General features: G+C 37.1%; 3 long non-coding RNA genes and 1 pseudogene across 7 annotated transcripts; all 4 read left to right on the forward strand.

Annotated features, from left to right (window-relative positions):
- The first annotated feature begins 36,243 nt into the window (after positions 1-36,243).
- Positions 36,244-40,817, forward strand: LOC147552511 (uncharacterized). Of its 4 annotated transcripts, none has more exons than XR_015238358.1 (8): positions 36,691-37,130; positions 37,203-37,293; positions 37,587-37,847; positions 37,944-38,107; positions 38,976-39,137; positions 39,224-39,348; positions 40,062-40,169; positions 40,250-40,817. It is a non-coding gene; the product is annotated as an uncharacterized LOC147552511 (long non-coding RNA). The 4 variants fall into 4 exon arrangements; XR_015238360.1 differs by having other exon boundaries at positions 36,755-37,115; XR_015238357.1 differs by having other exon boundaries at positions 36,655-37,293.
- Positions 40,818-42,961: 2,144 nt separating this feature from the next.
- LOC147552512 (uncharacterized) lies at positions 42,962-48,263 on the forward strand. Its single transcript, XR_015238320.1, has 3 exons — positions 42,962-46,193; positions 46,836-46,902; positions 47,968-48,263. It is a non-coding gene; the product is annotated as an uncharacterized LOC147552512 (long non-coding RNA).
- Positions 48,264-51,266: 3,003 nt separating this feature from the next.
- Positions 51,267-52,554, forward strand: LOC147552513 (putative inactive leucine-rich repeat receptor-like protein kinase At3g03770 pseudogene; annotated as a pseudogene).
- Positions 52,555-64,118: 11,564 nt separating this feature from the next.
- Positions 64,119-65,750, forward strand: LOC147552514 (uncharacterized). 2 transcript variants are annotated; one of them, XR_015237215.1, is made up of 3 exons: positions 64,158-64,259; positions 64,341-64,524; positions 64,566-64,749. It is a non-coding gene; the product is annotated as an uncharacterized LOC147552514 (long non-coding RNA). The 2 variants fall into 2 exon arrangements; XR_015237214.1 differs by lacking the exons at positions 64,341-64,524; positions 64,566-64,749 and adding an exon at positions 65,505-65,750 and having other exon boundaries at positions 64,119-64,259.
- The last annotated feature ends 6,339 nt before the right edge of the window (positions 65,751-72,089 follow it).

Raw genomic sequence — 72,089 nt, forward strand, 5'->3', positions numbered from 1 at the left:
CACTAACCAAAAGTAACGGAGTCCTTCTTTCTAATTGGAGTTCATTTGAGGGTTGATCGTCATTTGCCTTCAATTGCCACCGACTCGCTTATCGGACCTCACCAAAAGTTCCAGTTTCTTTCTTATCTATCCGCCATTCAAAGACCTCCAACAATGGGCGTATGTCCAAACTCCAAATGAACAAAAGTTTCGATTAATATGACTCTGACGCCCCAGGCTTTAGCAATTGGTGATATTGTCTTCTCTTTGTCCACCACCATGCACAGGTGGTATGAGTTTTTATTCTTGGTCAAGACTCAAAGAATCCCCCCAAAAAGTCTCGTACTTACTAAGCGTCATCGTACATCTATAGTCCAGGCTTTGGACACTCTCGTGAGCAATGTGAGACTATTATAGCCCACCACCCCCAGCGAAGAGCCGTCATTGGCTCTGATACTAAATGTGACGCTCCAGGCCTTAACAGTTGCCGATATTATTCTCCCTTTGTCCACCACCACACACAGGTGGTGTGAGATTTTGTTCTTGGTCAGGACTCCAAGAGTCCCCCCCCGCCCAAAGGCCTCAGTAATTACTAAGCGTCAGCTACACCTATAGCCCAGGCTATAGACACTCTCGTGAACAATGTGAGACTATTACAATTCCCCACCCTCAGCGAAGAGCCGTCCTCGACTCTGATACCAAATGTGACGTCCCAGTGTCACGGCTTTTTCTTTCGATAGGCGTCGTGCGACACTTGTGCGCGCTCTCGGTACAAGTCAACCAACAAAATAATATTCAAAAGCTCAAATGTAGCTACAAAAGAAGGCAACGAGATTATATTGATTGATAATGAAAGTATTATAGTATGTCACGAACGTGCTTACTTTGCATTTTCTATTGACCATCCGCAGCTTATAGAGTTACCGTATTAAGAATCTAGCTAGCAGAGTCATGTTCTAAGGGTTTTATGTTTTGACTCCTAAACCCCATAAACCTCCTTCTCTATATTATTATGACCTATTCTCCGTGTACTGATTAGAGGGTTTATGGAGAACACATGCTTGAGTTGGCCCTGTAATCCTCATTTGTGGTGTAGTATTGGGACATTTATTTATGTGTCATTCACCCTTATATTTTATCAATTAGTTAATTTGACTCTAAATTTGACAAGTACACTGTTTTGTCTTTATACTAGTATGTTAGTAATACACAGTTCTTTCAACAAAAAAAATGTTAATAAACTGTCAATTACAATTTTTGATCTCCAGTGATGTTATTTTTTCTTTCGCAATAAATTGTATTATCTTTTGAAAAGAATGCGGAGAAACGGAGGGAGAAGGTCACTTATTGTAATTTCCCACATTGCTCACAAGAGTGTCCGGAACTGGGCTATAAGTGTACGCTCAAGCTTAGTAACTACTGAGGCTTTTTAAGTGGGTTTGTGGTGCCTTCATCAAGAACAAAATCCTGTACCCGTGCGGGCTTGAGTCTGAGTGGTTAAAACGGAAACAATATCGATAACTGCTAAGGTTTGGGACGGTACACCTATCTTTCTAAACAAGTGAGGCCTTGCAATCTATCTCCTTCGCCGCCTTCTCGTAGAAATTACACCAAGACGTAGGAGTCGATGCCCTCTAAGAAATTTGATAAATACTGATAAGTGTCAAATGTCATTCAAACTTCACTAACAAAACCCCAAAAGTTATAACGTACGAAAATAAAGGAATGTTGGAAAAGTAAAGGAAGCAGTGAAGAGATGGCTACCAAGAGATAGGAATAAATTGAAGACAAGAAAAAGAAGGTTGAGTGGAAGTGGTGAATTTAAGTCTCAATCAAATAGAGGAAAGGGTCAATAATAATCCACCCACTGTCCATTTATCACGAACCATCCAATTTTAGAGGGGTAGTGGATTGGGACAATGGTAGACATTTGAGGATTCTCAAATGTCTGGATTTGAATGTCTGAGGCATTCAAATCCTGACATTTGAAAGTCCCGAAATGTCTTAGGCATTCAAATCTAGACATGTATAAATCCACGAATGTCTGTGACATTCAATTATAGACAAAATGTCTGCGGACTTTAGTAGACTTCATAGTTTGATGGATTTTGTGAAGGATTCGGGACAAATTTGGAGGCCAAAATGTCTTTACAAAAACGAGAGACATTTGAAGTCCATCATGTGATCAAACAACAATAATAATATTAAAATAATAAATGACCACCAAATGTCTATCAATGTCCACAAATATTTACAGATGTCTACGAAAGTCGAAAGATATATATTTGAAATGTTATTATAAATATATTATTTCATGTGATTAAACAATAATAATAATATTAAAATAATAAATGTCTACCAAATGCCTATCAATGTCCACAAATATTCACAGATGTCTACGAAAGTCGAAAAATATATATTTGAAATATTATTATAAATATATTATTTCATGTGATTAAACAATAATAATATTATTAAAATAATAAATGTCTACCAAATGTCCACCAATGCCCACAACTATTCATAGATGTCTACGAAAGTCGAAAAATATATATTTGAAATGTTATTATAAATATATTATTTCATGTGATTAAACAATAATAGTAATACTAAAATAATAAATGTCTACCAAATGTCTTTCAATGTCCACAAATATTCACAGATGTCTAAAAAAGTCGAAAAATATATTTTTGATTATTACAAATATAATATGCATTATACATTTTGTTAATGGACTCAAGATCTTGAAATGTCCCCAAGACATTTTGTCTATGGATCAAATGTCTTGAAATGTCTATAAAGACATGTTGTCTATAATAAGTCATTTGAAATGTCTTGAAATATTTACGGAACATTTTGTCTTGTGTGAAAGTCTCAATCCACTACCCCTCCTCAGTTTTCTTACCAAATGTTAGATGAAGAAGTCAAATCAATCACAATCATAAACTCCACTCGCGGGTTTATGGGACAGACAGTCCAATAAAATAATTCATGGTAACTCTATCTCTGAGTCATACATGGCCAAATTGATGTGGTATTATTTCTCATGTCACACACATGTAAAGAAGTGGGTCTTGTATGAAATCATCTTCACTATTATTGTTACTAGGGGTGGCAATGGGTACCCGTTTACCCGAGAACCGAACCGACCCCGAGTCTTAATGGGTAGGTACTGGGTATAGGTTTTAGATCCATTAAGGAAATCGGGTCTTAAATGGGTATACCCGAAAGGACCCGACTAGGAGGCGGGTCCTTATCGGGTATATCCGCCGGGTACCCGACGGGTAATGGGTACCCGAGATAATACGAAAAAATACCCTAGATTATATAGTATTCTTGTACGTCAGGGTTTTTCTCACCAAGTTACCAACTCACCAAGTTATGAAATTTCTCAATTCCTCTTTTCCTTGGTTGAAAACTAATTTATAAAACACAAAAGTGAGTGAGTTAATATAACATAAAGGTTCATTTCTTCTTTCTTGATTCCCCTAATCTCTAATCTCTTATACTCATCAACTATTGTACCCGAGATATTTGCTTATTTAAGGATCTATGTCGTTTATGATATTTCTTTTCACTAGATTCATGCAAATTCTTCTACTTTAAGAAATATTTGATATACTTTTGTGAATACCCAATGGGTACCCGATACCCGATGGGTACCCGAGAATTTTAAAGGTTCCGGTTCTGGATCCTTTGATTGAGGTACCGGTACCGGAACCGTCAAGAACCGAAACCGTTACGATTTATAGGTTCCGGTTCTGGATAGTTAAATACCCGAACCGGAACCGACCCGTTGACACCCCTAATTGTTACTTAGAAACAACCCCATGAGATGTATTGTTACTTAGAAACAACCCTATGAGACGTGTAGCAGAACCCTTCGGTTCAATGATTTTGGACACCTCTTCTCAAACCAATAGAATTTTGAGATTGAATAACAGTAAAAATATTTTGTCATTAAGATTTATTCTATGTAATCAAGACAATAAATAAAGTAAAAGTAAAAATTGATAGAACTACGGAACCTCTAGAATCACCTTAAGAGTCCTTAATTGATCTCTAGGGTCTGAGATATCTTAACAGTGGTGGTTATAGTGTTAATTGAATTCATGATGCATTACATATAATATTCATTGTGTATCAATATCATGTAAACGCTATGATTGTTGAAATCTAATGTAAGAAAAACAACTGTACGAGATCTTTGGTTTTACATACGCTAGTTTTAAAATATGGGGAATCTTTTGTCTCATAAATGTGTAGAAGAGGTTTTTGTTTAGTGTCTTTACCGATTTTACACACCATCAGTTTTCTTAGGTCCTTTAAAAATGATGATGATTACAATAAATAAGTTATTTGACAATATTAATCCACTTTTTGTAAGTAAGATTAGAGAAGTGCCTAAATGGGTTTCTTAAATTGTTTCTCATGTCAACACTTGGTTGTCGAAGTGGTTAAAAGGTTGACATATACTCTAAAGGTCCGTGGAGGTTCCGGGTTCGATCCCCAGAGGATGTGGAATCTCTGGATTATTGAATTTGGAGTTATTAGAGCATAAATAATGTAGATGGGTTTTAGGTCATAGTTTTTTTTGTTTTTTGAATGGTCAGCGTGCCTCGAACCCTTGACCTCTATTTTTTTTTGAATTTGGAGTTATTAGAGCATAAATAATGTAGATGGGTTTTAGGTCATAGTTAATTGAGGTTTAGACCATATTTAGTAGGGCTTTAGGTCTGTTCTTGGTTAATTAGCAGTTACCGTACTTATAACATCTTTGATGTATCAACGCCTTGTAGTGACTATCCTACATCGAAGTCAAATTCTAAAAAAAAAAATTCTCATAAATTTTCTCTATCTGTTATTGATCTGCAACAAAAGAGAAAAGTCTTTATCTGTGATTGAAAAATAAGATGGGTGGATTGGAGCAGAAATCATGGTTTAGATTTTATGGCCTTATTTTCACTTTTGTTGCCAAGGCACTATTATATGAATATTTGGAATACACCCCTAATTTTTGATCACTTTTGATTTATACCCCACGCAGACGGAAACCGTCAACTCAGAGTTAAGTGCGGCGTGTGCGAAATACACATGTCAACCATGACAATTTTACCCCTGAGTAGCTATTGAAATGTTTTGGGAGAGTTTGACATATACCCCTACTATTATATGCATATTTGGACTACACCCCCACTTAAAAAAAATCCCCCAACTTGCCCTCCAACGGTCATCTTCTCTCTTTTACATTTAAAAACTTATTTATCTCATACAAGCTAAAAGATCAAACCGAAAGAACTATTTGGGAAATCAAAATATAGAAAAAATGGGAAAAAGTGGTTGAGAAAGGATCACCAAATAAGATATGGTTCAAAGCTTGTTGTTTTAGTGTTATACTTCAAAGGCAAAAAGTAGAAGATGACCGTTGGAGGGCAAATTGATCTCCCAGATAGTTCTTTCAGTTAATCTTTTAGCTTGTGTGAGATAAATAGTAATAAAGGATAAATATAGAAGATGACCGTTGGAGGGAAAATCAGAGATTTTCTTTTTTTTCAAAAAGTGGGGATGTAGTCCAAATATTCATTTAGTAGTGAGGGTGTATGTCAAATCTCCGAAAAAACTTCAAACAACTACAAAAGGGTACAATCGTCATGGTTGACACGTGTGTTTCGCACACGCCCAACTTAACTCTGAGTTGACGGTTTCCGTCCACGTGGGGGTATAAAACAAAAGTTTTCAAAAAGTGAGGGTGTAGTCCTATATTCATATAATAGTGGGGGTGTATGTCAAAATCTCCCTTTATTTTATGCACCTATCATACATTTGAGCTCTGGCAAATGACCCTCTTTAACCAGTAGAATGTAAAAGACTGAACAAATATTAACTCGTTCTTGTTTTTGCCACTCAGGTCTCTAAACCCTAAACCCAAAACATCAATGAGTCAGTAAACCTCAAGATTAGAGAAGAAAAGGAAAATCAAAACAACGAGAAACAAGTAAGAATCCTATTATGGTTGTGATTGGATAAAAGTCAGTTTTAGGTTTTTTTTGTTAGAATAAATCATACTATTATACATGCATATAGCCAAATATATATCAAACAATATGTCATGTATAATCTAAACTGCACATATCTCCACAAGATTCAAAGGGATTTAACTTAATCACAGAAGCGTACCTTGATCCATAGCTTGTATTTGGTGTGATGGGTTGATCATCCACTTGGTTCTTCTTCTCTTTAGAATCTCTCTTGTGATGAAGGGGTTTCACACTTGACCCAAAATTGTAGAGATTTGAAATCACTTAAAGGTTTCTACACGTTTATTCCATGACACTTTGATACCTACTGGTCAAGTCAATCCATATTAGACCACTTTACGACTTGACAATTTACTGAGATAGTCATACACATGTCTATACATATGTGAGCCCACATATGTTAGAATTTCTTCCAACAATCACCCATTTGGGCCACATATGCTATTTAGAAATATGTACATCCTTATGAGCTCAAAATGTGCTATCAAATATTAGGTATCCCAAACAATCTAGTTCATCAGTTGTGCTAGTATGGGATTAAAAGGACTTTTGTAACGTTCAATCGTCATTAAACCCATCAGTAGTCACACGTACCAACATAACCAAATGACATATATCAATCATGGACGCGTAGCAGGGAAATCACATGCAATGTGATCTTACCATGTCTATTTCCAGCTGGTCCTCCCGAAACTACTGGCCTAAAACTTATCTAACTACTTATTGATATCCAAGTTCAATAATCGTGGACTTGCACTTTTATGAAAGAGTATCCGTGACGTCCATGATTCTCTATTACGACTCTTTATTTTCCTGAGTCTTCACATATTCGATGTTGTTGGTCCACGAAGTTGTTTCCAATCAGGGACGGATCTACATGAAGGCCAAAGGGGGCCATGGCCCCCCTTGACTTATTGCAAATTGATTTAGAAATGTTGATTGTCCTCTGGTTTATCACATAAATAACGTTCAAGTCAAACTCATAACACACATGTAGCGTGGTTGAGATGGTAGAGGTGGTAATTGTGGATGTTGAGAGACCTGATTTCGAGCACTGGGGTAGGCTTAATTTTGTCAATTTTTATAAGATTTTTGGTTGGCCCCCCTTGATTTCTACTCCTAGTTCCGTCCCTGTTTCCAATGTATCAACCACCTAATTGATTTGTTCAACATGTAATTTGACCATAATTGAGAGACAGGTAGAGAAAGAGACATAATTTTTTTAAACAAGAAAATCCAATGATGCACGGTTGAAATAATGAAATTTAAAAGCCAACTGTGTTTAACCATGATCATTACTAACAACACTTTAGCTATGTGCATGGGCTTAGACTTATGACTTATCTTAACACTGAGGGCATCGTTTTGTACCCAGGGTTGGGGTTCATTACTAAAAACTCGGGCTTGAATTCACTATAAGCCTGACACCGACTTCAACCCTGATGCTATGCCCGGTGCCAATCCCGGGTGAAACCCGGCACGCTGACGTGGCGTGACCACCCGGGCATAGCATCTCACGTGGGAATGTTGTTATGGAGGGGATTTTCCAGATTTGTAGATATAGTCCTTTATGTTTTGCTTAATTACAAAGAGGGGCTTATCATAGAAAGAGTGGGGTTAAGCCCAATCTTCTTCCCAGGGTTTAGTGATAAAGCATTGACTAAGTCTGGTATTGACTCATCCAAATGTATAATTCAAATTTCAAATAAGTTGTTACTTTATGATAAGATTGAAATCTTTTGTAAATCTTTGAGTTGTAATCTAAGATAAAGCTATTATAAATAGATCCCTCTTGATGCATTGAAAATCATCAGAGGATTTTACACTTTCATGGTATCTAGAGCTACGGTTCTATCTCTTCCTTTTTTCTAGTCCTCTTCTTCATTCAAAAATTCATGGCTACTGCTACTCCCTCCAGCGCCCTTGGTTCTCAACCTACTTCAACAATAACCTCCTCTGGTTTGGGTTCACAGAACCATCTTCCTTCACTCACTAACCTTGTTCCCCTTGTGTCAATCAAGCTGGATAATACCAACTACTCGACATGGAAGAAACAGATTCTTCCCATAATGAAGTCTCAAGATTTATATCATCATATTGATGTCTCAGCCGTGCCTCCTCCAAATCAAATATTTGATGCGGCTCTTAATATGAACATAGTTAATCCAGATTTTATGCGATGGACTCGTATAGATCAAACCTTAATTAGTTGGTTGAATACAACCCTCTCTCCTTCTGTCCTTGCTCAAACACCGGAATTTGGTACTGTTAAAGAATTTTACAACTATTTAGAAGCTACTTTTTCTGCCCAGAATAATGCCAGAAAATCCAGCTCCTCCTTCAATTGCAAACTATTCAGAAAAACTCGATATCTATGTCGGATTATGTTAGAAAAATCAAAGAGGTTTCTGATGCAATTGCTGCATCACATGCTCCTGTACCAGATATTGAATTGGTTCTACATACCTTACGAGGTTTGGGTCAAGATTATGCAGCCTTGTCACCGCATTGAAACACGAGAGAATCTGCCCTCTTTCTCTCAACTCCTTCCACTTTTATTTACTCATGAAATGAGACTTCTTCAACAACATTCTTCTTCAACCTTTCAATCAACAGCACTGGTTGCTAAATCGACTTCTACCTCATCAGAGAATCCTCCTAGCCGACAGACTAATAGTTCCGGAAGGAGTCATCGTGGTGGGAGATTCTCTCATAGAGGTGGAAGAGGTAGAGGTGGATCAAGCTGGCAGAATCAACCAACTTGGTTAAAGACTACCAACAATCAGAAAGGTATTCTTGGTTCCCCTTCCTCTGCTCCGGTTATTTGTCAAATTTGTGGGCGTAATGGTCATACTGCTTTCTACTGTTACCATAGAGGTGATCAGAACTACCAACCAAATGATATTCCTCAGTCTTTTGCTGCTTATCATCCTAGTGGCGACGCCTACGATCCAAACTACTACGCTGACTCTGGCGCAACGAATCATATGACTAGTGATTCGACTTCAATGGTCAATATGAATCCTTATTATGGATCAGACCAGGTATCAATTGGGAACAGATCTCTTTTGCCTGTAAAGCACACCGATAACATTAATCTCGGTTCTCCCTCTTCTAACTTTACCCTAAAAAATGTTCTTCATGTTCCTTCCTTGACAAAAAATCTCATCTCTGTTTCGCAATTAACCAAAGATGATGACTGTTTCATTGTTTTTGATAAAAGAATTTTCTTTGTGCAGGATCGGGTAACGGGGAAGCGGGTCCTTCAAGGAGTTAACAAAGGCGGTCTTTATCAGTGTTCCGCTTCAGCTCTTCGATCTTTCAATAAATGCCTTAAGAATTTGCATTCTTGTTATTTAGGATTTAATGTTAGAAATAATATATGGCCTTTGAGATTGGGTCATCCCCATTCTCGTGCCTTTTCTCAAATCATTGCTAATAAAATCCCATTGTCTTCTTCTTCTTCTACTGAAATTTGTTCAAGTTGCATAATGGGTAAACATCATAGACTCCCATATAGTCATTCAACTTCTCGTTCTTCATCTCCAATTTCAAAAATACATAGTGATATTTGGGGTCCTTCGCCTGTGACTTCAACTTTAGGATTTCGATATGTTTTGGTACTCGTCGATGATTTTTCTAAATTCACTTGGCTTTACTTTCTAAAAGCCAAATCTCAGGTATTTGATTGTATAAAGAATTTTCATACTCTTGTCGAAAAGCAATTCAATTCTAAGCTACAAATTTTTCAAAGTGACGGAGGAGGGGAATTTACCTCTCATAATCTCCAAAATTATTTCCAAAAATATGGCATTGTTCACCAACTTTCTTGTCCTCACACCCCTCAACAAAATGGGGTGGCTGAGAGGAAGATCAGGCATGTAATTGAAACAGGCCTTGCTCTTTTACACCAAAGTCACCTTCCGAAAGTATTTTGGCCTGAAGCCTTCGACACAGCGACCTATCTCATCAATAGGATGCCCACACCTGTTTTAAAGAATATATGTCCTTTTCAAATTCTTTTCCAATCTGAACCCAATTATGCATTTCTTCGAGTTTTTGGCTCACGATGCTACCCTCTTCTTTCACCTTATCGTAAGAACAAACTCGACTACAAGAGTTTGCCTTGTGTATTTCTTGGCTATAGCAATGTGTATAAAGGGTATAAGTGTCTCGATCCTAAGATATCTAAGGTTTTCGTCTCTAGAGATGTGTTATTTGACGAAATACTATTTCCCTTTGCTTTGCCTGAATTGTAGAATCAAAAGAATGAAGTCACAGTGAATGAAGGTCCTCAATGGCTCATTTTGGAAACCCCAATGCACACTTCCATTATAGATACTCCAGCAGCAACAATTTCTCCATTGCCCTCTCATTCCCCTGCTTCTGATTTTCCACAAGGATCAGCACCTCATTCTTCTTCTTTAAACAGTGTATCTACAAGTCCCAACACTAATAGTGCTTCGAGAAGTCCAAACACTGATTCAGCCCCGCCAATGGAGACTCCCACGGAGACCTCGTCTCCCCCTTCACCGATCCAGTCCACTCATCAAATGGTAACTCGCAGCAAAGGAGGTATTTCTAAACCCAAAATCTTTAAATCTATGTTAGCCTCTAAACACCCTGTTTCTTGTGCTTTAATCTCTTCCTTGCCTTCTTTGCCAAAAGAACCGAGTTGTTACAGTGAGGCAAAATCAGATAAAAACTGGTGTGATGCAATGGCCAAAGAATTCAATGCTTTATTACAAAATCACACATGGACTTTGGTACCACAACAAAACGCAATGAATATTATTGGTTCAAAGTGGGTGTATAGAATAAAGACAAGAAGTGATGGATCGATTGATCGGTATAAAGCGCGTCTCGTGGCTAAGGGTTTTAACCAGCAGCCGGGGATCGATTATGATGAAACGTTCTCGCCTGTTGTTAAACCAGTGACAATTAGACTAGTTATTAGTCTTGCTGGGACTTCGGGGTGGAAAATAAATCAATTGGACGTTAAGAATGTATTTTTGCATGGTCTCCTTGACAAAGAAGTTTTTATGCATCAACCCATCGGTTTCATTGATCCGAGATATCCTAATCATGTTTGCAGGTTAAATAAGGCATTGTATGGCCTGAAACAAGCACCAAGGGCTTGGTTTCAACGATTCACTTCTTACATTCGTGAAATCGGATTTGTGGCTTCAAAATCAGACCACTCTCTTTTCATTTCTCAGACTTCAACATCAATTACTATATTATTGTTATATGTTGATGATATATTAATTACGGGTTCAAATTCAAATGAGGTTGGTCGATTAATTTGTTGTCTTCACGAGAGTTTTCAATGAGTGATTTAGGGGAGCTACATCACTTTCTCGGTATGGAAATAAACCGCTCACCCTCAGGCCTTTTGTTAACACAGACTCGCTACACCCTTGAGTTATCAAACAAACTTGATCTCATAAATTCCAAGCCGGTATCTACTCCATGTGCTAGTGGCAGGAAACTTTCAGTTCATGAAGGAAAGGAGTTTGCTGATTCAACTCTGTATAGATCTTTGGTAGGAGGTTTACAATACTTATCCTTAACACGTCCTGATATTAGTTACTCAGTAAACCAAGTATGCCAATACATGCACTCTCCAAGTGATGCTCACTTTATTGCCGTTAAGCGTATTCTTCGATACCTAAAGGCGACATTAGGGCGTGGATTATTTTTGCTGCTCCAATCGATAATCAGCAAAGAAGTTCTTTTTCCAAAGTGACTGCTTATTCTGACGCAGATTGGGCGGGTGATCCGGACACTCGCCGATCGATTTCAGGTGGTTGTGTATATCTCGGTCCACATCTAATTTTATGGTTCTCCAAGAAGCAACCCACCGTTTCTCGCTCGAGTACGGAAGCTGAATATCGGTCAATGGCCATTACTTCAGCGGATATAGCTTGGTTACAATTCCTCCTACGGGACTTGGGTATTTATATGAAGGAGCCACCTACATTGCATTGTGATAATGTGAGTGCTACATATATGGCTCACACATGGACCTTGACTACCACTTTGTCCGTGAGAGGGTCAATCAAGGTGCTTTACAAGTTCAATACATACCAGATGGTTTTACGAAAGGTTTGGTAAAGTCAAGACATCAATTTCTTTGCTCCAAGCTCTCACTTCACGATCCGTCTGTTTAGCTTGAGGGGGTGGGGGGGGGGGGGGGTGGGGGGGGGGGGGGGTGGCGGGGGGTGATAAAGCATTGACTAAGTCTGATATTGACTCATTCAAATGTATAATTCAAATTTCAAATAAGTTGTTACTTTATGATAAGATTGAAATCTTTTGTAAATCTTTCAGTTGTAATCTAAGATAAAGCTATTATAAATAGATCCCTCTTGATGCATTGAAAATCATCAGAGGATTTTACACTTTCATTTAGTTCTTCTTCTCCCTCTCTTGATTGAGAGGATTATCCATTCAACAACGACATCATAACGAAACGATCATTCATTCAACAACAACATCATCATCAAACGATCATTCATTCAACAACAACATCGGATTTCAGTCTCGATCTCTTGATCGAATCTCACGAGACTATCATTCATTCAACAACATCATCGGATATCAATTTCTCTTGATCGAATTCTTTCGTCTTCACAAATTCTTAACCTTGTTCATCTGTTGTTGTTCCTGAAGATAAAGATTGGAGTAATAATAATAATAATAATGAGAATCTCTATGTTCCTAGATTTCTTGTTATCTGCAACTAGTTTGGTTTTCTGAACCTTCTTCTTTAGACCCATGGTGGCTTCAAACTCCTTACATCTTTGTTAACACAAAACCTCATACTTTCTCATCAATTTTGGTACTAAAGATCTTTCATCCATCAATTTTCAAAACCCTAAGTATTGAATATGATGAAAATTGTCAAGAAAGATGGAAAATATTTCAAACATTGCCATCAGAAATCAAATTCTAGTTTGATTGAAGATATTTCAAACATTGGCCATAAGAGAGTTGAGATCTGATTTTGTTTCTAGAGAGAGAAACAAAGAAGAACTAAACCCTAGGAAGAAGATTGGGTTTAACCCATTTTTTATGATAAGCCTTACTTTGTAATTAAGTAAAATTTAAAGGACTACTATGTTTGAAAAACTAGTGAAACCTTCCCAAATAAGCTCTCCACGTGAGATGCTATGCCCGGCTGGCCGTGCCACGTCACCGCGCCGGTGACGGGTTTCACCCGGGATTGGCACCAGGCGTAGCATCATTTTTCTTTTTTATTCTCAATTCTCTCTCCTCGTAGAACAACAAATTCACTCGGGATTTGAATTTTATGTGATTATTGTCCACCTCGGCTAGACCGTCCAAGAGACGGTTTCAAATGAAGGGGGGTTGTCTTGATTTGCTTATATGGCACGATAAATGAAGATGACATGTAAATTTAGAGTGTCTTCTTAAGGATCTATATAATAAATGCTACCATATCATTATAGAAATTCAATTTCATTGGAGATGGTTTTGAAAGAGAGACTTTAAAAAAGTTTTAGAGTTCGATTGTTGCATTAGAGATGCTGTAATGTGAGAGAAAAATAATATATAATTCCTGTCTCTAACAAATGTTTCTCTCCTATTGCCCCGTGAACATGATCTATATACATGAGGAAGAAGACTATAGAGATACTCTCAGAGCCGGCCCTGGCCCAAAGCGAGCAAAGCCTCAACTTGGGGGCCACCCTGATCATTTTATGTTTAAGCCATTTTTTGAAAGCACCCGCTGTTGTGATTAAATGGGTCACTTGTTCGTTTGGGCGATCAAATTGGGACCACTCAACTTGTATCATGTTTTGAAACGAATGTTATAGGCACCCAATTGTTTAAAACCAATTTGGGGCCAACAAACCAATTTACAAGGAACCGGTCAAGATCTCTATTGACTTTTCCTAATTAATTAAATTTTCCTTGTTTATTCTTCCCCGCCCCACTTTTAATTTTTAACTTAAATTAATATCTTCATGCTTCAACTTCATGAATCAAAAAATCATTAACTTTGAATTTCAAATCCTTAACTAACTTTTCATCTTTTAATTTTAATTCTTAAATACGAGTAACTTTTATATCCAAATAACTAAAACCAAATTTTCTTTTTTTCGCTCAATATATAACAATTTTCAAGTAATCAACATTTTTCTTTGAATATGGAGTACGATCTACATTAGTCATTGCATGATATTGATACATCATCAAGATGTGATAAACGCGATAATCTAGGACCTTCAAAGTTTAGAGTTTATGTCAACTCTCAACCACTTGGGTAACTAAGTGTTGACAGTAATCAACATTCTATGAATCTCTTTTCTCTTTCAACAATCAAGTAATCAACATTCTAATAGGTAATTATAGGGCATAATTGAAATGGATTGCCGGATTTGATGAGGTACTAAAATTGCACCTTCATAGTATCTGATATGGTGAAATTCATTATCATTACTTTAGTCACAAAATTCAAAATGAATTAATATTTATGTTGGCTTTTGAGACTAAAAGTTATTACGAAAAAACTAAAGATGTTAAGTAAGTCTCAGTTATACTTGATTGCACTTCTGATTTAAGTCACGAAGAACACATGTCATTAGTCATACGATGTGTTAACGTTGCAAGAACTCTAATAAAAGTTGAAGAATATTTTTTGGATTCTTAAAGGTGGAAGATATATCAGAGTATGGTATTTTGGAACTGAAATTGTTGAGACGCATTATACGAAAGGAGATTAGAAAACCAATTGAAGTGTTAAGTTATTTGAAAGATATTTGGTCCACTATGTATGTACAGAAAAAAGTTTCAATGGGTGACCAATTTTGTGCACTGAGAAAGATATAGCCGACACTCTTGATTGTTCATCAATTTTGTAACTAAAAAGTAAGAAGAATAATGTTCAAGTGATTATAATTATCATTTCAACAAAAAAAAAAAAGTGATTATAATTATCACAGTTTTTTTTACGACGTATTACATAAATTTAATAAAAATATATACGCCACAAATAGTTTTTTGTAACCTAGTTTTACGATTTACTATAATCGAAGGGGCCACATTTTTTAACTTCGCTTCGGGCCACCAAAAATTCAGGGCCGGCCCTGGATACTCTAGGGTATTAACTTATGATCAGAATAATTGTATGGATCTTTCGCTCCTCTCCAATGAGTTACTGGACATAAAAGGTTAATACAGAGAAAGAGACAAAGAAAGTGATATTAGCGAAATTAAAGAACATAGAAAGAGGGATAACTCCATCAGCTTCAACATTGTCTTCAGCATTAAGTTTCAGATTTTCAGTCTAGTAAATATATAATGGATAGTAGTTATAGAAGTTCTTTTACTTATTTTTGTTTATTTTTTTATTGTTTGGCATTATCTTTAGTTGTTAGTCTTAAAATTTATTTTAGACAAAATTGAAATTAAAAATACTCGGTGAAAATAAGTCATTAAGTTTAACCGATTAACTGAATTTTGAAAGTCCCCAAGTATGGGAGCTAAGAATATTTGTTGAGGAACTATATATAGTACAAATCCAATTTATTTGTACCATGATTCCCTATAGAAAATTTTTGTTGGGAGCTAGTTGTTTGAAATTTGGTGTCAGAGCATTTAAACAAGAGGATTTAACCTTTAAGATTGAAGATCGTATTAAGTAGCAGTCTAGTGGGGAAGGAAAGGAAGCTTGACTTTTCTTTAGAGTTGAGAAGTTATGAGGTTTAAATTTAACTAATATGAAATAATAGTATATGCTTTCCCAACCACAAAAACGCAACTCCCCCTACCAACCCCATATAAAGGTTTAATGAGTAAAAATATAGGTCAATTTAGGGATTATTTAAATAAATATATGATTAGCTTTTAATCAAATTGTTGATGAAGTTATAATTTTGATTTGTGTAAGTAGGAGTTTCCTTCTTGAGAAGAGGAGACTCTACTTAAAGTGGGTATGATGTTAACAAGTGGAATTATTGCATTACCTTCTTAGTTACTAATTGGATTATGTATAACATTGTGTAAGTTTGTTGCAGTAATAGTTTTTACTCGGCAAAGCGTAAGTTAAAAAATTTTAGCATGTATATTTTCATCTACGTATGTAAATGGGACAGTTCGGATGGGTCACTTCTATACCCAATTCTTACCCTTACGTAAGCGGGTTTAGGCATTCCATCTCAATTGTAAATTGAGTTTTCTTGATCGGTCCAGTCTCTTGATCTGAAATTAGTGATGAATGATTTCACAAATGATGACTGTACGTGTATGCTTGCTTATGAGATGCATGGTGAAGTGTGTATAGAATATTAACAATTTTCCCTTTATTTATACATATGTACATGTAGGCGCTGTTTACGCGACAACTTCGATGATAGAGACTGCAAGGAAGGCTCAAGAACAAAATTCATCCACGTTGCTGTCACGTGCACTACAAATCTGCAAAGACAGACCAGTAGTATGTTTTAGAGCAATCTTTTTTCCTTTCGCTAAGATCAGAGCATGATTGAATTTGTGTTATTTCAGTAACGACATTAGATGCTTGTGCATCTCCCTCTGCTCATTACCAATTAGTTTTTGAGTTAAAAGTCCTTAAACTTAATATGGTACCGTAGCTAGGACCATAGATGACTGCCCAAAGGTCATTAACAGTCATTGAATTATACTAGATCAAAACGGAGACACTAATTCTGGATGGAGATCCAAAGGATATGATATGTCAAGCGGTGGAGCAGATTCACTCGGATCTTCGGTCTTCTTGTCGTGGGGAGTTGTGGTCTGAGCAAAATCAAAAGGTGAGTTCTTCATATTTTTACAGAAATTACAAGATTCGAACTCTAGCATCCCCAACCCCAATGGAGAGACACATGTGACAACCCGAGGGGGTTTCATAATTCTTCATATTTCCAATGAAGAGCTTAATCGACGGAAAACCTGTACTTGTGAATTGTGATCCTTTCTCGTGAAAATATTGTGATAATTTGTACAGAACAATTGGTTCTGCAAGGACCGCAGGCAATCTACCCCTCAAATACACTCCAAATCTCCCCTCCAAACCCACCAATTTCTCCTCAAATTGGAGGAGAGCCAGTGGACTGGTCAGTAATATGAGGGGCGATCGATCATTCGTCTTCCTGCTGTAGGCTTGACCGATTGGCATGCACGGCTATGGTTTGGTTATAATATACTTGTTGGTGCAGTAAAAGTCAGAGTCCAGTCTCTACCGTGGATAGAGACGTGCGTTACCACCCTACTAAAATAAACTTTATTTATTTGTAATATATGATTGTATTTGCAGAGCTTTTCTTGGAAGTGTTAGCGACTATTGTGCGCACCATGTGAAGTGCCCTATCTGTTGGGTTTTCCTCCTAAGAGGGGAAACCTAGTTGGGTTTGGATTAGGAAACCAAACCCGGACCTAAGTCGAGCTTCTTTAGGTCGGTTACTTAAGTCGGTGGAATTAGGGTTAAGGGGGAGTCTATAAATAGCACTCTTAATCTTAATTAGAAGTAGACAATCAAGACAACACAATTAAAACGCACAAGAAGAGAAGAGGGAGAAAGATTCTGTCGAGAAGAACGGTGGTCGAGTATTTTCAGAACGCACAGTTTTAGTTGTTCGGACAATCCGACGGTGAGATCTTCTCCGATTAAGCTGACATTGTACAGAGGTATTCCTGACTTGTTCATCTAGTATTTGTACGGTGGGATCGTTGATTGGCGGCCAGTAATGAATTTAGGGTTGTTTTCTACTGCATATTTCTGGGTTGTTTTGTTCTTTCTTGTGAGGGTTTTGTTCGTGTTTGAGATTGATTCCTTTTGGAGTCTGAGTCTCGGGTGGACGTAGTCTGTAACTACTTTGCTTATTATAGTTGATTTGGTTGGACTACGAGTCCCGTGGTTTTTACTTCTCATATTGAGGAGGTTTTCCACGTTAAAAATCGTTGTCTTATTCGTTTTATTGCTACCACTATTCTTCTATATTATCCTCGTAACTAACACAAAGGGGGAAAATTTATATTTTCGTTGCGTTAACTCGACCCGTTTTTCTCAACACTATCCTTATTGTGAAGCCACCCAAATGAAGATGAAGCTTATAGGCTGTAGTAAATAAGGGATGTAGAGTCTTGTGTAATGTGTTTGTATTAGTAAATAGTAATTACAATAAGAGATAATAGAGCTGAAATATGAGTAATGTATGCTTCTATCTAGGGCTTAAGGTTGAAAGCACATTCACTATAAATATAGTTACTGTTATTTGAAGTGGTATGATTTGAACTAAATTTTGAAATATGGATAGAATTCTGAAACTACTAAACTAGAAGTATTAGTTAGTTCTGTAAGTAGTCTTAAAATCTAACATTTGAGTTTTTGACTAATTTTTGGGTTCTATTTCCAAAACAATGGGCCTGTGGTGGAGCTAAGATTAGTATTAGAAATTCGTTCCAGGTGTGAGAAGAATCCCACATGAAAAAAGAGTGAACTAGTAATCAGGGGCGGAGCCAGGATTTTGTTCTAGGCAGGGCTGACCTAAGTAAATTTTTTATATAAAACTTTTATACATAAAGTTGCTTGCGTAAGATGAGGACATTTTTGTTAATTACAATTGCTTCATACTTTTATCATTTTATGTAATAAAAAAAATTATTTTTCTACCATCAAACATAACTATTTGAGAAGTCAACAAGAAAAATGTTGAGATTGGAAACTCAGTCGACAACCTTTACAAACGATTAGCGACATAAGTAAATAATAACGAGCTCATGAAATAGAGAAAAGATAAACAATAAGAAATAAAAGAAAAAAAATTGTGACTTACAAAAATAATTAAAGTACAACATAAGAAAATTATAATTGGAAAACAAAACTCAATTTGGGGTCTAAATGGAAGCTTGGACGCACTTGGGTGTGAAAATGGAAGTAGTTAAGAATTGGAGGCCTCATAAGAGTTTACACTTAAAAGGCCACACTATGGGTGTTAAAGGCGCTTCCTAGGAGGTTAAAACTTCCCTTATCAAAGGTTAAATACAAACAAAAATGGTCTGTTCTGAGGACTCGAACTCCTGTCCTTCAGGACGCAAGCCAGAGCTCTAACAAACCGGGCTAATACCTCATATTGATTATTTTTTGTTCCAGAACTATCTGAAGCTATCCCAGGCTATAGCCTGGGGTAGTCTTCACATAGCTCCGCCCCTGCTAGTAATGAAGAGTATTATCTACCGATTATCTGTTTTGTCACACGTGTTTCACATCATCCAAGAGTTCAAAACCGATCAGAAAGGTATCGCTTTTGCCTCTGTTTTCTATCTTTTGGTTTCATATTTTCATATTTTACTTGTTTTCACCATCGAAAGATACTAATTTCATATAAACATATTTAGGAATCACTATCTAAAAAAGAGAGTGAAAATAATAACAACTAAACTTCAGATTCGGTGACTAATATATGTGAAATACACAATATAATAATTTGTATGCAATTTAGTTAGGTTGTTTTGGTTTGTTAGGGGTGAGAAAAAATCGAATCAATCGGCCGAACCAAACCAAGTCGAACCAGACAATCGCTTTTTGGGCCGAATCGATCACTCTTCGACTCGGTTCAACCAAAAATCCCATCAACCCAAATCGGATGGGTTTGTATTAGAGTATAAGGATCGAGATGGATCGAGATTTGAAGATATCAAAATCAACTGTCCAAGATATATGAAGATATCATTTGTATTTATCCTAGATAGAGTCCTAGGATACTAAGATATCCAAGTCACTCTATAAATAGAAGTGACCTCTATGTATTTTATTTATGGAATTGCATTGAGTCTTCGAGTCTGCAACCAATCCCACGATTGCGGAGATAAAATAAAGCAACCATGAATGGCTTTCTCCATGGATGTATGTCGTGATCCTCCGACCGAATCAAGTAACTATTGTGTTCTTTATTTTAGTTTGTATCTTCTATTCTACCAACTAACATGAATTTTCACATGGTATCAAGAGCAGGTTAATCAATCCTGATAAAACTTCTGCATATTCTCGAATTTTTTGGGATCAATTAAATTATCCCTAACAGGTTCATCAATCCGTTTTATCGATTTTTTTTAGCTTCCGCTATTATCGATGATATTTTCGTTGTGATTCAATATCGTTTTTAATCGCTTTGTGTCGATTTAATATGCACTTGTGATCACTTTCGTCATCTTCTTCCGCAATTTCCAAGCAAGTTAATCCCCAAACGGTTCAAGCTTCCGCAAGTTTCTTTTGATTATCAAGTTCCGACGATCTTTTTTGTCGTTGTGATTAAGTAATCGACTCTGTCGATATTTTTTTCTTTTGCCAAATTTATGTGATTATCTCTCATCTTGTGATTAAGTAATCTTTAACACAACTATTGAGATATTGAAGATATATTAGATATGGTGACTACTAATATACAGTATATGGAAGATATAAAATATACGAGACGGATCAAGATGAAGAGATCCGACGATAAAGAAGAGTCCAAGATATCTAAAGATACAGAAGATATATTCAAGATATCTTTTATAATTATATTTAGATGAATATTGTATTCTTTCTTAAGTTTAGTTAGGAAACTTAGGAAACTAGAAAACCTGAATCACTCTGTAAATATGAGTTGGGTTATAGAGTTCAAATTATCGAGTTATTGAGTTATGTAACCGATCAACCCACAATTGAATGTGGTGATTATTAATAAAGAAGTTATTCTCCGTGGATGTAGGTCTTGAGTATTCGACCGAACCACGTTAAATTATCGTGTCTTTACTTTAAATTCATATCTCCGATTATAATATAATCGTGAATTTAACATATCCCCAACTATTATATAATCGTAAATTTAACATGGTATCATGAGCAAGTTAATGTTCTTGATTTAAGCTTTCGCAAAATTTCATTGTAATCGATCAATTACTTTGACGATTTTTTTTTTCCATCCCAAGTTATTCTTGTGATTATCAAATTCCAACGCCTTTTTAATTCGTTGTGATTAGTACTCGGTTCATCACTTTCATCTAGTATTTGATGTTGAAGAAGCGCCAACCATCTCCTCTTCAACAAAGGTTAGTTTTACATTAATTTACAATTTTTTTTTCGATTGGCCTTAACCGTAGCTTTAGGGCCAAAAGCATATCTATGGCCTTTTGGCTAGGGGTAGCTATGGCAAGGGTAGTTCCCTCGGAAAAAGGAGGGGAAGCCCCGACTTTCCAATAAGACCCGGGGGAATGAAAACACTCAACCGATAGGGGGAGGAATGAACAACAGCTCTAGGGGAGAAATATTTTTTTAAGACCAAATAGGTTTGAAATTGACAAACACACAGTCAGGAACTAATTCTTATATATTCGGTTCTATTTCTTGACTGAGAAGCACAACAGAACCCTAACCTAGAGAAACCAATTCCAGTTTTCTCCATTACCCAAACTCTTAAAGTTTGTTGACCCAACCAAGTGATGGCGCCCATCCTCATGGTGGGCCTCTCAGCCAAAGTACTAACGGGCCTAACGGCCAAGTCGCCACATTAGTATAGTTTCCAGGTTTCGGCATTTAGGGTTTCTATGTTTTAGTAGCTTAGCAATCAAGGAAAGTATCTTTAGTAGTTATCTTCTTTCTTTATTTGAGTCTATCTAGGAAAGTCTAATCTCTATATAAGAGAAGTCTGGTATGTCATGTTAAGCATTGAATTGAACATCAAATACAAAATCACCTTGAATGCATCTTCTTCCTTTAATTATTTCAGTTTATTCTTCATTTATTATCGTTTATTCTTAGTTTTTATCGATGAATTCTATTAGTTTTACGCTTCCGCAACAATCTACATCAGCTGGTATCATGAGCCCGCAAAATCCTGATACAAAAAACGAGAAATTTTTTTCTCAACCCTTCACCACGACTTCATCTCTCCGCCATTCTTCATCCCTTCCAAAACCTCCGGATCCTGCGGAAGGACATAATGTTTTCAAATCAAGACTCACCATCAACAATAAGGTGTGTGATTTTATTATTGACAACGATAGCGAAGGAAACATGATATCACTTCGTCTCGTCAAAGCACTCGGTCTTCCTACTTACGACCACCCTTGCCCGTATAAACTCGGTTGGATTTCTGACAAAAGCGATTTATCGGTTCAATGACAATGCATATTTACGTTCTCCGTCGGTTCTTACTACCGCGACTCTCTCTGTTGTGACGTTGTTGACATGGAGAACTGTCATCTCATCCTAGGACAACCATGGATTCTCGATGTTGATGCCGTATGTAGAAGTCGTAATAATACTTATGAGTTTGTTTGGCATACGAAACTTGTCATCCTTGTTCCGCTTGAAGAAAACCCGACATCGACTAGAGAAAAACATGAGGTAACTGCTCCACCAAAAATTTTTGAACCCGACATCAACAACAACATCATCAAATTTAAGAAGAGAAAGAAGAAAAACAACAAAAGAAGAGAAAGAAGAAAAACAACAAAGGTATTGTTCTTTCAAACCCTCCTTCTAATATTATTAGTGATAGTTGTGATATCGTTATTGATGGAGATGTAGTAGTACCCGAGATACTTACCAGATTACCAGTTAAATCACTCACTCGTTTCAAAACCGTCTGCACACATTGGAATTCTATGGTTCAAAAAGATAGAAACTTTATTGATTTCCCTCTTCCTCCCAACGTGAAGATGAAAAAGAACAGATTCAAATTCAAGAAGAAAAACAACAGATCTGGTCATGTTTTTCCAAACCCTCTTATTCAAGAAGATTTAGTAGTACATGAGATACTAAGCAGATTACCTGCGAAATCACTTTTTCGTTTCAAATCCATTTGTAAACAATGGGATTATATAATTGGAAAAGATCAAAACTTTATTGATTTACACCTTACCCGATCGACGTCAAGAAACCCTAGTCTTCTTATCCTCACTCCTCCACCAAAAGAAAAGAATTCAAGTTGTAAGGAGATGATGTTCTTGACAGGTAACATGATTGAAGGTTGTATAGAAGAAGGAAGAACAACTAGGAGTTTGGTTCAGTTTAACGGCACAAAAAACCCAATGACATTATGTTACAATATATTAACAAACTCCATTAATGGTTTGATTTGTTCTATTGACATATTGGCTCCTGACATCACTCCTTATTTGTGTAATCTAAGTACCCGAGAAGTATCACCCTTGGTAAAATCAACTCTACTGAAGGAAGAGATGGAAAAGTATGGCGATGATGTTGATATAGCAAGTTGGAACTATCAATTTGGATTTGATCCTGCTTCCAATGAATACAAATTGGTATTTTTTCCGATTATGTATGATACTTCTGTGGGGAACTTATATAATTTTTGTGAAGTCTTGACAGTTATAAGCGCGGGAGCTAGTGTTGGCAATAATCAAAAGCTTAATAATAGATGGAGAAGGATTGATAATAATAGTATCCCGCCTTATTTGGTGGATTGTAATTGTCTATCGGTTTATGTGAATGGTTCTATATATTGGACCACTTATTGTCGCAGGAGATTCCTCGGTAATGATTATAGACCTACATATATAATTGCGTTTGATGTTGGAAATGAGAAGTTTAGAGTAATTCAAGTCCTTGATTTCATAGTTGATGCGCCAAGAAAACATTGTGAGGATGTAAATGCATATGAACTCAAGGTTCCCCCTGATCCGCAACTCAAATTATTGGAAGTGTACCTAGATTCAAAGGTTTATTGGAACGTCAAATATCGCCCAAGACAACATACATCCTTCAATCGTGTTGTAGTTGAAAATCGGTCTGAAAAACTAAACTCCAAAAAGGAAGAAAATTTCGACGAGACTAATAAAGAAGAAGAGCTCCAATTGGATAACACATTCTTCGACGATTTATTTAATCAGTATCTAATCCCGGGAGAAGGATTAGTTGTTTCGCTTCACAAAATTCTTCCACATTAAATTGTGTCGTCGTTGATTTTATCTCCTCATAATCTTGAAATAATTACTAGTTTTTGGTTTTATTCTTGGAAACAATGGGACTACGCACATCACGTTTTCGATACAACGTCCCTTAACGGGGTTTCCCCTACTCGATTGTTTCTGTTCCATAAAGAAGTCCATAGGACATTAGTTCTTGCAACATTAAGTATTTTGGGTGCAATCCTGATTTTATGTGTTGATTTGGCTAAGTTCATTACGGCCTTGCATATCTATGACGGAGTCTCGGTTTATTATCATCACGAAGATGAACGTGGGAAGATTGTTCAAGTAATAAAGTGGTCAAATGATTTCGAGACTAATTGTCTCATCGGGAACGATGTGGGTTCTTTCGTCAACCTAAAAGAAGACGGGCAATGTCAAAATTTCTGGGACTTTTATGAACTACTACTGCTTTTGCGAGTATCTTGGCATCATACGATTCCGATTATATTTGGTGTTGTGGTCTTTATTTGTCTTCTTCAAGTTTTCGACAAATCTCGCAGACAGTGGGAACTAAGGATTGCCTTTAAAATTGTCACCAAAGTTCCAAAGTTACCTTCCACATCGTTGATATATATATATATATATATCTGTATTACCTGGACGATTCACTTTATGACGACACCAACTTGGGGGCAAGTTTTTCCTCAGCGGGGGAGTATGATGGCGCCCATCCTCATGGTGGGCCTCTCGGCCAAAGTACTAACGGGCCTAACGGCCAAGTCGCCACATTAGTATAGTTTCCAGGTTTCGGTATTTAGGGTTTCTATGTTTTAGTAGCTTAGCAATCAAGGAAAGTATCTTTAGTAGTTATCTTCTTTCTTTATTTGAGTCTATCTAGGAAAGTCTAATCTCTATATAAGAGAAGTCTGGTATGTCATGTTAAGCATTGAATTGAATATCAAATACAAAATCACCTTGATTGCATCTTCTTCCTTTAATTATTTCAGTTTATTCTTCGTTTATTCTTAGTTTTTATCGATGAATTCTATTAGTTTTACGCTTCCGCAACAATCTACATCACCAAGACTGAAGTCCAAATTGATTGACTTACTTGACTACCTTGCTCATTCTTCTCCGACAATCTAGAATTGCAGCCGACATTTGTTTCCTCTTCTTGTCGGAAACAATCATTACTTCGTCACACAACACAACCCCTGGTTTGACTGTAAGAAGTGTTATCTAGAGTTCCTCCATTGAAGATTGATTTCCTTTTAGGTTTTTTAGTTCTCTCTATCAAAACCACCCATCAACGATTGTTGTTTTGGTCAAGATTGCTCGATCGAAACCCCTGTTCCTTCAATTGAGTTTTTCCCTTGTTCAATACACCACAAATCTTTTGAAACCCTAATTCGATAAACCAACGCCGATGCCGGCGATAACTCCATCAAACAACAGTTACCCGAGTCCACTCCGATTGACTCCGACCCTGTTGCCTCGACCCGGGAATCCGCAATGACAACCCGTGGACCCGCTCAGTATGTTTGATTTTGTTGACCTAAGTCAGACCCAATTGACTCGAGCTGCTCCTTCTGCCTCGCGACAGAACCCTAGAGGGTCTGATTCGCTGAACTTTTCGGCGACTTTTTCGCTCCAATCACTCACTTCCATCGGCTTTTGGACATGGTAATTACCCAACGTACATGAATTAGGGTTCTTCCAATACCCTATTCATGTTTATACCTCTAATCAACAAGGTCTTAGTCTCTTCAATGACAATCCACTTTTTTGGAAAACCCAAACTTTTTGTTTGAAGTTTCTAAATTTCCCCAAATTGAATATTTGTGACAACTTATTTTTCCACTGTTTCGTGACAGTCAATTGCCATAGTTTCAACTGTCGGAAAATTTATTTTGTGACAGCCTTTTACTTACTGTCACTTATACCCTACAATTTATAGTTGTAACACAATTTTCCGTTGTCACTTATATCCATATGTGACGCAATTCATATGTCAATTTTCTGGTCGATATGTGACACTAAATAGATAAATTTCATCTATTTTGACTTTTAATTCCGGATATCCCGTGATATTTCTAAAGTCATACTTTGTTTATGACGATTTTATTTTTCTACTAAAATTTTGGACTTTCCCTTCAACGGAGAAAGAATTTCTAGTTTGGATTTTAATTTCCGAATTCAACCCGCGAAGTTTTCTTAATCATATTTTTCTTATGATGATTTTCTTTCTTACTATATTTGGACTTTTCCCACCACAAATACAATATCTCTATTTTGATCTTTACTTCCGGATTCAATCGTGACATTTTCACAATCATATTTTACTAAGAGTTTTTATCCAAATTAGACTTGTTTCATCTATTTTGAGTTTTCTTCCGAAATTATACCCGCGACTTTGACATCTTCACACCACCATCTTTTTTGGTTGTTACTTTTCCAATATTTTTGAGCAATTCGACAATAATTCTCTTGTCAATTTTCAACGCAACAATATTATTTTGTTGACACTTATTGTGCAATGTTTAACTTGCCAAATTTAAAAGACACCAATTTATTTTGTTGTCATTCATTAAGTTAATATTTGACGTTTTTATACGATAATAACTTTTTTGTCGATATTGATCATCACACTTTTTTTGTTGTCGACATTCTCTTTTGCATTGTGTATACAATGACATCTTCTCATACATGACAACAATAAATTTACTTCCGTTGTCATTGTTTTTCGTTCAATCTATGACCGTATTTATCAACGTTTTCGTTGTGACTTTATCTCCACCAGCATCCAAAATCGAAGAATTACAAGCAAAAAAATACAAAGAGTCAACAAGTTTTTCTTCTCTCCAAGTTGGACACTCCCAAATTTACGTGCTCCAACTTGCGGGGGGGGGGGGGGGGGGGGGTATTGAGATATTGAAGATATATTAAATATGGTGACTATTAATATACAGTATATGGAAGATATTGGAAGATATAAAATATATGAGACGGATCGAGATGAAGAGATCCGACGATAAAGAAGAGTCCAAGATATCTGAAGATACAGAAGATATATTCAAGATAGATCTCTTATAGTAATATATTTAGATGAATATTGTATTCTTTCCTAAGTTTAGTTAGGAAACTAGAAAACCCGAATCACTCTATAAATATGAGTTGGGTTATAGAGTCCAAATTATCGAGTTATTGAGTTATGTAACCGATCAACCCACATACAATTGTATGTGGTGATTATTAATAATGAAGGTATTTCTTCGTGGATGTAGGTCTTGAGTATCCGACCGAACCACGTTAAACATTGTGTCCTTCATTTTTTGTTTGTCTATCTGATTGTATATTAATCGTGACTTTATCATATCTCCCATTATAATATAATCGTGAAATTTAACAACAACTTATGGTATCACGCGCATAAGGTTGTTCTTAGATTTAGTATCCAACCATATGGGGTTGGATTCTTATTTTCGTTACTTCGTCATCCCGCTTTTAAGGAATAAACCCCATATCTATTCCATGATCATAACTATTCCTGGCACGAGTTTTTTGAATTCAACCTCTTGGTTGGGACATTCCTACCCCCCCCCCCCCCCCCCCCCCCCCCCCTTCTGAAACCTTTTTTATGAATCTCAGAACAATCCACGAAGTGCTCTTCAATTCAGAATTTGAGCTTGAATTCTAGTGTTCTTAAAGAGAGTGTCTATGTTATTTCCATTGAAAAGATTGTGGAGATAAATTGATGAACGATTCCATGTTTATCAATTTTGTACAGTTACTGAATTCAACAGTAAATTTCAAGAGAATCAACCTTATAAGAAAGTTTCAACTTTTACAAGCAATGTTAGGGTTCCTAACACCAATAAAGTCAGATTCTTCAAATTCCCTTTCATTTTATATCCAAAGTGGTAAGAGTTTCAAGAACATCAACTGCAACTCCAATAGTTCCTTACGGGACTATCTATCCAATAGTTCTCACACCATGGAGAACAATTATTATCAAAGCATGGTCATTGTCCACGTGAATTTGAGTGGCACCAATAACTTCTCCCGTTCAGGGGAGTCTACTTTTAAAACAGTTGGGCACATTCTGGCGATTTTCGTCTCCCATATCAATTAGAAGATAAGCAACCATGTTGCATCCATGATCATCTTGTTTGAATCAAAGAGCTATTTTCTTTCGGTCGAATCAAGCTTATGTATTTCCGACGTTTTTCTTTGTTGTGATTAAATCATTCTCTTAAATCGTTATATCATCAATCAAATCGCTTTGTCGTTTTTTTTTCTCTTTTTCAAGCTATCTTGTGATTATCATCATCTCAAAATCGAGATGATCGTTTCTAGGGTTTTATCATCAACTTCACGCCTTACTTCCGCCTCCTCAGTATCTCTCCTTTAAATCATGGGTATTCGATAATAGCAAAACATCTATGCCGGATTTGATAAGGGATCAATTAATTTACACTTCAATCACTGATTTTCATGCGCAGTATCCACTTCGATTGTTCTCTCATCTTTGTCAGTAGAAAGAAAAAAAAGAAGAAGAAAATAATGTTATTCAAGCTTACGAAAGAAAGAAAAGAATATTGTATCAAGTTTATGTGCATTTACAAGTTCAAGTTGCAGACAAAAAACTCAACATCATTACCAATTGTTTGACATGAAACAAAAAAAAAAATCAAGTTCAACTTCAAGTTCAAGCTTTGAATCCGATAGTATACGAACAACATTCATCTTTTTCAAGTTCAATCTTCAAGTTGGATATTCCATAAGTTCCGCATTCCAACTTGAGGGGGAGTATTAGAGTATAAGGATCGAGATCTAAAGATATCAAAATCAACCGTTCAAATATATGAAGATATTATTTGTATTTATCCTAGATAGAGTTCTAGGATACTAATAGGGCCGTGGCAGAGAATTTGGGAACCCAGTGCGAAATTTTTTTCTGGGCCTTTCGTACATTAAAAAATTACAAATGAAATTTGAACAACATGTAAGATAATCTGTTAGTAACATAGTATGGATGAATCCAAATGTATTTTGACAAAAACAGTTGTAGGAGATTTTTCATTCTAAAATTTCATTTTATAGAAAAATCTAGTCTAAAGATTCACAATAACTTAAACAAATATTTTTATTTATTCTAATGAAATGTTAAAGTTTCATCGAATGTTTGGATCTTAATATAAACCATCAAGATTGTTCATTCTGTTACTTATCAAATATGACCAGGGGCAGAACAAAGATTTTTAGTGAGCATGACTAGCTTAAAACATTTGAAAGAAAATAATCTATCTTTACAACAAGTTAGAATTGAAGTAATTTGAATATGATGTCTTTTGTATATTGATTTTCGCATATATATTTACATATTGATAGAATTTTTCCTAACTTTTTTATTTTTTAAAACACCTCAAAAGTTGAAAATTCATCCAAAATGATAAAATAGGGAAGAAAAAGGGTAATGGAGCAAAATAAAGATTTATTTAATAATTTTACCCTCAATTTACAAAAGGAGAAAAAAATCAAAAGATTTGAATGTTGTGTGACTCAACCTATGTCTCCTCCCTGGAAGCCTAAAAACCTTACCAATCGGGTTGTTAGTCGTTTTGTTCATTTTTAGCTACCACCCTTTATATATAATGTAACTCTAGTGTTATAAGAAATGGGCCCTTGTGGTGGGGTCCCAGTGCGGGCAACCTGCCCGCACGGGTCATGATACTAAGATACCCAAGTCACTCTATAAATAAAAGTAACTGTATGTATTTTATCACTGAGTTGCATTGAGTCTTTGAGTCTGTAACTAATCAATCCCACAATTGAGGAGATAATATAATGCATGAATGTCTTTCTCCGTGGATGTAGGTCGTGATCCTCCGATCGAACCACGTAACTATTGTGTTCTTTATTTTAGTTTGTATCTTCTATTCTGCCAACTGACATGAATTTCCACAATTTGGCTTCCGGTTGGGTCTTATCACAATAAGATATTATATAGTAAGACATATTAAACTTTAGTATTAAATTCCGAATTATAATTGTTATCTTAAGTTAATAATCATCTAATAAAATTTAAAAGTGTTAAATTAAAATGAAAAAAACCCTAATCAAGAATAAGGAATTTAATCCTTATGCAATGAAATGAATAACATTACTTTAACATTTTCTCTAAATTGTGTTCGGCGAAATCGATCAATCGAACTCAATCGAGGCGAACCAATTCGGGTCGAACCATGTTGGCCAGCCGAATGATCGGCTTGACTTAGACCTACGATTTAGTCAAACCGCATGGTTCGACTTCGTCTCGAGCCAAAACTGAAGAAACCGACTGTTGCTTACCCCTAAGTTTCTTTACCAAATTTGTTCGGTTAAAAACTGGTTGGATCGATTTGGGTTTGGTGGTTAAGAGAACATTTGAGTACCGTAAAAACATTTTCAAAGCAACATTTGATCTTAGAAGTTGCGATAATCTCACATTGGTTGCGAAAGGACTTAGGGTGAGTTTGTAAGTGTGTGAGATCGGCCCAAAATCACCTAAAGTATAGACAAAGTCAAGAAAGTATGCACTTTGAAGTCAAAAAATTTGTAAATCACTTTTACTTTGGTAAAGTTGAATAAAACTCACACGCTCAAAGTGCCTACTTTCTTGACTTTCTCTGTATTTTGAGAGTCGGAGTAGCATTATCTTTTTTGTGAATATGTATTACTTTACATTAGTAATTATATATACATCAAGGCTTAAAGTCCATTTATACCTTCTCCAGGGCCGAGTGTTTTGATCATCGAAGAAGAAGGTGAACGAAGCATCGACTATAAAACTATCCTTAAATGGCTAGTGGTGGTTGTACCAGAACTAGAAGTAGCCCATCAGTTAGACCAGGTAGTTCCAGAGGCAATCCAAGTGGGCATATCTTGGCTTGTTGGCTCGTTTAGTAGTTCTCATTAGCCTTTTGCCCTTTATATGAAGTTTGATTTCCAAAAAAAAAAAAAAAAAAAATCCATTTATACCTCTTAATTTGTGCCAATCAAATCAAATCAAATCAAATCGGACTAAATTGAACCCACCGTCCGTATGATGTTAGCAGGAAAGTGAAGTTCAGGGCTTCAGGCCATCAATTTTGGTACTTAATTTTTTTTTTTTTTGATTTAAGCTTTCATTAATAACCGAAAGTATGTATCACAAAAGAAGTCACTAGGACTGAACCAACAATAAGTACGGATACAAAACTTAACGGAAGTTGACTGAAAGGACGAAAGATTAACTATCTCACGTCTGGGTACTAAACGCCAATTGCGCCAGATTGTGTGCCTCTAAATTAGAAGATCGAGGGCAGTATTGTAACTCCACCTGAAGCCTTGAAACCCTATTTCGCATCCTATATATATCATCACTTATCCTCCATGGAGGGGAGAAAAATTCGGCTGAGAGCAGCTCCACCATCGTCTTGCAATCTCCTTCGAGTATACACTGCCCCAAGTTCATATTCTCTATCATATTTAAACCTAGATCGAAGCTCTTCATTTCACTATAAAGAGGTGAAGTGGCTGGAAAGATCAATGAATCAGATCCGATGATTTCTCCTGTGTGGTTTCGGATAACCACTCCTGCTGCTCCCATCGACGGTCTATAAGCTCCGTCGACGTTCACTTTGATTTTTGGGTCAGGAGGGGGAAACCAGTTATCTTCCTGCATGTGGTTAGTCGAAAAAGGGGAAGGAAGCATGGGAAGAAGATCACTTACCTCTTTTGTTAATTTCCAGCAACTTACTGCGAAGTCCGGTAGCCTATTATTGAAGATGAGATCGTTGCGAATCTTCCACCAGATCCACAAGAGATAAGTATACCAATACCAATTAATTTTACTATTTCCATTGTTCAGTAGTTCTTTTAAATTATTGATAAAATTAGAGCTGAGATCTATGAGCATACGATTGTTGGTATGGTTGATAAAATCTATGAATTTCGGACAAGAGCCGAAGATGTGCTCAATTGTTTCTGTTTCCCCAGTAGTACAAAGCTTGCAAACAGAGCTTATGGAGGGGTTATACTTGGCTATATTATCTAGGGTGGCTAAACCATTGTGTATTGCTTTCCATATAAACATTTGGGTTCTAGGGTTTATAAGTTTGTCCTTCCAGAGTTTGGACCAGGGAAAATCTCTAATATTGATGTGTAACTCTGGTTTGTAACTCACTTGGTGGTATAATGATTTAGCCGAGAACTTCCCACACTCTATTGGAGTCCAAATGAGTTTATCTTGGGAATCATGTCTAATAGTGATAGAATTTATAGCCTCAATAGTCTCTAGATTAAAATGATTGTTTAGTAGATTCTGGTCCCAATCAGTATTAGAGTTATTCCTAAGTTGAGACACAAACTTGATTGAGTTGGGTAAATTATTTATGAGGATGGGTTTTTTGTTGGGGAGATCCTTCAACCAAGGGTCAGAACAAATCCTAATATTACTGTTATAACCTGGAATCCATAAGATATTGGGTATAATTATGTCTCTCATGCCTAACATTGCCCTCCACAAGGGAGAAGCATTATATGGGTTAGTAACAGACCAAAAATCATTAGTTTTATTATATTTTGCATTCAAAAGTTTGACCCATACCTGATCCGGATTAGTAAGATATCTCCAAGTAGTTTTACCAATGAGAGAGGTGTTTGCTTCTGATAAAGATCGAACTCCAAGACCCCCATGTTGTTTAGCACTGCTAATGATTTTCCAGTTTATGAAGTGTAATTTTTTTTCTGATGTAGAGTGATCCCACCAAAAACTACGTTCAATTCTCTCTAATGTATTTGTGATCTGCTTTGGGAGTTGTTGAAAGCTGAAAGTATACGTACAATAAGCTCCCAAAGTAGATTTGATTAAAACTGTTTTGCCAGCTTGAGATATATATCTGCTTTTCCAATTTGATAATGTCTTCTCATATTTTTCCACAAGCCATGAGTAAGAATCAATACGGTTGCCTGGTTTCAGAAGAAAAGAACCTAAATATTTTGCTTGGTTATTCATTATAGGTGCCTGTAGAGTGTTGGAGAAGATGTCTTTCATTTCAGCAGGGATTCCCTTACCAAAAAGGATGGAAGACTTGGCAAAATTAACCTTCTGTCCCGAGAATTGAGAGTAAGTATTGATAATATCCTGTATAGCTTGAAGGTTTGATGTGGTGACTCTCCCAAAGAGGATGAGGTCATCGGCAAACAGTAGATGGGATATGGTAGGACTTTCTTTGTTTAGCTTGTAGCCATTGTACAGATTATTTGATTCATAATAATGGATGAGGAGAGAGAGGGACTGAGAGACCAGAAGAAATAGGTAGGGGGACAGTGGACACCCCTGCCTGAGACCCCTAGTTGGAATTATATTACCATGTAGTTGACCATTAATTTGGATCCTGAAAGCAGTAGTAGTAATGCAGGACATGATGAGGTCTAAAATAAGACCTGAAAAACCCATAGTCCGAAGAATTTGTTCTAGAAACTCCCAATGAACTCTGTCATACGCCTTTGCCATGTCGATTTTGAGAGAGAAACCTCCCCTTTTAGCTTCAGATTTGCGTATAGAATGGATTAGCTACTGAGTAATGATTATGTTATCTACTATTTGTCTCGAAGGGACGAATGCATTCTGTGTCCACATGATGCACTGGTCTAGATAGGGGCTTATACGGGTGGCTAATATTTTCGTGATGAATTTGTAGAGAGAATTGCACAAAGATATTGGTCTGAAATCAGAGGCCATACTCGGGTTTCGGATTTTAGGAATTAGGGCAATAGTAGTGGTGTTAATGGCTGAGTCGATCTTGCCCGAAGAAAATACCTGCTGTATATAAGTAACCAGATCTGCGCCCAAAATGTCCCAATTATGTTGATAAAAATGGCAAGGTAAACCGTCCGGACCCGGGCTCTTGATTGACCCCATTTTCATCACTACTTCTTTGATTTCTTCATAATCCGGAATCCTAGAGATGTAGCCCATTTCAGATTCCGATAAAACTTTGTACGCATTGAGTATCTCTGGCGGAGCTGGCTCGACTGGTTCCGCCTTAAACAAATTCTGAAAAAAATCATTGAGATCATTAGCTATTTCTTGTTCATTCATAGATGTGCTACCATTTTGTAGAGTTAACTGAGTAATCTTATTTTTTTGTCTCCTGTTGGATACGGCCAAATGAAAGGCCTTCGAATTTCGGTCACCATTATGGGCCCATTTCTGTTTAGCCCGTTGTTCCAATTTTGTACGTTGAATCTCCTCTAGGTATATTAATTCCTCCTGAATGTCACTCTCTAGGTATAGAGAATTTGGTGTGGGTGGGCCAGATTGAATGTCAAGAAGTCTCTTACGAAGAATTTTTAGTCTGTTTGTTAAAAGACCAAAAGCTCTTTTGCTCCAAGTAACTAAGCTATCTTTAATATTGCAAACCCTATCATGAAAGGAACCGCTACTGTTGTCCCAGCTGTCCTTTAAAGTATCCTTGAAGTCAGAATGCTTAGACCAGAAAGTCTCATAATGAGAGATGGTCTGGATAATGCGCCCCTCGACATTCAATTTAAGGAGAATGGGCGCATGATCACTGTTATATCTAGGGAGATGAAATAGGCCTGATTTCGGATGGTCAAAAAGCCAATCGTGAGAGCACAAAGCTCTATCTAATCGTTCCCTAGTAAGGTGATGAGAGGACCTATTATTGGTCCAGGTAAAAGCTGGTCCATTAAATCCAATATCAATAAGGCCGGAGTTAGTAATGAAGGATTTAAAAGAAGAGGAGAATGGGGTATTGACACTACCCCCCCACTTCTCAGAAGAAGAGGAGATACAATTAAGGTCACCAATACAAGCCAATGGGTTAGAGATACCTAGAATTCGTGTAAGAATTCTATCCCAAAAGCTAGGTCTGTCCATCACCCTAGGGGGACCGTAAATACAGAAAAGGTTCCAATCAGGTTTGTTCTGGAAACCACTAATAGTAACATGGATTAAATTAGCAGAGGAATAATTTACAATAACAGACATATTATTAGACCAAAGAAGGAGGAGACCCCCGCTTCGACCTTGCGACAAAACAGGAAAAGATTGAGTTAGACCAAAAGTACTGAAATTAGGAATAGAGGAAAGGTTAGAGAGACGAGTTTCCGATAAAAAAACTAAGTCTGGTTTAACCGATTGTAGGAACTGAAATAAAGTTGTCTTTGTCGGGACGTTCCCAAGACCCCGACAGTTCCACGCCAGGCAACTCATGATTCCGACGGCATTATGGGTGCCGTAACCCTTTCAGAAGAAGTGCTCGGATTGTCATTCCTGCCGGTCCTTTTGAAACATCTAATCTGCCGATCACTGTTAGTTGAGGCCGGGAACTGTGTGACTGAAATTGATGATCTATTCTCTGTCATTAGATCATCATGGGCCGTTGCTTGAAAACCCGTTAATATACCCACCACCTGTCCATCATTGGAAATAACTTTAGATTTCTTAGTATTAGATAAATGAGACAGCAACTCTCCGAAAGATTCAGTGATCGAGGGAATGGGCATCTGATATTCTTTAGAGAAATCATTAGAATGGCCTTCGTGTTGGGAACAATCTTCTTTTTGTGATGCAGATGCATTATAAGACATCAATTCTTTTCCTGTACCCCTGGCATTAAAAGGAACTTTAAAAGAGTCAGAGTAGTTAGGCTTGATAGCCTTAGAAATTAATGCTTGTTGTTCTTCATTTAAATTCCACTTTAATAGGTCTGTAAATCTTAAAACAATGGGGCAGAATTTGATTGTGTGTCCAATAAGACCACAAGATACACAAAATCGGGGAAGTCTCTCAAAACGTAATTCAACACGAATCAACTTAGTAGGAGAGAGTTTGAGATACACATCCTGTCGAAGTGGTTTAGAAAGAAGAAATTTTATCTTTACTCGGCCATAAACACTCCAACGAGTAGCGTCCTCGTCCGTTGTAGCGATGAAATTGCCGATGTGTCCCGCTAGCCTGTTGACCGTAATGTGATTTAGAAAACCGAGAGGGATGCCATGCATTTGTACCCAAAAGTAGGCCGAATCAAAAGAATGTTCTTCAGGAGCCAAATGAACATTGCATTCTTGTAATACAACCAGTTCGTCAGAAATTGTCCATGGGGAGCTTTCTAAGGCCAATGATAGTTCACTTGAAGTTTCGAATCGAATGAGGAATTTGTTATCAATTAACTCCGTGAGATTAAATTTATTAGGCCCATGAATAATTCGAGATAACCTAATCATGGCCTGCCCAATATCAATACGTCTAGACCCCAAAAACTTGATTACTCCTCTCTTGTTATTCTCTGTGAAAGAACTGATTAAATCAGAGCCCTCAACCGTGATCGGTGGAACATCCTCCGTAGTGAGAGATGCAAAATGTTGAAGAAATTGGTCGTTTGAAGTTGCCATGAAATCTTGAAAACAAGGATGGATCGAATTGAAGTTGCCAATTTCGAAATGAAAGCAAGGGATAATGAGAAGAGACTAATCTCAGGATAAAATCTCCTATAGAGAACCGAAAAAGTATTAATAAAACCGAAAAAGAGATAGAATAACTGCTAGAAACCGAAAATAACTGCTAAGTTGACCGGAAAAGAGACCGGTAACTAATTCGGGAGTGGCGGCGCCACCTTAACTGAATTCGCTCCGCCCGACTGCAAGACTGCATATTTATCCTTATCCTCATTCCACAGTTGAATAATTTTGGTACTTAATTAGTCAACGCCGATGATGGGGTTATTGGTCAACCAGTCAAACCAAAAACAGCAACCCAACCGTAAACGCCATCTGAATCTAAACAAGAAACCCTAGAAATGCAGAATCTTCTCTGATTTCTTCCGCCATGGCCTCTTCATCTTCTGATCTTTTTCCGTCTTCTCCAATTCAATAAATTTAAAGTATTCAAAGGCTAGGGTTTCAAATCTTTAAGTTAAATTTATATTCTTTTTCTCGATTTTGTTCATTCCTATTGATCTTCTTCGATTGGTCATACTCTTTTCTACATTTTATCTGAAAGTGATGACTGAAGAGGAAATTAACGCGTAGTGGAAAATAATGAAGATACGACGGAAAAGTCTGTACTTTTGTTTAATAATGACGAAGAGGTTAACGTGGATCTGGCCCTGGAAATCCCGGACAGAGATGAAGTTAGAGAGGGTAAGAGGAAACGAGGTGAAGATTTATCTTCTTCTTCTTCTTCTTCTTCTTCTTCTTCTTCTCCTTCAGATGAATTGGTGATTGCAGATCTAATCGATGGCGGAGTACACTCATTTTCGAGGAGAAAAACTATGAAGATAATAACAAACAAGAAGAAGAAACCCTAAAGGGGGAAACTGTAAGTATATTCACTTATCTTGCTTCAGTTCTTTTTGATTTATTTTGTTCATGCCTAATTAAGATTTCACTTAAAAAGGCCTAAATTTGAATTCCACTCAATTAGCACTAGAAAAAAAGAATTTTAGATCTTTTCTCAATCACTGTTGAAAATTTGACAGGCAAAAATGCGGCAATCATGATTTAGCGGGTTAAAGGATATTGCTTTGATTTGAATGTGATATTGTGCTTCTGTTTTCGACATATTACTTCTTAGAGTGCAAAATCTCAAATAGTGTTTTCTTTGATGTGTAGCTCAATTTTGTGGGTCCAGAGAGGCCAGAGGAAGTTATATCTGTGGGAACAGAACCAGTCGATATTGTCGTGACAGAAGTAGTAGAGCGAGATAAATTTAAGGAATCAGAAAGAGTTGGTATCTTCGGAGCTGTAGAAGTAATTGAAAGAGCTAAACTCGCAGGAACAGTTGGTATCGTCGGAGGTGTAGAAGTAGGAGCTAAACCCACAGAAACAGAAGGTCTTGATATGGTGGACAATATTGTGATGCGAAAACTTCTTGTTAGTCGAACTGTTGAGATTTAAATTTTGAGTTAGGTTATAAAGCTGAATCTCTATGTATATAACTACAGTTCCTTTTTTTCTTGTTGTTTTTAGAGAGGACCAAGGTATTTCGATCCTCAAAATAACAATTGGAGTACGCATGCGTGCTATAACTGCGGTGGAGAAGGTCATACGGCCGTTAACTGTAGAGCTAAGAGGCGTGGAAACCTTGCTATATTTGTGGGAGTATTTGGCATGCTTCCAGACATTGCAAACAGGTATTCTGTTTCTATTTACAAGCTTCCAGGTTGATTTTGGTTTCTTTTTGTTTCGCGTTATTCCCATTGACACTTGAATTAACGGGTCATACATGTGGTTGAGGCCAATTCTCTAGTATTACCATTTGGATTAGCTTGGCTAATCTGAAAATGGTGGGCACTTACCTTGACTTCCTTTCACAAAATGTAGATGTTGATTAATCAGAGGATTTTTCTTCCACTCTTTGTGCCACAGGGATGTGCAAGGGGAAGAAGGGTTTCCCGATGCGTTAAGAAATTCTGTAGCTACTTCTAAAAAAAAATCTGTTTTCCAACCATTTTTGTGGTCATTGAGTTCAAAATTTCGTCACAGGATCACCATCAATAGTTATCTAGCTCCATATGTTTAAAAAATGAGTTCAAAATTTCATCACAGGGTCATTGAGTTTAAAACATGTTCTGCCAAGTATATTGTATGCATGTGTTTGGCACTTTGGCTTATATACTGTAAACTCAGATTCATCTGAGAGATTTAGGGTTGCCTAGATAATTATGTCATGATCTTGCTATTTTTACTTTGAAGTGTTTAAGCTTTTGCTAGCACATGTTACCAAATGTCCACTATGGACCATCTCCACCTGTATACCTCAAGAATTTCAAATTTCCCTACTCTCTCTAAGAGTTTGTTGCTTCACGGAAAATGGGGTTTCCTAGCTTCAGGTCACATTACTGATAACTATATTTCCATATGAGTTAATGAAATTCCGTCCGAATTACTCGGTTCAGCTCGGTCGAGGGGAACCGAAGTCCAACCACTGTCCAACGACCTGTTCGCACCCTTAACTGCTAGCTGATCAGTCATTAAGTTATTTGCTCGGTATTTTTTCAGGGAAAATTATGCTACGTATGCAATAAGGCAGGCCATTGTGCCAAAAGATGTCCAGACAGACACCAAGGGGGCTCTCCGAGTTCTAGTATCTGCTTAAGATGTGGAGATCCTGGGCATACTCTGTTCTCATGCACCGGGGATTATGCCCCTGAGGATCTCAAGGTATATACAAACTTCTCAACACTAATTACTATTTCATTTTGGTATTTGGTAAAAGAAAAATTTTGTGTTGTTACTTACTTGGACAGGACATAGAATGTTATATTTGCAAAAGTTCTGGTCACCTTTGTTGTGTTGAGTTCATAGCTACTGGTCGGAGAGAGGTTTCTTGTTATCACTGTGGTCAGTCTGGCCAATTGGCCATAATGGTTTGGTAAGTCATTTTGCTACTCAATTAATATAAGCTTCTAGGTACTCTGTCCCTTATATTGACAGTGGTGTTTTTTCTCACTGTTTGAATCTGAATCGCCTGAATCAAGTAAACCAAATGCATCCGAAATTAACCATTCAAACGATTCAGACAAAAAATAGAACACACTCTAAAATTTAGCTCAAGTCATGTCAGACCAACGTTACCAGATACTCTCTTCCCACTAGCGTACTGCGTACCCAATTCACCGTATCCTTTTTGAGTGGGTTCGCTATCCAGTAATCCAAAATTAGCGTACCGGAATTTTGAGTCTTAATGAACCCAAAGTCTTCGTAAAAAATCTATAATTTCTACGAGTTCAATAGTTAACTACAAGAATTTGATGAATTGACCAGTTAGAATTTAAATTTTATGGAGACAAAATATCTGAAATTAGGTGTATCTATTACAAATGCATCATAAAGAGTACATATTGTCTAGGAAAATAGTCAAAAACGTATTGGATCCGAAAATAGCGAACCGAAGAAGTATACCCCTAGCGTACCCGATACTCACATGATAGCGTACAGGTTGCCGTACCACGTACCGGAGCGATCCGCGTACCAGGTAACCTGACCTCAAGTCAAATTTTAGATCTGACTGATAAAAACATGCAGACACTACAGAACGTCTACATTTACCCAACACTCTATTCTTAAGCAAATGTACTAATACAGGACTGTCCAAAACAACGTGGGGATACGAGTACCTCAAAGTCACCTACTTTGTGCTTCAAATGTGGGGAGGAAGGACATTTTGCACGAGAATGCATGAATTATTCCAAGGTCTAATTTCTCTTACATAGTTTTTGTCGTCTTTTCTTAATTCAGGTTGTAGGGTTTCTAATTTTGTTATGCTTTTATAGCCTGATTGGAAGATGGGTGAATTTCAACACCAGTTCAGAGGTTTACAAGAGAAGCTGAAGATCCTAATGGTGTCAAATTCTTACCTGATGATATCAGGAAACCTCACAAAATTAACAGCATCGAGTATGATGAAGTGGGTCTAGGGTCGCATGACATGTGTGTAGTAGAAGCGACGAGGTTGGTGGATAAGTGATGATCCAGGAGATTTTTGAAATCCAACCTTAATTATTCGTGGAAGCCCAAGTTCTCATAGATCATGGTTCAGCTAGCCCATGTTCTCAGAGATATTCTGCTTCAGGGGTCTGGCAGCCGTGGCAGTATCAGCGAGAGAAGAAGCTATGATTGGTAGAAGGATCGCTTCTTATGTTTCATGGAGTAATGGTTAACTTGATACACTGCAGGAAGGAGACTATTCTACTTGTGGGTCCTCGTGAGGTTCTCTATATCTTGTTGTAACATTTTAACTTTATGGGCTTCTGTTTTAACCTAATTGTTTTCCACAGGTTGGTGTTGTTAAGATACAAAGGAATAAAATATGAAAATGTATAAGCTCGAGTTGAGTTCTAAGTAGCTGTTTAGTTGTAGTTTTTTTTTTTTCTTCTAATCTTTATTAACACCAAAAAATATTTCAGAAAGATATGCCCAAATTTCCACAAAAAAATAAGAAGACCCAAGTTTAGCTATATGATATATATATATAGTTAGTTTTAGTTAATGCTTGCTTATATTAGATGCATCCTTTTCTATTTATAACAACTACTAACCCTAATTGAATGGTCCCACTTTTGTAATACTCGTACATCATTCTACTTCTAAATTCCCGTTGAAAGATCCAAGCTTAATTGGTTTTAGTTTTGCACAAGGTTGAGCATGAATCTAGTATGGAAAGCTTTTTAAGAACTTCAGACTGAACCTGTGACACCCCAAGCCTCCAGGCAGCTAACGATATCCCACATTGCTCACAAGAGTGTTCGGAGACTGGGCTATAAGTGTACGCTCAAGCTTAGTAAGCACCGAGGCCTTTTGAGTTGGCTTGTGGTGCCTTCGCCAAGAACAAAACCCCGTACCCATGTGGACTTGGGCCTGAGTGGTTAAGGCGGGGACAATATCGGCAACTGCTAAGGCTTGGGGCGTTACAAAGTGGTATCAAAGCCGAGGACGACTCTTCGCTGAGGGTGGGGGATTGTAATATCCCACATTGCTCAGAAGAGTGTCCGGAGACTGGGCTATAGGTGTACGCTCAAGCTTAGTAAGTACCGAGGCCTTTTGGGTGGGCTTGTGGTGCCTTCGCCAAGAACAAAACCCCGTATCCGTGTGGGCTTGGGTCTGGGTGGTTAAAGCGGGGACAATATCGGCAACTGCTAAGGCTTGGGGCGTTACAAAGTGGTATCAGAGCCGAGGACGACTCTTCGCTGAGGGTGGGGGACTGTAATATCCCACATTGCTCACAAGAGTGTCCGAAGACTGGGCTATAGGTGTACGCTCAAGCTTAGTAAGTACCGAGGCCTTTTGGGTGGGCTTGTGGTGCCTTCGTCAAGAACAAAACTGTAACATCCCATGTTTTCAAGGTTAGTTGAAAGACTATTTAACAATTGGGTCAAGTCAAAAGAGGGGTTAAATTTGCAACTTGTTCTGATTTCAGGGGTCATTTTGCAATCTGGCCAAATCAAGGGACTTGTTTAGGAGGTGTTGTAAATGTAGGACTCAGAAATGAACCCAACCCACTCTTTCCTTCCACCGTGCATGCATGTGAGACGTGTTACATAGGGGATAAAGTTTGATTATTTTAAAAATTATACGTGGACCCCACTTCATACCAATTTCCTTTAACCCACTTTTACCCACTTTTACACCCACAACAACAGAGAACATATATTATGAAATGGGTTTGGTCGTGAGGTTTGGGAGTTTAATGGATTTTTGGCCGTGAGGGTTTCGAAGTTATTTTCGTCGATTTCTTCCTGCCTGATTGTCGGAATTCTATGAAACTTGTTCCAGGTAATCCCATTCGACTTGTTCTACATATCTATCCGTTTAGAATTTTCAATTTCGTCCGTATTTGATGGATTTATGATGGTTATTTCGATAACTGTATAGTTGTACTAATTTCATTTGGGATCGAAATTTGGAGCTATTTAGACGATTATTATTCGATTTCTTCTAATGGTTTATGTTCAGGATCATGTTTAGATTGTTATGGACTATTTTGGGGTGACCATATAGACGGTGTGCTGCCGAATTATTTTGCGACTCGAATTTCATGTTTGGAATAGTTTGGAAATAAATTGGAATAGAGATAGTTACCCGAATTTTATCATATTTCGTATAAATGGAAAGTTTCAGCAATAGATTTATAGTATTGAATTCATTATATGATTTGTCAGCTTATGGAGACTCTAAAATGAGAAATAGAAATTATGGGAAGTTAGTTAATTGGTTCGTAGGCATTTTCGATATTCAGGAGACATATGTACGAAGTTAGAGATCGATTTGACAGATACTTGAAGTCTTCCGAATTTAGCGAATTTGCTTTTAAGTTTTCATGGTTTTGTTTTAATTATTCTTTTTATTTACGAAGGTTCTTATCGAAGAACCTAATGTTTCGATTCGATTTTTTTGTTATTCTTCCTTATCCCAGAGTTTGCGAATGAGGAGGAATTGGGTCGTCTGGTAGGTGGGGAGTCTTTGGTATGGCAAGGACTGAAGTAGGGGTTCTGAATCCTTTATCCAGCATGGTTTTATAGATAATGAATATGCTAGATTATACAGTTATATATGCGCCATTATAACTAGAGTTTAGGTAGCATGAAACTCGATTTATGTGATGAACTGAAATATGCTTGAAATGTTTTGATGCGATATGAGAAATGTTTTCGAACTGATTTTACGATGATTGTGAACTACTGGGATTTTCTTGTATGTACCCGACTGCGGATTATGTCAACCTACGGGCACGTAGCCATTGAGGGTAGGATGACATGTGGACACGGTTGTGATCCGTGTGAGACCGGTGAGGTGGACGACACTAGTCATGAGACCTGTGGGAGTAGAGTGCTTCACTTGCTGGCCATTGGTGCTCGTGCCTCCAGTTTGAGGCTCAGGGACGTACTCCTGACCGCTCGTCTGGGAGGTGACATTGATTGGGAATCCCTCTGCTTTGTGTGTGATATGGCTATTGGTTGTTCCACTTCCGTGTTTGATAAGATAATGAATCGAATATGAATATTGGTTTTGATAAATGAATGAAACTGATTTTAAAAGATCGCATTAGATGCATGACAGGGTACCGAAGAGAATGAGGTTCAGGTCCTTCCATGGGTATTGGGGGACGGCTCTCTTATTCGAACTCGGTGATCAAAAACTTATTTAGATACTTAAGGTATATATGTATCATGAGGTAAACTCTTCAATGATTGCGGAGTCCCTTAGTGGGAGAGGGGCTTACCGGCTAGGGGTAAGTCTCTTTCTCGAGGAGACGTAGTGCATTAGCTAGTGCCATAAATGGGCTGGTACTATCTAACGCACTCTAGGTTCTCCTGAGGTACTCTCCTCTTATTGGGAGCGCACCATGGGTGGGCAGCTAATCACTGCTATTGCTTGCTAGATTAAGGAAAATGGTTTTGTATATAGTATATACGGTAACTGGTTTGATAACTCGCTTTGTCATGATGTTTACAACTTATTAAAGGAACTTTTGAAAACGTGATGGGTTTTGGATTGGTCTTCTACCAGAATAACTCGTGTCGGTGAGTATTCTGACCCCCTACCAGTTGTTAGTGTGCAGGTTCTTGGTTGTAGCCTCGAGGCGGAGTGTGTATTCCAGCCGGTGATCTTGTCTGACGAGGCTAGCAGAGTTATGTCGTTTTATATGATTTTTCGTTATTTTCAAGTTATGTATTTATCGCAGAAACCAAACTCTAATATGTATATACGTAAAACTTAGAGTTGTTTATAAGTTGTATCGGTGTTGTATGAGGCGTTTGTATGTTTGTGGTTCGGGTTTCGACCCGAAATTGAGTTGAGTTTGTTTAGCTTCCGCTTAATAGTTTATTCTTGTATATGCGAATGTATGGTTTGCATGACAGGTTTACAGGTGCGACCGGTTCGATTTACAGAGGAGACTCTGTCAGATTTTTGTCTCGTCTGTGAGTTGCCGGGGCGTGGTCGTGTCTATTTTGGGACACGGGGCGTCACAGTTGGTATCAGAGCAGTTAGTTCTGGTGACCCATATCAGAATAGTTGGTTCTGGTAACCGATAAGTCTTGTATAGTGTAGAGCCTTGACTGCTCTAGACTTTAGGGAAAGATAAAATTTGCCAAGATTAGGTGTCTAAAAGCTTCAAGATTAAAATCGACCAAGAATAAAAGATGCTATATATGTATTTGTTTCTTTTGATTTTCGTTTCTTGATTCGTTTTACTTGCTAAAGGAAGACTCGACGGATGGTTTAAGATTGTTGTAGATTTCTTACAATGTTGTACAAGATGTTATGGGAGGACAGTCAAGGGTTAGGAGTTCAGAGGTAAATTTTGGGCAAGTCGACATATCGATGTTTTGGAAGTATCTAAGACAATAGTAGATGAGGAAATGAGTCAGACTTGGTAATGCAGACCTCATGGTAGTTATACACATTCCTTCATTTTTGAGCTTCGATCAGATCATTCAGAGATAGTTGAGATTGACTTTGATCAGGTTGTTTCGAGCGTGTATTGTTTCAGTTTAATTACAGATAAGTGTGGGTCTTGATTTTATTGGGTTTGACGGAATGTTTCAATATTAGAGGTCATATGGATTGAGTTGGTGTTGGGTATTAGAAATATCGGGGGTTCTTAAATTATTGTAGAATGTTTTGCGACGGTTGGTTTATCTACGACATGTATAGATATTATAGCGGTCTTCTATTTTCATTTTATCATCTTATCGACAACGACTATATTTTTCTTGAGATTATAGTGTCACGCCAAAGTTGACTTGAATTTATTATAGATGTCTTCATTCTTTATTTTCTTATTTTATCGAGTCAACGGTATTTTCTTATATTATTGAGAACGATATTTTCTGAGGATGTGGGATCAAAGGCAACTTATACTAGATAGATTATGGAGGTCTTCATTCTTTATTTTATTATATTATGGACAACGGTATTTTCTTATATTATCGAGAATGGTATTTTCTTTGAGGAAATGGGACCAACGAGAACTTATTCTTATATATAGATTATAGAGGTCTTCACTTTTCTTTATCTCTTCATATGAAGGATCGTTATTGAATATTCTTGGATCCTGTGGTTATGTAGAAGAATTTGGGAGATGAAGGATTGAATCTAGCTTGTTTATAGAGTTTTGCCAGATTGACTTTTGTTAGATAAAGTGAGTTGGTGATTTTCGAAATGGGTCAGGTTCTCTCAAATTCAGAGTTGGTCGAAAGGACAGGGAATAAAGAAGCGAGTTGATCTAAATTTCGGGGACGAAATTTCTATAAGGGGGGAGGATTGTAACATCCCATGTTTTCAAGGTTAGTTGAAAGACTATTTAACAATTGGGTCAAGTCAAAAGAGGGGTTAAATTTGCAACTTGTTCTGATTTCAGGGGTCATTTTGCAATCTGGCCAAATCAAGGGACTTGTTTAGGAGGTGTTGTAAATGTAGGACTCAGAAATGAACCCAACCCACTCTTTCCTTCCACCGTGCATGCATGTGAGACGTGTTACATAGGGGATAAAGTTTGATTATTTTAAAAATTATACGTGGACCCCACTTCATACCAATTTCCTTTAACCCACTTTTACCCACTTTTACACCCACAACAACAGAGAACATATATTATGAAATGGGTTTGGTCGTGAGGTTTGGGAGTTTAATGGATTTTTGGCCGTGAGGGTTTCGAAGTTATTTTCGTCGATTTCTTCCTGCCTGATTGTCGGAATTCTATGAAACTTGTTCCAGGTAATCCCATTCGACTTGTTCTACATATCTATCCGTTTAGAATTTTCAATTTCGTCCGTATTTGATGGATTTATGATGGTTATTTCGATAACTGTATAGTTGTACTAATTTCATTTGGGATCGAAATTTGGAGCTATTTAGACGATTATTATTCGATTTCTTCTAATGGTTTATGTTCAGGATCATGTTTAGATTGTTATGGACTATTTTGGGGTGACCATATATAGACGGTGTGCTGCCGAATTATTTTGCGACTCGAATTTCATGTTTGGAATAGTTTGGAAATAAATTGGAATAGAGATAGTTACCCGAATTTTATCATATTTCGTATAAATGGAAAGTTTCAGCAATAGATTTATAGTATTGAATTCATTATATGATTTGTCAGCTTATGGAGACTCTAAAATGAGAAATAGAAATTATGGGAAGTTAGTTAATTGGTTCGTAGGCATTTTCGATATTCAGGAGACATATGTACGAAGTTAGAGATCGATTCGACAGATACTTGAAGTCTTCCGAATTTAGCGAATTTGCTTTTAAGTTTTCATGGTTTTGTTTTAATTATTCTTTTTATTTACGAAGGTTCTTATCGAAGAACCTAATGTTTCGATTCGATTTTTTTGTTATTCTTCCTTATCCCAGAGTTTGCGAATGAGGAGGAATTGGGTCGTCTGGTAGGTGGGGAGTCTTTGGTGATGCAAGGACTGAAGTAGGGGTTCTGAATCCTTTATCCAGCATGGTTTTATAGATAATGAATATGCTAGATTATACAGTTATATATGCGCCATTATAACTAGAGTTTAGGTAGCATGAAACTCGATTTATGTGATGAACTGAAATATGCTTGAAATGTTTTGATGCGATATGAGAAATGTTTTCGAACTGATTTTACGATGATTGTGAACTACTGGGATTTTCTTGTATGTACCCGACTGCGGATTATGTCAACCTACGGGCACGTAGCCATTGAGGGTAGGATGACATGTGGACACGGTTGTGATCCGTGTGAGACCGGTGAGGTGGACGACACTAGTCATGAGACCTGTGGGAGTAGAGTGCTTCACTTGCTGGCCATTGGTGCTCGTGCCTCCAGTTTGAGGCTCAGGGACGTACTCCTGACCGCTCGTCTGGGAGGTGACATTGATTGGGAATCCCTCTGCTTTGTGTGTGATATGGCTATTGGTTGTTCCACTTCCGTGTTTGATAAGATAATGAATCGAATATGAATATTGGTTTTGATAAATGAATGAAACTGATTTTAAAAGATCGCATTAGATGCATGACAGGGTACCGAAGAGAATGAGGTTCAGGTCCTTCCATGGGTATTGGGGGACGGCTCTCTTATTCGAACTCGGTGATCAAAAACTTATTTAGATACTTAAGGTATATATGTATCATGAGGTAAACTCTTCAATGATTGCGGAGTCCCTTAGTGGGAGAGGGGCTTACCGGCTAGGGGTAAGTCTCTTTCTCGAGGAGACGTAGTGCATTAGCTAGTGCCATAAATGGGCTGGTACTATCTAACGCACTCTAGGTTCTCCTGAGGTACTCTCCTCTTATTGGGAGCGCACCATGGGTGGGCAGCTAATCACTGCTATTGCTTGCTAGATTAAGGAAAATGGTTTTGTATATAGTATATACGGTAACTGGTTTGATAACTCGCTTTGTCATGATGTTTACAACTTATTAAAGGAACTTTTGAAAACGTGATGGGTTTTGGATTGGTCTTCTACCAGAATAACTCGTGTCGGTGAGTATTCTGACCCCCTACCAGTTGTTAGTGTGCAGGTTCTTGGTTGTAGCCTCGAGGCGGAGTGTGTATTCCAGCCGGTGATCTTGTCTGACGAGGCTAGCAGAGTTATGTCGTTTTATATGATTTTTCGTTATTTTCAAGTTATGTATTTATCGCAGAAACCAAACTCTAATATGTATATACGTAAAACTTAGAGTTGTTTATAAGTTGTATCGGTGTTGTATGAGGCGTTTGTATGTTTGTGGTTCGGGTTTCGACCCGAAATTGAGTTGAGTTTGTTTAGCTTCCGCTTAATAGTTTATTCTTGTATATGCGAATGTATGGTTTGCATGACAGGTTTACAGGTGCGACCGGTTCGATTTACAGAGGAGACTCTGTCAGATTTTTGTCTCGTCTGTGAGTTGCCGGGGCGTGGTCGTGTCTATTTTGGGACACGGGGCGTCACAAAAACCCCGTACCTGTGTGGACTTTGGCTTGGGTGGTTAAAGCGGGGACAATATCGGCAACTGCTAAGGCTTGAGGCGTTACAAAACCAATGAACCAAAGATAGCTTACCTCTGGGCCTCTTACTGCAGCTTGCTGGTATGTTGTCAATGGCCGTTCTATAGGAAGCCTGGAGTAGGGAATGAAGCCTGGTCCGAGACCGGTACGTGGAAGATCCTTGCTAAGTATACAGTTGCAGGCGCGCATGAGAGAGAGAGAGAGTAAGAGTGAGTGATGGATAATGAACACTGGCGGATCTTGGGTCAAACTTCATTCCGGACACCCTGCTTTCTTTCTTGGTCTTCCTCTATACAAACAAGGGCTAGATGCTATGGAAATAGTGGTGGCCAACGGGCCGTGCCGTTCCGTGCCGTGCCGTTCCGTGCCGTGCCCAGACCACAAAGGTCTGGGCACAGAAACGACCCATGGAAACGGCCCGGTCGTTCCCGTGGCGTTTCCGTTGCGTTTCTGGCCGTTTCTTCCGTGGCGTTCCCGTAGTCGTTCCCGTGGCCGTTCCGTGGCGTTCCCGTAGTCGCTCCCGTGGCTCCGACCCATTCATAAATATTTTTTACTTGTAAAAAAAAAAGTAATAAAAGAAATATTACATTTTTTTTCAAGTAAAAATTGTGATGTACAAAAACTTTAGAGTCTATGTCATATCTTTGTTTATTTTGTTGGAAAAGAGTTGTATAAAGACTCTCCACATTTACTTTATATTTTGTGGTTTAGGTGTGGGACTATCTTTACCACTTTATTTGTTTATTTTTTTTTAAATAAGTTTTAGTTTGTTTCAACAAAAAAAAATCTAAGTAAAAAAAAATAAAGTAAAACCTCTTTTGTACTACACCAATTACTAATAAATGGGGTGGGAGTGTACAACACCCTCAAAAGAGAGTGTTGTACACCCTAAGTAACTTTTTAAAATTAAAAAAATTAAAAGTGTTTTGAGGATGTTAGTACACCCTAGGTAATGCTTAAAAATTCAAATAACTAAATTGGGTCGTTGCTAGCGTGTCGTTGTTGCCGTTTCCGTTTCGTGTCGTTCCGTGCCCACGGGTCGTGCCGTGTACGATCCGTTCCGTGTCGTTCCTGCGTGTCTAATGGGCCGTGTTTAACGGGTCTGGGGCTCTAAAATCCTAGCCCCGACACGGAACGCCAGACCCGTGACGGGTCGACACGACACGGAACGGACCGTTCCGTGTCCTCAAATAAACGGGCCGTGCCGGTCCGTTTCCGTGTCGGCACGGCCCGTTGGCCACCACTATATGGAAACAACATTGATGCTATGCCCCGGACCCGGCGGGCATACTCACATTTTCCATGTAGGAATTAGGTGAATAATGGCAGAGTAAGATGAGCATCAATAACTAATAAGCTTGAGAGAGAGAGAGAGGATGGTCCACATACACATGAGAAAAAAAAAATTTATTTTGGTGCGTAAAGTAGCGGAGAGCTGATGAGATAGTGTCGAAGGATATTGTTGTCTTCTTTTAGGTTAGATTTTGGGGGAGTGGTAGGAGACACTCGGGATCTTTATGTTGAACAAGAGTGCTATGTGTACAAAAAATGACTTAATTTGTGATTTGCTGACTCGCTTTACTAAAAGTTAAAGTGGTACAAAATTTGACTACGACCTAGACTGTTCTTTTACCTGAGTGAAGTTAACTAGTCACAGATTAAATCAAAACTTTTTATACACTTAACGTTTCTTTATGTGGATCAGATGAATGAGGAGGTAGCACTGAAAAAATTTCACTAAAAAAGCAACAAGATTTTTGTGGATGCACACAAATTATGTGTTGGTTACAAATATTGAGATCCAACTGCCTGTTTTCCGACACATAAGTGCCTAACTTTACATACTTCGTCAAGTTTGTATAGTATTTATTTGTTGAACCCCCGACACTCCAATGGGGTGTCATACTTCTAAATCTAACAACTATTTGTTCTTTTTACTGTTTACCCTCATTGGCTCCACCTTTGAATGGCTAGAGAAAGGCAAAGGTGAAGAATATCAAACCAAAGGAAACCAAAGCAAGGGGGCCAACTAAAATGTGATAAAAGTAAAAGCTTAATAGACCAAACTCTGTTCCTAAAAGAGAAAGAAAAACCTTCTCTTTTTCTGATTCCCCCCACCCCATACCTAAACAAATCTCTTTAACAACTTCTTTCTTCTCATTATGATTCTTGTTTAAGTTTCTTTTCTTTTGCTTTTTCATATACAACAAAAAATTGGTGGCTTCTATTTTTACAGTTTGACATGAAAGAAATAAAGAGTACTCTGTTTTTCGGAAAAGAAACAGAGAGACTGTCTTCTTTTGTTTGATGACTCCCAATTCTCAAATCCATCAATTATTTATTTTGGACGATTGCCTGTTTATCAATCCGTGCTATTAGAATGTCTCTTTCTCTATCTATTGAAGCAACATTTACCCTAACCCAAAAAAAATATCATAAACTCCACTAGAAGTTGGAATTGATCTTAGAAATTCTCAATTTTTTTTAACCAGTTTGATGTGGGTATAATGTTTTGTGATGGTTTTTGGGAGGTTGGGGTTTGATTGGATTTGATGATTTGAGATGAAGATGAAAGATTCTTCTGTTCTTGAAGATGGGGTTTAAAATGAGACTTGTTTGATTGAGGTTCAGAATGCTTTTTAAGCTCCTAAATTGCTTTGTCTTAGTTGTTGCAGAGATTATATGGTCTTGGGTAGGTGAGTTCTCACTTGGGCCTGTTTCATCTTCCATTTTTGAATCTCCTTAAACCCTAATCCAACTAACCAGTATTCTAGAGAGAGAGATATAGAGAGTCTTCACTTGTTAAGTAGCCAGGGATCATGGTCATGGCTAGACAAAGAAACCCCATTTCAATCCTCCTTCTTCTTCTTCTGATTATATATTCATTTTCAGACCTTTCTTATACAGAACACTTACCATCTTCTCAGACCCAAACCCTCAAAAAACTCCACAAACTTCCAAACTTTCCTACTACTCCATTAATCAGCTGGAATAACTCCACAAATTTCTGCAACATTGAACCTACTCCATTTCTAACTGTTGTTTGTTATGAAAAAAAGCATAACCCAACTTCACATTTATGGGAACAAAGGAGGAACTCCCTCATTACCTCAAAATTTCTCTATCCAATCATTTTTCTCTACAATTATAAACTACCCACCTTGAAAGTTCTCTCACTAGTTTCTCTTGGTTTATGGGGTACCCTTCCCTCTAAAATCAATCTTCTATCTTCCCTTGAGATTCTCAATATAAGTTCAAATTTCTTTTATGGTGAAATTCCTCAAGAAATTTCATCACTTACTAATCTTCAAACACTTGTACTAGATGATAATTGCTTCACTGGTCATGTCCCTGATTGGCTTAATGAGCTTCCAATTCTTGCTGTTTTGAGTTTGAGGAACAATTCATTTACTGGGTCTTTTGCCAAAATCATTAAGTTCTTTGGAAACTCTTAGAGTTCTTGCAGTTTCAAAGAATCGACTGTCAGGGGAAGTTCCTGATCTTAGTGGTTTGACAAATCTTGAGGTTTTGGATTTAGAAGATAACTATTTTGGACCTAATTTCCCTAGTTTGGGGAGTAAACTTGTTACCCTTGTGTTGAGGAAGAACAGGTTTAGTTCTGCCATTAAAACCGATGAAGTAAGCTCTTATTATCAACTCAAATGGCTGGACATTTCTTGGAACAGATTCGTAGGGCCATTTCCAACATCATTATTGTCTCTACCTTCAATTGCTAATCTTAATATTTCAAATAACATGTTCACTGGAATGCTGTTGGAGAATATGACTTGCAATTCGGAACTTGGGTTTGTCAATTTGTCATCAAATCTTTTGATTGGGAAATCGCCTACTTGTCTACTTTGGAACTCTAAGAACAGAATTGTTCTGTATGTAAACATGGGCTATGTTCATGCAAGGCCCATTGGCCAATTGTCATGAACAAGGCCCATTAGTATGTCCCATACAATAAGACCATGTATAGACTTGTTGGGTTGAAGGTTTGTTGGGCTCATAAAACTCATTCATGTATTGAATCTAATATGGACACTATCTACTTGTATGTGTTGACAACAAGATGAATCTATAAGCATGAGGTGTATAGACTAATGTATTTGTTGTCAACAACACAAATCCACAAGTATGAGTAGTTAAGGCTATATCATATGAGTTGTCTAGGCTATATCTTGTGTTGTCAACAAGAGAACTCCTTAAGTGTGTGTTGTCTATGCTATTGTATGTGTTGTAAGCAAGACAACTACACACTTATTAAAGGTTTGACTAAGCCTATTAACTTGGTGGTAACTAGTACAAACTCTATGATGGATTAGAGACTTGTACTAGTATAAATAGAGATGGAGAATAAGATGGAAAGTTATGCTCTTGCTCACTAACTCAAGCTAGTCTCTCCATCACTAGTGCTTGAAGGATAGAAGAGAAAAGAGTATACAAGTTCATCTTGTAGAAAGCAAGGAGTTAAGCTTATTGGTTATAAAGAGCTTATGTTGGTTATAGTAAGAAGTTATTTCTAATCTCTACAATGGAGAAAGGTATGTAATTATTTCATGTTAATAATTACCTAATGTTCAAATTTCCATATTGATTTTGTGACAAACATGAGTCCCTAGATTCTTGTGTGTTCATGAGAAAATTTTGAATTACTAACTTGTCTCATGAACACTACTTATAGAATGTTTAACACTGTATGGTGGGAACTTTCTAACTACTGAAAAACAATATCAGGATCCATATTTCCATTGCCAAAATGAAGCTTTAGCTGTGGGGATATTACCTTCTAAGCGAAAAAACGAAGACTGGTTCCATTAGTTATAGTTGGAGGAGTTGTAGCAGGAATCACTCTTGTTGGTCTTTTGGTTTTCTGGTATCTGAGGAACAAACATGGCAAGAAGACAATGAAAGCGTCATCGAAAGGATTAATGAAGGAGAAAATCTCAACTGATTATACTGAAAAACTGCATTTAGATGCAAGTAAGGTGTCATCTTTCACTTCTTTTGATTGCATTTATAATATCTCACTTATAACATGATTTTTTCATCATTTCCACTTCTTCGTGTTCTTGTTTGAAGGATATATATCTCTAAGGATGAGACAAAGAGCACTTGACCTTCCTTCTTACCGCGGCTCTTGAGGAACTTGAGGAAGCTACAAATAATTTTGACTCTTAGTTTTCCTAGGGAACGGTTCTCATGGTCAAGTAAGTCTCCTATCTCCCGTTACAGAAATAAGAAATGCTTCTTCAGCTAGTCTTACTCGGGGTTTAATTCAGAAGTTGGTGTAGCATCATTCTGACCACATACTTCATCAAGTTCGAGTTGAAACCTTAATAATTTAAAGTCAAAGTACAAATTGTGACATTAATGAATTGAGTACAAATCAAGGACTTACTTGCTTCTGTTGTGATGTCAGATGTAAAGAGGTATTTTAAGGAATGGGTTGTTGGAAGAAATTCCACATATGTGGGCTCACATATGTATAGACATGTGTATGGCTATCTCAGTAAATTGTCAAGTCGTAAAGTGGTCTAACATGGATTGACTTGACCAGTAGGTATCAATTTGTCATGGAATAAAACGTGTAGAGACCATTAAGTGATTTCTAATTTGATGAGGGGCCAAATTAGAAATATAAGTCTATAAATAGGGGTTATGGTCCCCATTTGGGCTTCTTCCCTAATCTCTATACTTTTGGTTAAGTGTGAATCCCTTCATCACAAGAGAGATTCTAAGGAGAAGAAGAACCAAGTGGAAGATCAACCCATCACACCAAATACAAGTTATGGATCAAGGTACGCTTCCGCTTTTATTTTCTATCTCTTTGAACCTAATGGAGTATATGCATGTTTTATGTTTAACATCTTGTTTGATCATAATCAATTTAGAAACATGAATAGATTATGATCTGAAGGTTAAATTTCTAACACGGGTCATTGTCGTAATTAGATGTTTGAAAGTAAAAGGAAACCGAAGTACTCAGAGCTTTATGCATTGTAAGAGGTAATGAGCTGAGATGAACCGAGAAGAAGATGATGGATGGAAGATGAAGTTAACTACCTTAACCACCAACAGATGATATCAGCACTTGCTCACTTAGAGAAAGGCGCCCCAAGATATAAAAAACAGAAGCACTAGATGAGGGTGCGTTTAGCATCTACCTTATTAAACTAATATTCTAATTAGTTGTTAGTTAATACTGTTTCTCTCTTTCTCTCTCTATAACTAACTCTCTTCTAATCTCTCTTCCTATATAAAGAGATATTGTAATAATTGTAAAATTACTATTGATTTGAGAAATTTAATTCAAGAGGAACTTCAAGAAACTCATAGCTTTCATGGTATCAGAGCCAAACCCTAGAAATCGATTTTCAAAGAAGGAATTGAAATCAAGAACTAAAGAAGAAGCTGATCTTCTGTCATCAAGGAATCAGAGATAACAGTCTTCATCAACATAACTAAACTTCACCAATTGAAAGATGAACACCAATCAAGTTCAGGTAAACTACAATCCAAATCTCACAAATCTCATATCTGCTAGATTAGATGGATCAAATTTCCTTGTGTGGAAAGATCAAGTCGAGAATGCCTTGATAGGAAATGACCTAGTGTGCTACATTGATGGCACCTATAGTGAACCCCCTCAGCCAATTATAGAGGAAGGAAGAGATATAGCTAACCCAGCTTATCTTCAATGGCGGAAAACCGATAGTTTTGTGAAATCTTGCATAAAAGCTACGATTACACACTCTATAGCTTCGGATATTTTAGGTTTAAAAACATCTAGAGAGATTTGGTGTTATTTAGAAATGGTTTTTCTTCAAGAATTTGAAGCACAGAAGTCATCATTAAGAAATAAGCTTCAAAATATTAAGAAAGGATCATCTTCTATATCTGAATACTTGAGTAAAATCAAGAATCTTGCTGATTCTCTTGTGGCTGTAAATGACAAAGTATCTGAACCTGAGCTTACAAGAATTGTTCTTCAAGGATTAGGGAAGGAATATTCCCAATTTGTAATAACAGTACAGAATAGAGATGGGTTGCTAAGTTTTGGAGAACTTAGAAGTAGGTTAACCCACCGTGAACAATGGTTAAAGGAACAAGATTCAACAGATGATTCAAGTGAAATGTTTTTTGTTAAGAAATTTCAAAACAAGAATACCCCTAGACCCTCATCAATGAGGTTTTCAAACCAAAAGCAAAACTCAGAGTATATCCCAAAGTCTCAATTTAGATCAAATCAGAGACAACCCACTGTTCAATCAAGAAACCCAAACACATTTTTTGACTTCTCCACTGTGCCTTGTGGCATATGTTATAAGTGGGGACATACTGCTAGACAATGTAGGATGAGGTTCAAAGATTTCTCCTCCGAATCTTCAAGGTCTTCAACAAGAAATTTTGCAAACTTACATCTTCAAGAAATTGAAGAAGAAGAAGAAGAGGAGGAAGAAATGGATTCACAAGAGAATGATGAGGAACAAGCTCATTTTGGTCTAGCACTTGATGATGAGAAAATCACTCATGAACAAGCTCATTTAGCTGAAGATATGAAAGATAAAAGATGGATAGCAGACACAGGAGCTACTAGCCATATGACACATACAAAAGAAAACCTAAAATCTAGGACTCCTTATGAAGGTTCAAGTGGAGTCATGATTGGAGATGGTAAGTGTCTGGATATTGCAAACACAGGTGAGGCAACTTTGGTCACTGGACCAAACACTTTCCAGCTTAAAAAGGTACTCCATGTCCCATCTATTAAGAAGAACCTGTTATCAATCTCCAAATTTACAAAAGAAAACTTTTGTAGTGTGGAATTTCTTCCATGGGGTTTCCTTATAAGAGATCTTTGGTCAAAAGACACTCTAGCAGAAGGACCCATGATAAACAATCTATATAGCATTGATTTTCAATTGGACCCTAGTACAGTACCTAAGGAAGAAGGAGAAATGGCTTGCATAGCTAAGGCAACTGCTGAGATATGACATAATAGGCTGGGACATGCTTCTCAAGAAGTCATTTCATGTTTAGAGAAAGATAATTTGATCAAAATCACTTGTAAGAATTTCAAAAGTGTTTGTTCATCATGTCAAATGGGAAAGAGCCAGAGATTACCCTTTCCCACATCAGAAAGTTCAGCCACTTCTCCTCTTGAGCTAATACACTGTGACATTTGGGGTCCAGCACCTGTCACTACTAAGTCTGGAATTCGATATTACATCCTTTTTCTTGATGATTACAGCAGGTTCTTTTGGGTGTATCCTATGAAGCTAAGGTCTGACAGCTTAAAGTGCTTTCAACACTTTCAGACACATAATGAGAAATTATTCTCTTTACCTATTAAGAGGTTCCAAAGTGATGGTGCTCCTGAATTAAGCAAAGGAGAGTTTCAATCTCACTTGGCAAAACATGGAATTGGGTTTCAAAGCTCTTGTCCTTATACACCAGAACAGAATGGTCGAGCTGAGAGAAAAAATAGGCAAATCACCTCAGTGGGTAATACATTGTTGTTTCAGGCTTCTATGCCAAAGGAGTTTTGGTTCTATGCTTATGCTGCAGCTACCTATATTATCAACAGAACACCAAGTAAGATTCTTGCCTATAAAACTCCATATGAAATGCTTTTTCATAGAATTCCTGATTTTGGTATGATTAAGGTATTTGGGTCTCTTTGCTATCCCTATTTGGGAAATATAAAGGAGGATAAGCTGAGCCCAAAATCCTCCAAATGTGTTTTCCTTGGGTATAGCCCATCTCACAAGGGTTATAAGTGTTTGGATATTGAGTCTCAAAAAGAGTATGTGTCCAGACATGTCATATTTGATGAGTTTAGTTTTCCTTTTGCCTCACATAAGTCATTGAATCAAATGAGCACATCTGGATCACAAGACCTTAATCCAACTTATGAGGTCCTTTCCCTACCACCATTACCATCAAATTTGGACACTACAACACCATCATATCATACAACCTATTCTCTTGATGATCAGACTTATCCATCCCCTATACTCTCTACCTCAGAAAGTTCTGCTGTACCATCAACTTCCTCTAGTACTTTACATTCTGAGGAACCTAGAGTTGAGGAGCCTTCTATTTCCATTGACACTCCCTCTCTTGCTGATGTAAACACACATCCTATGAAAACCAGACTTAAGAGTGGTATTGTCAAGCCTAAAACTATCCCTGATCATGTTGCTCATTTCTCTATACCTCATGCTCTTTCATTTATCTCCCAAACTTCATTACCCTCCATTATAGAGCCTACAAGTTATAAAGAAGCTAGTAAAAGCAAGCAGTGGCAACAAGCAATGCAGGAAGAGTTTAATGCTCTATTGAAAAACAAAACATGGTCTTTAGTTCCTAAGACATCTGATATGAATGTCCTAGGTTGCAAGTGGGTGTTTAAAGTTAAATACAATTCAGATGGCTCCTTACAGAGATATAAGGCAAGGTTAGTAGCACAAGGTTTTAACCAACAAGAAGGCATTGATTATATAGAAACCTTTAGTCCAGTGGTTAAGATTCAATCAGTAAGAGTTGTTCTTGCTCTAGCAGTTGCTCAACACTGGCCTATTCATCAGCTGGATGTCTCAAATGCCTTCCTTCATGGGCTATTGACTGAGACAGTCTTTATGAAGCAGCCTCAAGGGTTTGCTGATTCTCAAAATCCTGACTTTGTGTGTCACTTACACAAAGCTCTTTATGGCCTTAAGCAGGCTCCAAGAGCTTGGTTCAATCGAATTGCCACATATCTTCAAAATTGGGGATTTCTCAAAAGTGCTTCAGACACTTCTATGTTTATTTTTCAACAAGATAATCATATGATGGTACTTCTTCTCTATGTGGATGATATTATCCTAACTGGTACATCACTTTCTCTCCTAGATCAACTATTTACTGACTTAGCTGCAGAATTTGCTATGAAGAGACTTGGTGATCTCCACTACTTTTTGGGTATTGAAGTGAATCGAGTATCATCTTCTCTAGTACTTACTCAGACCGAATATGTTTGTGAATTGCTCGAGAAAGCAGGCTTATCTGATTCCAAACCTAGTCTTGTGCCAGTTCCTGTGGGTAAAAGACTTTCTAAACATGATGGTGAGCTAATTTCGAATGCAGTCTTCTATAGAAGTATGGTGGGTGGTCTCCAATATGCTACCATGACTCGACCTGATTTGACCTTTAGTGTCAACTACTTATCTCAATTTATGCAAGAGCCAAGGACATCCCACCTTGTTCTTCTCAAGAAGGTTTTTAGGTATCTCAAAGGGACACTTGGAGCAGGCATCACTATTCAACCAGGAGATTGTTCTAATTTGACTGCCTACTCAGATTCAGATTGGGGAGGATGTCCGGATACTCGAAGGTCAACAAGTGGATATTGTGTCTTTTTGGGTTCCACCTTGGTCTCTTAGTCGTCTAAGAAGCAAGCTACTGTCTCTAGGAGCTCTACAGAAGCTGAGTATCGTGCCCTATCTTTGGCTACCTCTGAATTACTGTGGCTTTCATATTTGCTTGAAGATTTGGGTGTCTCAGTTCACACTCCATTTCCACTGTCATGTGATAATATGGGTGCTAGGTTTCTTGCTTCAAACCCAGTTTTCCATGCCAGGACCAAACATATAGAGATAGATTATCACTTCATTCGAGATTTGGTTCTCAGCTCCACTTTGAGGATTTGCTTTGTGTCTTCTGAGCATAATCTTGCTGATATCTTCACAAAAGGTCTTCTCTTCTCCCAATTTGATTTTATCAGAAGCAAACTAATGCTTCTCTCACCTCTGAAACATTAGTTTGAGGGGGGATGTAAGAGGTAATGAGCTGAGCTGAACCGAGAAGAAGATGATGGATGGAAGATGAAGTTAACTACCTTAACCACCAACAGATGATATCAGCACTTGCTCACTTAGAGAAAGGCGCCCCAAGAGATAAAGAACAGAAGCACTAGATGAGGGTGCGTTTAGCATCTACCTTATTAAACTAATATTCTAATTAGTTGTTAGTTAATACTGTTTCTCTCTTTCTCTCTCTATAACTAACTCTCTTCTAATCTCTCTTCCTATATAAAGAGATATTGTAATAATTGTAAAATTACTATTGATTTGAGAAGTTTAATTCAAGAGGAACTTCAAGAAACTCATAGCTTTCATGCATCATATTGAACTAATTTCAAAACTCAGACATCAGCATTTGGTTAGTTCTCTTGGGCATTGTTTTGAATGCTACCTGGATGATTCAAGTGTGAGCAAAATATTTCTTGTTTTCGAATACATCCCAAATGGAACACTCCGGGACCATGTTACAAGTATAACGATCTTCCATATCATATATATATATATATATATATATATTCAGATAACATCCGAAAAATGGGAAGTAATGTTTTTGGTTGTTCATTCTGCAGAGCGAAATGAAAGAGAAAAGCTAAACTGGGCAGAAAGGATAGGAGCTGCAGTTGGCCTAGCTAAGGGGATTCAATATCTTCATAGCGGAATTGTCCCTAATGTATTTTCAACTAATCTGAAAATAACTGATGTGTTGTTGGATCAAGGTCTTGTTTCGAAAATCAACAGTTATAATCCTCCTTTGCTAGCTGAAAATACGATCAATGTATGTCCAGACTCCAGACTCCAGACCCCGGACAGATTCTTCTCTGCTCTTGGTTTATATGAAGAAAAACAAATACTTTTGTTGATAGTTTTTTTTATGGTTTATACCTTTCGCAGGTGGATAGAGTTCCTTCTAGCATATCGAAAGACTTTTTTCTTCCAGGAAGGTTCGTAAAACTGTTCCAAACGGGTCGCTCCTGTGCTGTCCCCGGACAGAGTTCCTTCTAGGAGCATTTTGGTAAAATCACCCACACGGGAGGACAAGCGGTGCCTGCTGTAAACGGGTCGCTCCTGTGCTGTCTCACGGAGATTATCGTATTATATGCAGATACAAGTAGCCATTATCAATGATGACTCTCCAAAGAATATCGTCGATCCAGTACTTCAAAAGAGATATTCTGATGAATCAATGAAGACAATGGTAAATATCTGCCACAGGACTCTATCAAATGAACCAACAGAGAGACCATCTATTGAAGATATTCTCTGGAACTTGCAGTTTGCAGCTCAAGTTCAAGAAGAATGGAGTGGGGATTCTGACAGCATCAAAAGTTCCCCTATCTCGCCTTCCCAACTCTCATCTCTGCAACTTACTTCTTACTAGGAGTAGTTTTCAGACTCTAAAGATAATGTTTTCGTTTGCAAGGTACATCACAAACAGGCGATATCTTTAAGTACAGCATAAAGAATATATTTCTCGTTCTTCTTTGTCGTTCTTTTCTCGACTCATCAAACCAACAATCAGTTGTTTGATTTGAAATTTTGATTTGGCTCAGGCAAACTTAAAACCTAAACCAACTAGCCTGAGTTGAACCCCAAGTAAAGGACAACCCACTCCAGCTAAACTTTAACACCTTAACAAACGATATGAAAAACAAAACAGCCTCAAGGCTTGTGACGATGACCGGAAATGCTGTTTAGTGCGACATTGCTAGACCTACTCAATAGTGACCCAATTACAAGTGGACACATGGTTTCAACTGCTTTGATTTTTGAATTTCGGTCAAATCAAGGAAGAGGTAAGGGGTATCAAACTAGACCGAACAACATATTCATAACGAATTTGATTCAAAATTTTGATCCTCAAAACAACTTGTAATATATACGATTTTTCATTTTAATCTCATGACCCAATTTACCGGCTGCTGTATGTAATCTTCTTCTGGTCGTCTTAACTATTAAAATGTCAACAAAAGTTTTATTTTTTATGGATGAAGGTAAAATTGTATTCAAGAATTGCTAAGGTTGCAATCACAAAGGGGAAGATAAGACACTAAAACAAGTTAATGATGAAAGTAAAATGAAAAAAAACCAAGGCAGGGAATAGTATAATTTACTAAACATTGTTCCAATCAAGCTCTTGACCCGCGTTATCTGACCAGTTAGGTTCAATCCAGCTACAATTTAATTGTGTCTTTGTGCCGTAGAAATCTTCAGCAGAATGTTGACTCCCAAAACAATAATACCTACTTGTTTCGAGACAGTAGTATAGAATTTTGTCATCACGACAAAGTCTAGCGAAGAAGATTTTGTTCTCCATCATACTATTAAGAGCGATCGCCGAGATACTGGAGGTATCGCTAATGAATAACATGTGCTTTTGCAAACTTTTAACCTCAACCCAATTCATGTTCGACAAGTCCAATCTAAATACCCAAACATCCTCCCCTAGATGCCCTAAAAACACGGATAACAACTCTCCTTGACACTCCACCAAGAAACTCATATAGATATCACCATTAGTAGATGGCCTTTCAGGCTTGTCAAGAACTTTCCACTTACATACATTATGTTGTTTTTCGAAGACGCCCAAAGTTCCGTACTTGTCTATGCAATAGAAAACTCCGTTGAAGAAAACAGGATTGTTAAAAGACACCTCAAACTCCTCCACATGATTTTCTTCTTGAGAAGGTAATTCAGTATTGTAAAACCAAGAATCATCTCCCCGTGAAATAGAGATGCAAATATGTCCTATATGTTGTTCTGCAATGCCGAAAATTACACAGTCTGAAGAAGTAGGTAAAGACGAGAAAGAGACGCCAGAAAACATATAATACTTTTCCAAGTCGGGAAGACAAATTGTAACTCTAGTGAAGGGATTGAAAAAGAATATGCTTCTCATTCCTCTAGACATTAGTAGCCAACCACCCTTAGAGAAGTGGATTGTTGCATCATCTAATAGAATTTCCGAGTGATACTTGTGGTTATTATGCAATGGATCGATGAAGTTCCAGACAGGACACTCTTTCCGTAAAAAAACTAGATGTGGAGATGTAGCAGTAGTAGGTGGTTGTACAATATTGGCACAATAATAGTCTACTACTACCTGATCAGCAGCAGGGAGAGTAGTCTTTTCTGCTCCTTCCTCATCTTCGGAACCCGATCTTCCATCAAAGAGCCTAACCCAATCCTGTAGAGACAACAATGACAATGACGGCATTAGTGGAGGATCCTCTTCCTCCTCGTCCTCCTCCGAAGAAGAGTAGGAGGGTAGTAAAGAAGCAAAAATAGAATCATCTTCTAGGTCAAATTTATATAAGCTGTCTTCCCTTGGCTCAGTGAAATACACACAACCCTTTGTGAGACCCAACTCAGCCGCTGAAAAATAAGCAACAGTATTTTCCCCTAGAAAGAGAACATGATTTCCCATGTTTTCAACTTTTACCCAACTAGGACCAGGAGAAGCTCTTAAATCAAGTTTTGAAATTTCTATATAAAGCAATCGCTTTATTCCGAATCTGCCTTTATACTGATGAGCTCTAACAATCTTAAACAGTTCATAGCAACACTCCACATAATCTCTTCTAATAGCAGATGGTGTTTCATCTCCTATTGCTGGATCAAGAAAACTGGTGTTAACTTTGAATGAGTTTATAGATATTTGAGGCTCGAGTTTTCGTATCACATGGATGTCACTAATACCGATGATATATAGTAATTTGGTACTAGTACTAGTACTACTAGTACCTCTGAAGCAAAACAGAGAACAACCATCAAGTAATGTATACTCTTGTTTTCTCCATTGTTTATCTCCAGGATGGCAAAATAGAAGATAGTAGGACAAATCAAATATATCTCTGTTAGAGAAGACAAATAAAACTATGGAATTATTATTTGAGGATGGCGGAGAAGATAGAATACAATTCTCAGGACCCAAAATTGTATCGTCCTCGAGAAATGAATAAAGAGAAGGTAACATAATTGACTCAAATGTTGTAGGATTCCAGAGAAAGCAATCACCCATTTTCCACCTCCTCCTTCTCCTCCCCCCTCTTGAAATTGAGTTTATTAGCTCTTCTACATCTTCTTCTTCATTATCTTTGCACCATAAAATCAACCATCCTTCATGACAAGGTGATTGCCTATACTCAAATATGTCATGGTTGGTCAATTCTGTGCTCTTTATGAAAATTGGTGGTGCTATGAACCTGCTGCTGCTGATTCGATCCATACTATAGAGAAGAATAGAAGATAGACGAATAAGAAGAAAGAATACGATTGAGGAGTATATTTTTTTTTTTTGTTGAAAATTGAGGAGTATATAGAGTTGAAAAACTGACTCTATATAACCACCACCTAGAAAAAAAATATAAACTTCCTTTTCCAGGAAAAAAAACATACCATATTTTCCACTTCTCAATTTATAAAGTGAATTTCTAAAAACCAAAGATATTTTATAAATTACGGCCATAATAATAATAATATTAACATACAAAGATATTTCTGTTTCTGGAAGGAAACATGTGTAATATTACGTAGTAGTAGTAGTATATATTAATTATATAAATAGTAATTTTTTTTATTCTTTTCCTTTCTTGCAATTTAATATTCCATGTGTAATTGGTAACATAAACCTACCAAGCTAGGACCGTCGACTTTGAAAGCTCTTTTTCTTTCTTATTTATGTATATGACATGTTATCTATTATATTAAAACAGGTCAGTCGGTTATTCAGGAGATAAGTCATAATATAGTTCTTTTTATTATTTATGTTCTTTTTATAATTTGAAGTAAAGATATTTTTCTCTTATGAATTAAGAATATGTCATAATGTAGTTCTTCTGAAACATAGTTTATATACCTTCACTGATCCCTCAAAGAATGCAGGTTGGTTTTACAGAAGACAATACTTCGAGTTTCAGAAGTTCTTTCAATCGGGACTTAACCGTGCAAAAATTATTGAATCAGGTTGGTGTTTATATTCTTATAATTTAATTTTAGGTGTTACTGTTAAAGCAAATAGAATTGATTTTGCTAGGTTTTTTTTAGGAAAGAGGGGATTATCGAACCTGATGTTTCTAGGTATATTTGTCGAACCCGTATATACTATTATGGTTGGAGTTTTTTGCAAATTGGGTATGATCAATGATGCACTAAAGGTGTTTGATGAAATGTCTGTTAGACCTAATAGAATTACTTATAATACTATTATTGGTGGGTTATGTAAGAAAGGGTTTATGGATAAAGCTAAAGAGGTTTTCAATGGAATGTTAGAAAAAACCCTAGATTGTTTACCTGATCAAGTAACATTTACAACTTTATTTTATGGGTATTGTAAAAATAGTGAATTGAAAAAAAACAGAGAATTGTATGGTTGAAAGATGGATTGTTACTAATAATGCATTAGTTAATGGGCTTTGCTACTTATAATGCACTGGTTAATGGATTTTGTTACTTATAATGCATTGTATTAGACCAAATTTAGTTACTTATGATGCATTGGTTAATCGGTTTTGTTTAAAAAGAAAGATCGACAAAGCGAAAAGATTAATGAGTCAAATGAGATTAAATGGTTGAAAGATAATTTAGCTACCCATACAAGTTTATTGAAAGGTTATTATATTGTTGGAATATCGAATGAAGCTTCTAATCATTTAAAAGAAATGGTAACTCTCGGATTTGATCTTGAAGAATTGGAAGACAGTGAAAGCTATATCTCTTCTTAAAGAAATGGAGGTAAGAGGAATTAAGTAAAACAAAATATATTTAGACTTTATAGTGGTTGTTAAGTTTGAGATATTAATTGCATTATGATTTTTGCAGTTACTGTTTAGTGATTGTGGTCGACCAGACTTGGTCAATGAAGTTTGGTCGACCAGAAATCAAACAAAATATTGATTGATTTTACCATATTTTATGTTTTAAGCGGAATAAAGTCTTAAGTGAATGGCTTCGTATCGTGAACAACCGAGTCTACCAACATAAAGAAATGAAACACATGCAGATGTAATTATAAACACCACACACTCTCTCTCTCTTTAAATTATTAGTTGAACTGATTTACTTTTGATCTTAACGAGATTTGGTTCCTGTTGTGGGTTTTTTTGTTAAAGCTTAGGATGTTTGTGTTGTGAGATTTGATCATCTTGCTAGGATATGATAAGCTTTGACTTTAATCGTAGTATATACCCTTAGTTGTATTTGTCATTGCAGGGAGGTATTTGAAGAAATGTTGATATTTTTGTGAAATTTTGGTCAAGAAGTGTTTGAAGAAATGCTCACTAAAGTCTTTGGTTGTAAAGTTTGAGGTTGTAAAAGCACGTTTAAGTTTACTAATATATAAAATGATTTTTTTTTCTTTTGAACTTTATTATTTTTATAATGTATGTTTACGATAAAATACGTTATTAAATGTGTTTGGAGAAAATATCGAGAAGAGTAGTTACTAATTCTTTTCTGCATAAATGTTGATGAGTTTAATGTATTTGTTTTTTTATGCATTTGTGTTTTGTTATATGTTAAAGAGTTTAATCATATGAAGTGCGATGGTTTATAGTTTTCTTTCTTTCTCTCTTTAATAGTTAGTAATTTTCTGCATAAATGTTGATGAGTTTAATGTATTTTTTTATGGCAATAATGTATTTGTTTGTGTTATATGTTGAAGAGTTTAATCATATTAAGTTCGATGGTTTACAGTGTTTTTTTCTTTCTCTAGGTGTTTTTTTTTTCTGTTACTAATCAATCTTTCAAATTTTAGACAAACCTAAAAAAATTTCCCTTGCATTTAGAATGTAAAAAGGTGAAACCCCATCGAAGTGGCTAGATTAACACAAACCAAATCAAACTGGCGACACCAATGTATAATTAACTAGGTTCCCACCGCGCCCTACGGGCGCGGTAGATCCCTTTTGGCTAACGCCGTCGAGATAAATCACGTGGTCTGCCTTTCCGTGTCGAGCATTCATCTACACGTGCATGTTCCAATATGTTTATTTTCACATCATGTGAGGTCAAGCGAGTATCGGTTATCTGAAATTATGTACCGATTTCGTATGAAATCGTGTACTGATTTCAGATCACAGGTATTCACATGTCGTCAAAAGATGTGAAAATAAACATATTGGAACATGCACGTGTAGATGTGAAAATAAACATATTGTTGCCTGGTTTTGATTTGTGTAGACTGACTATCAAATAATCTTTATATCTGTAGATTGACCATAAAATCGGCCAAAACCATCTCTTTAAGCGCAGCATTATATTGATAAAAGCATGGTGTTATTACGAGAGTCGTATACTCGGTGCTCGTCATGGACTTATTTCGAATTATGCTCTTGAGATACTTGTTTTGTACGTATTTCATATCCATTACAACTCCTTTGCAGGACCACTAGAGGTAACTTGAATTCCAAAATTTCCATCTTTGTCTCTTATAAGCTATGAAGAAAAAGTCGGGATTAATCCCCGAGTACTCCTCAGTCCCCATCTTGCCGACTCGACTAGAGGCCAAAACTCTAGTCCCGTGGAATTCTGACTAAATCCCCGACTCGGTCCGACTAGGACCGAGTCGACTAGTCAGGCCAGGCGGATTATTTAGCTGGCCCTTTTTTTCTTTTGCTCGAATCGACAAAGGTGGTTTAGGATTTGCTCATTCGGCTTCTTCACCCTTCCTCTCCCCTCCAAACATCAATCTAACTAGATTGAAGTAATTTTGAAGTTTCTTCCTCTCCAGACAAGATTCCAAGTTTCTCTCTCTATCTTCTCAATTCTTTTTAGAACCCAGATTCTACTATTATTCTCTAAAAACTCAAATAAATGTTAGTTTTTTGTGTTTTATACTTCATTAATGTTGTAGAACTTGTTGATAATTAGATGTCTTCTTTTTAGGGGTAAACTTTTAGTGTTTATACTTCATGAAAGCCCAAATACTTATATTTGTACCAATCTATAATTATATATACAAAATAGACTATATATTTATATTCTACGACTAGTCCCGTGTAAATACGACTAGTAGCGACTAAGCCTAGTCCTGAGTCCGCCGACTAGTCCCCCTTGCCGACTTTTCCAACATAGCTTATAAGTTTAAAATTTTGTTTATTTACACATGAAGGGCTTCACTTATATATATGTAGGTTCTTTATCATTTCCTGGAGTTCTTCAGTAAGTTTGATTGGGATAACTTATGTATTAGTCTCTGGGGTCCTATTCCTATCAATGAACTTTCGGATATGACAGGTATTTGTAATCATAAAATGTTTCTTACGTACTGATGAAATATTAGACAATTCAACATATTTAGTTCGTATTTGCTTTTCCATCCAGTCATATTTTCTCACCGATAGATGAATTACTTGCAGTGGAATCTCCTACAGACGACAATACCGAATTACGACTCGACAAACTGTTCCTCGGTAATTTAACCTCAGTGTATGCCGTGGACCAAAACGGGCAAGATAATCAGGAGCTTTCCGTTCTCTCGAAGTATTTAAACATTCTTGATCCATTACGCACTAACAACAACCTTGGACGGAGTGTTTGTAAAGGTTTCACAGTCTAAACTCAATTGTGATATAATTTTCATTATGAACGCTTTTTCATATTCAGTCTTCAAATGAATATCTCTTAATATAGCCAGGGTTTGATAAAGCTTCATATTGAGTATTTATCATATCATTGTAATAACCAGGCATAAAATTCAATATAATATTATTTCTCTTGTTAAGATAACTGATTCCTCACATGCCTCCGAAGTGTGATGCTACAGTGAAATTATAATATTTCACAACTTCTGTCTCGGCTTTTTTATGTGCCAGTGCTTTACTAGGATATTCTATAACTTGAATCTTTACAAAGTTGCTTCATATTTTCCAGGTAACTTCTATAGGATACGAAGTGCCTTCGCCTATGGGGCTAAAACGCTGGTCAGGTTACTTGAGTGCCCCGACTTGATTTATGAATTAAATCAATTCTTTAAAAATACATGGAATAGACATGTAAATCAAGTCAGCCAAATGATCTCTGATCAAATCGCCAGGCATAGCAGCTGCTCTAATGAAACAATACTTACTGAGAAGGTTCAAAGTTCCAGACCTTATTTGATCAATGAAGGTCAGCGAAGCCCTTTTTATGGGGAGGAGAGGAAAGATAGCAACAGTGTGAAACAGTCTGATCAGAATTCAGCTTGGATCCTCCATCAACCTTATAATTTTGGTAGTTCTCAAGCCATCCAGGTTGCTGATTGGTTAGATTTTTCAGATGAGAACAAGTCTGACATCTTCCATAGTGACTTTGTCAGCCATTGGCAGAATCTACAGTATGGGAGATACTGTCAAGAACAATTTTACCATGGTGGGCCGTTAACTTATCCTTCACCTATTGAAGTACCTCCCATGTACTTACAAGGGCAATTCCCATGGGATGATCCAGGTAGACCTCCTTCAGGAAATGTGAATCTATTGACACAGTTAATGGGTTATGCCCCTCCGGTGGTTCCTGTTCCGCCACTACAGCCTGGATTTAGTGGGGCTACTGCTGCTTACCAACATTATGGCGATGAAGCTCCTATATATCGCGGTGGAACTGGCGCCTATTTTCCTCGTCCTGTAAGATCACTAGAACTTTATGAAGCTCCTATATACTTTGGGTATTCTTTTCTGGTTTCCACATTTCCTTGATTTCTTAGTTGGTTTATTTTACGTATTATGTCTGGATATAAAATGTACTTTATGAAAACAAATCCTGTGTTGTGCTCTTTAGGAAGAGAGCACCACAAGACCTTTACCTTACTGGTGTCACTATTAGTAACTAGATCTTAGGACGGATACGAAGCAGTCTTAGTTTATGTGCCCCAGTTTCACTAATGGTGATGCATGGCTTATGTTAATGTCATTGCACGTCGAAATCTATTTTCCTGAGAAATTGAAGTATATCTGAACGAACTGTCCGGTTGTGGTTCTACCGGTTGCAGTTATTAGAACATGATAGGTTTTGCGATTTAGACCAAAACCCCAAGTTGATAGAATGTATAACACGTATATAGCTAGTATTCCTGTTTGGATATCTTTCAGCAGAACTTTTCAAATACATGGCAGCTGGACATAATTAAGGGTTGTTCAGTGACAATCGATCCGGACGCCCCATCCGCCAATGAAGCTTTATGCCTTCCACTTAAATATAATTAGTAGACATTTTGATGGGGCTTCTTAGTTTCAAGAGTTAAGGCTCATCTTGGTATACTAACGTATGCAAACACGAACATTCGACTTCTCTAGATGGTAATTGACTTTTCAGAAATTAGGAAAAAGTAGAACACGGTTTCTTTAACCTGCCAAATATTTATTGATAGATGCACTTATCGATCATATATGTTGCTGGCCTCATTGTAGAGAGAGAGAGAGAGAGAAACTGATACCAATTTAAATATTTCAGAGGGGCACGGAATCGTCCATCTTCAGGTGCTAGAAACCGTAGAGGGAATCACGGTTATGATTTGTGTGGCCGCAATGCTGGTACTGGTTCTTCTTCTGATCAGCTTGAATTTGGGTCTGTTGGGCCTGCGCATTTCCCAAGGATGAATGAAGTTTCACATCTTGCCGAAGGAGGAGATTCAAGAGATATTTATGAGCCACAGAGGTTCCGAGGAGATTCACCTACTAGCACTTCCCTGCACCGACCCTCTTCTCCTCAACTTCAAAGGTAGAATACTTTTTTTTTTTTGAATTGTTCAGCGTGTGCCTCGAACCCTTGACCTCTAGGTGGAAGATTATACCTCTTACCACTCCAACCAAGGGTTGTTGGCCCAAAGGTAGAATACTTGTTCCAATTTTCAGTTTCTAGAGTTTGATTTCGTTAACTCTGGTATAACTCTGGTAGTTGATACTATCTCTTTTACATACTAGAGTAATTTCATTATAACCTTCTTTTTTTGCTTCTCATGCCATCGCTTATATATTTTTTTCGGGGATGTTTGATTGTCAGACCATCAAGTCAGATGAATTATCAGTTGAAAGATGAGGATTTTCCCCCTCTTTCATTTCCAAACAAACCAATGAGGTAATGGTGGTGTTGGCGGTGGCAGTGGCAGCACTGGTGATGGTGGTGGTGGCAATGCTGGTGGTGGTGGTGACAATGCTGGTGGTGGTGGTGGTGGTGACAACTAAAACAGAAAACCTTCTCATTAAGTGATTTCTTGTACATCTCCTACGCAAGTTAAACACTTCTTTAGTTCTTTTGTGTTATAGAGTAATTCTTGACTTCATGTATATAATTGCTCTTAAAACTCTCTCTTTTTAGACCTAGAAACCCATTCCAATGGGTACAAAAATAACAACGGATTGGAACAAAGGGAAGTTTCACATGGGCCATCCTGGCGTAGTGTTTCTTTTCCTCTTTTGATAACTATACATACGTTTGAAGCACTTCTTGTTTGACTTGTTTATGATCTTTGGCCCGATTTGACATCTAGCGTTCTCTTCGAAGAATGGTATGCAAATATTCTCTTACTTATTTTATTTGATGTTAGTGAATGAGTCGTGTATAAGGATCAACGGGAGCTTATTAGAAAAATTGTGTACTTAAAGACTATTTAAAAAATAACCCGGGTGCTAAAAGAGTCGCTTACTTATAACACTAAAGCTGAGCCCCCATAAAACAAATAAGACTCCAAACTCTATAGCTTATTTTTTTGTTCGCTCAACCACCCAAATGAGAAGGCTGACTATGGACTCCGTGATAAGGCGTGAATATACTTTTGTTAATACCATAGCATATAAAGGAAGGGGGGAAATGACGGAGTATGTTTTTATGCAGTGAACTTGGTCTAGAGGTATTGTGTAGCTATCTCGCCATTTTATGTTCATCTGGGAGTTGATTTTATTTCTAACCCCTTGGTAGATGATTGATTGATCGGACAAGTTTTGCCGACTGTGACGCATTTTGTGGCCGGGAGACGAGTCCCAACATATTATTAATTGGGTCAAGTTCTTTTTATATACTGGGGGCCTCTTCAATGCATTTAGGAATGATAGTTGGTTCAACTTTTGTTCAAACTGGGAAGGAATTGTGGAATAAAATGTTCAAACTAAGAAGTAAGCTGTTAAAAGACAATATCATGTAATAGTTGTTGTGGGAATCATATAATCTTCCTTCTCTTTTGCTTGTTTTCTAAGTTATAATTTGTGCCCCCTTGGCACTTGAAACCAATACATGATCAATTTCTAAAAACAAATGATAAAATCAAATTCAATTTGTTAGTATCCTATTTTAGTTTGAGAATCCTTTCAACAACAAAAAAATTTGAGAATCCGGTAATTACTTAAAATTATTAAAATTTCAATAGAGTTTTGTTATATCCAACAAGTATTTAATGTATATGTGACATCTTTATGATCGATAATGTTCAAAGTATATCTCGACCTACTTTGTTAGTGTTGAGCTAAATATTGGTCAACTTTGACTGGTCAAGATGTCTAGCGATTGACCGGTACAAAGCTTTTTATATCCCCACAAAAAACGCTAGTGAACTTTTGATAGGACCAACACAGAAGTGGACCAAACTTCATCTTCTCATTTTCTCTTTATATTAAGAACTTTCTCCTCTTGTTATTAACTACCTTGGAGTCAATGAATCAAGCTTGGTTGCATTACTTTTTCTTCTTTATCCTTTTAGTTTAGTTTTTCTCTTAACTAGTCCATTGCTTTATCAAGGCTTGACTATGAAGCTTAAAATAATCGTGTTGATGACGAAGAAGTGATGTGATATTAAGGTCAAGAACACTTAAAAAAAATAGAATTTCT

The sequence above is a fragment of the Eschscholzia californica genome, unplaced genomic scaffold, assembly GCF_041429995.1.
Source record: "Eschscholzia californica isolate CP2 unplaced genomic scaffold, dmEscCali1.0.p SCAF_3, whole genome shotgun sequence".
NCBI classification, from domain to species: domain Eukaryota; kingdom Viridiplantae; phylum Streptophyta; class Magnoliopsida; order Ranunculales; family Papaveraceae; genus Eschscholzia; species Eschscholzia californica.